The following is a 72,089-nucleotide window of genomic DNA, read 5'->3' on the forward strand; positions in this document are numbered from 1 at the left end:
CCTTGACTAGAAGGTCGTCCAGGTAAGGAATCACTGCCAACCCCTGGAGGTGCAGAACCGCAATCACTGCTGCCATGACCTTGGTGAATACCCGAGGGGCCGTGGCTAACCCGAAGGGGAGAGCCACGAATTGGAAATGATCTTCTATTGCAAAACGTAGCCAACGCTGATGTGAAACTGCAATTGGCACATGCAGATAGGCATCTCTGATATCGATGGATGCCAGGAAATCCCCTTGGGTCATTGAGGCAATGACTGATCGCAGAGACTACATGCGAAAGTGCCGCACCTGAACATGCTTGTTTAGAAGCTTGAGATCCAGGGTGGGCCGGAAGGTACCGTCCTTTTTGGGAACTAGGAAGAGATTTGAGTAGAAACCTCCAAACCGTTCCCGGGCGGGAACTGGTACAATTACTCCGTTGGCCTGCAAGGCTGCCACGGCCTGTGAGAAGGCGGCGGCCTTGGAGCAAGGGGGAGTTGAGAGAAAAAATCTGTTTGGCGGGTTGGAAGAGAATTCTATCCTGTAGCCGTGGGAGATGATATCTCTCACCCACTGATCGGAGACGTGTTGAAACCAAGCGTCGCCAAAGTGGGAGAGCCTGCCACCGACTAAGGACGTCGCCGGAGCGGGCAGAGAGTGACGAGGAGGCTGCCTTAGTGGCAGCACCTCCTGCGGTCTTCTGTGGACGCACTTTTGGGCGCCAGTTGGATTTCTGGTCCTTGGCTGAGTTAGCGGACGAGGCCGAGGGCTTAGAGGATGACCAGTTGGAGGAACGAAAGGAGCGAAACCTCGACTGATTCCTACCCTGGGCAGATTTCCTGGTTTTGGTTTGTGGCATGGAAGTACTCTTCCCACCAGTAGCTTCCTTAATAATTTCATCCAGCTGTTCTCCGAACAGCCGGGACCCAGCAAAAGGGAGCCCAGCAAGGTACTTCTTAGAAGAAGCATCTACCTTCCACTCTCGAAGCCACAAGATCCTGCGGATAACGAGGGAATTAGCCGAAGCCACCGCAGTGCGGTGAGAAGCCTCCAGCATGGCAGACATGGCATAAGATGAAAAAGCTGAAGCTTAAGAAGTTAAGGCAACCATTTAGGGCATAGATTCCCTGGTGAGGGAATGCATTGCCTCTAGAGAAGCAGAGATGGCTTTGAGAGCCCACACTGCTGCAAAAGTCGGGGAAAACGCGGCCCCCGCCGCTTCATACACGGATTTGGCCAGAAGGTCAATCTGACGGTCAGTGGAATCCTTAAGGGAGGTGCCATCAGCCACCGACACAACGGTCCGGGCTGAGAGCCTAGACACCGGAGGGTCTACCTTTGGGGAATGAGCCCACTCCTTGACTACCTCAGGTGGAAAGGGAAAACGGTCATCAGAACCACGCTTTGGGAAGCGTTTGTCAGGACAGGCCCTGGGCTTGGTCACAGCGGACTGAAAACTGGAGTGGTTAAAGAACACACTCTTTGCTCTCTTAGGCGAGGTAAACTGGTGCTTTTCTGCCAGAGAGGGTTGCTCCTCTGATACTGGCGGATTGAGATCCAGTACAGAATTAATGGAAGCAATCAAGTCACTAAGATCTGAGTCACCCTCGGACAGATCAATGGGGTACATGGAGTTAGCCTCTGAGCCCCCTGTAAAGGCATCCTCCTCATCCTGCGAGTCAGCTCTTGAATCAGAGCCGCGGTAGGAGGAGGGAGAGGAAACCCTGCGTCTCCTCTTAGGAGGACGGGGTCTGGGCCCTGATGATGAATCCTCTGTGAGCTCCGGTCCTAAGGGACCCTTAGCAGTAGAGGCACCCTGTGAAGGGGGCTGATGCATATTCATCAAAGTCCTGGACAGAAGTCCCATGGACTCAGCAAAAGACTGGGAGATAGACCTAGAAAAGGATTCTACCCAAGCCGGGGGTTCAGCCACAGGTGCAGGAGCAGCCTGAGAGACCACTGAGGGTGAGACTCCAGGCTGTGGCACCGCCAAGTTAGAGCAGACATCACAATGTGGATAGGTGCTCGGTTCAGGCAGCAGGAGCTTACATGCAGCGCATACAGTATAAAGCTTTGGAGCCTTGCTCCTCGTGTGAGACATGCTGCTGGAGTGGTGGCTCTGCAAGAGAATGAACCCCAGAGAGTATATACAGAGGTCCACAACCAGAGACCGGTTGTGGCTTACCAGACCGCTGGAGCGGTGTTTTGTGCCCTCCAGATCCCGAAGCCCGGACCCCCAAGCACAGCACCTCAGCAGGGATGCAGAGTGCAGACCAGCGCCGAGTGAACTCTGTCTGAGAAAATGGCCGCCGGAGCGAAGAGAGGGGGCGGGACTTGGCTTGGAGAGCGGGATCTGGAGGGCCATAGAGACCTACAGGGGAGGAGACACGCACAGCAGTGGGGAGTGTCCCTCCCCTGTGCAGAACGGCCGCCGGGAGGAGCCGAGCCTGTCCCTCTGCATGAGTGACATGCGAGGGCAGTGAACAGAAACTAGGCCTCCGGCAAAGCCGGGGCCTAAATTTGAGCGGCGAGGCTGACGCGCAGGCACCATCGGCGCGGTTCTCGGGCGACAGCCAGAGAACCCGCTGGAAATGCCAAGAAATACAGAAAGCACACTCTCCCCAAACAATAATACACAGGGACCCCCAATATATAAACGTCTCAGGTACTTAGCTGCTGAGAAGCAGGGCCAGGTCCCTGGGGATGAGTGCTCCGGTCCAGCAGGGTCCTGAAGGGCTGCGGATGGAGACCGTGCTGGCTCCCACTTCAAGCCAGAGCCCAGGAGGGATGGTGAAGGAGCATGGCATGTAAGGCTCCAGCCTTGGAAATCAACCTTACAACACCGCCGACACAGTGGGGTGAGAAGGGACATGCCGGGGGTCCAGACGTGGACCCGCACTTCTTCAATCTCATTCCAAAAAGGAAAAAATCATATGAGAATGCATGTGTGGATGTATGCCTCCTGAACACAAAGCGATAAACTGGCTAGGACTGGCTACCAGGGGGTGTATAAGCTCAGAGGGAGGAGCTACACTTTTAAGTGTAGTACTTTGTGTGTCCTCTGGAGGCAGAAGCTAAACACCCATGGTCTGGGTCTCCCAAAGGAACGATAAAGAAATTATATTTTAGTCTGTACATCTGCACATAAGGTCATCGTTCTTGGCAGAGCATCATTCTGTGTAAACCGAGAATAATGGCAGTGTGTCCACCCATATCCTGTTCACCACCATTAACTTGAGAACGGCAGCAACAATAGGCATAGAAGTGGTGTCTAGGTATAGCAAAGTAGCCATGCGCTACACAATGAAACCAACTATAGCGCCACCTGGTGGAAAACAACGGAGTTAGCATTTTTATCTCGAAAACGGAACGAAATAGAGAAAAAAAGTGAATTACAAAGTTGTAGGACATCATCAATTCAATACAAATTGACACCTTGCATACAGAAATGCTATGATTAGAACGTGTAAATCTCACAAGGCTGCGGACGTGAAGCGATACCTCGTGGAGACCTTCCTACAAGTCATTGTGTATGGTGGCTGCGTGGAATGGCCTCCACGCTCACCTGACCTGACCCCATTGGACTTCTTTCTGCGAGGTCACATCAAACAGCAGGTGTATGCAACCCCTCCACCAACATTGCAGGACCTACAACGACGTATCACAGATGCTTGTGCAAACGTGTCACCAACCAGATTGCACAACATGCAGCAAGATACAGTATGCTGTCCAGAGTCCAGATGTGCATTGCAGCTGAGGGTGGTCACTTTGAGCATCAAAGTTAAATGAGCGCCATATATGTGACCAGCATTCAATGTTTTAGGGGGGTCATGGGTTTCATATCATAACATTTTTGTATGCAAGGTGTCGATTCGTATTGAATTGATGATGCCCTACAACTTTGTAATTCCCTTTTTTTTCCTCTCTCTCGTTCCGTTTGCGAGATAAAAATGCTAACTCCGTTTTCCACCAGGTGGCGCTATAGGTGGTTTCATTGCGTAGCGCATGGTTACTTTACTATACCTAGACACCACTTCTATGCCTATACCTGCCGCCGTTGTCAAGTTAATGGCGGTGGACAGGATATGGGTGGACACACTGTATACACGGATCTATCTATTACGGACTTTTCAATGTGCATCTGAAGCGGGGTCTGTCTTTGTAAATAGATTCTAAAACAACCGCTGATCAGAAAACAAGTAACTGATCAGTGATTGTGTAGTGCTGCTGGTCATCAGGTGTAAATCCACCTTTAACTACGCCAATATTTAAAAAAAAGACTCAATTGGTGTTACATATATACAATGATGCATAGCATTTGTTACCACCGTTTTACTCTTTTGCAGGGTACCAATGATTTTGTCTGAAAGACCTTTAGCTTTTAGGATCAAGGACTCAGAAGCCGTGCAGCAAGAAGTAATATCTTATGATCTGGATGGTAAATTGGACCATGGTGGAGAAGATTGGTGGGAAATGAACGGACCTTCCAGTTTTAGATTGTTCAATGCCCCGAACCAGCTTCTTTTCGGCCAGAGAGGTGCTACCAGGTTTGTTCTGACTCCTTCCTTCTATAGAAAATCAGGGCATAAGAAATGAGCCAATGGATCTACTGCTATACAGGCATCGCTAGGGTCTAGAGAGAAATAGTGGTCTAACTTTGTGTTCGGCCTGCAAATAGGTCTATAATAAGGATAATAAGCTGCACACTAATCACTATCAAAATATTAACATGAAAAATGGTAAAGCATTACTGCTATAGGGATACTATGAACAATGAAAAATACATTTGGCTATCTGGAAAAAATGAAATACATGAAAAATGGTATTGCAAAACTGCTATGAATATTTGAAAGTAATAGAGATGTTAGGCAAATGTATTGACCAATGCAAATGAGCCCGAACATCAACGACAAGGTAATCTCTAATTTTTCGGGAACCTAACCTTAATGCCTCTATGTACTATTAAATATCTGCAAGTATGGGCAGACAGGCTCCTGGCTATATAGGATCATGAATAGAATCTGGTAATAGGGCGGGGTATACCACTTATTACAGATGGCCAGTAATGACACTTAATCATTAGCGTACCAACAGCTATCCCTGACTTGTGAAGCCAGATATCCTGTGCATTTAATTTCATGTGCTAGTCACTGACGAAAGTCATACATTGACCAAAACGTTTAACTGCAATGAATATAAACTAACAATGAAAAAAATTCATTTTTCAATGTATCTGGGAGTGCCTCGTGCTTATTAACCTCCCATTACCTCAACTGCCCGACCGCAACTGGTAACAGGGAGAGGTGACTGCCACAGAGCACTATAGGATGACTTCCTCGAGCCCCATAGTGACTGGAAACACTGGGCATAAACTGCAGGGAGGGGCTATTTGACCTCTTTTGAGTTTCCTGTCCCTATCTGGAAAGGTGAGGCAAGCTCCTGTGGTGGGTCTTGAAGGGTAATTAAGAGAAAAAACGAACAAAGAGACCCATATCATCCAAATTTATGTCCTGCCCCTTCAGTGTTCCACAAGAACAAGATTTCAGAATGCAGATTTAAGACCCCAATGCACATTCAAAAAGTTAATTCACCTTCAGAAAGTTCCAGCCTATTGAATTTTTCATTGAGAACACAGGAGGGTGTTGCGGTGGCATGCATTCCTACTTATGGCTGAGGCAAGGGGGTGGGGGGGGGGGGGGTTAAGATATTTGGCGGCCGACTGTTCTTTTTGCAGATCGCTATATGGACTACTGTACAAAGTTGTTTGACTTGAAGCCCATATTAGGGAGCTGACTGTCCTATTTGTTCCTCTTCTAGGTGGTATTTTCAGAAATCCTATTTACACAGTGCAGTAAAAAAAACTGAATGCATTTTGGAACAACTCTCACCAAATAACGTCCCCCATTTTGGATGTTGACCACATGGGAGTTCAAAAAAAAAAAAAAAAAAATTAAATTAAGTAAATTAAAAAAAGCAACAAAACCATATTTATCGTGCAGCTTCCTGCAGATGTAGGAAAACAAATTAGCATAAGTGTAAGGCTATGTGCGCACGTGTGCGTATTACATGCAGTTACGCTGCGATCTGCACCGCAGCGTAACTGCATGCGTCCTGCGTCCCCTGCACAATCTATGGCATATTAGAACGCAGCGATTCGGCTGCTGCCCGAAGCGCGCGTTCTAAGAAGTGACGTCACTTCTTCCGTGCGCTTTGCCGGCAGCCCCTGCTCTGTCTATGGCAGGAGCTGCAGGCAGAGCGCACGTTCTCGCCGGCACCATGCGCTTCAGAACGCAGCTTTTCAGCTGCGCTCTGAAGCGCTCCTTTTCGGTGCGGTGCAGAGCGCACACGTGCGCACATAGCCTCAAGAAGATTCATCACCAAATTTCACAATACAAACATGTTCTTAAATAGATTATGTATGCTCACCTGATATTAAAGGGTTTAAATTATGTACTTTTTTTCTGCACCAAAGCTTACGGTAGCTAAAAGTAGTTGTCAGCATTATAAGTTTTAGTTTGACGCTGCGTAAACTCACCTGCAGTGCGCTTTTCTGATCCTCAATAATTTCTCTTGCATGTACGCTGACTTTTCTGTGCAGAATTTCTCCACAGGCTTGCATTAGATGCAGAAATTCTGCAAAGTAAAGAAGGGAATTTTGTTTACTTACCGTAAATTCCTTTTCTTCTAGCTCCTATTGGGAGACCCAGACAATTGGGTGTATAGCTTCTGCCTCCGGAGGCCACACAAAGTATTACACTTTAAAAGTGTAACCCCTCCCCTCTGCCTATACACCCTCCCGTGCATCACGGGCTCCTCAGTTTTGGTGCAAAAGCAGGAAGGAGGAAAAACTTATAAATTGGTCTAGGGTAAATTCAATCCGAAGGATGTTCGGAGAACTGAACCATGAACCAAAAGAACAATTCAACATGAACAACATGTGTACACAAAAGAACAACCAGCCCGAAGGGCACAGGGGCGGGTGCTGGGTCTCCCAATAGGAGCTAGAAGAAAAGGAATTTACGGTAAGTAAACAAAATTCCCTTCTTTGTCGCTCCATTGGGAGACCCAGACAATTGGGACGTCCAAAAGCAGTCCCTGGGTGGGTAAAAGAATACCTCGATAAAAAGAGCCGAAACGGCCCCCTCTTACAGGTGGGCAACCGCCGCCTGAAGGACTCGCCTACCTAGACTGGCGTCTGCCGAAACATAGGTATGCACCTGATAGTGTTTCGTGAAAGTGTGCAGACTAGACCAGGTAGCTGCCTGACACACCTGCTGAGCCGTAGCCCGGTGCCGCCATGCCCAGGACGCACCCACGGCTCTGGTATAATGGGCTTTTAGCCCTGAAGGAAGCGGAAGCCCAGAAGAACGGTAGGCTTCAAGAATCGGTTCCTTGATCCACCAAGCCAAGGTTGACTTGGAAGCCTGCGAACTCTTACGCTGGCCAGCGACAAGGACAAAGAGCGCATCTGAACGACGCAGGGGCGCCGTGCGAGACACGTAGAACCGGATTGCTCTCACCAGATCCAAAGAGTGCAAATCCTTTTCACATTGGTGAATTGGATTAGGGCAAAATGAAGGTAAGGAGATATCCTGATTTAGATGAAAAGGGGATACCACCTTAGGGAGAAATTCCGGGACAGGACGCAGAACCACCTTATCCTGGCGAAAAACCAGGAAGGGGGCTTTGCCTGACAGCGCTGCAAGCTCCGACACTCTTCGGAGTGATGTAATCCTTAAGACGCTAGGAGCCAGGACTCAATGGCCACACAGTCAGGTTGAGGGCCACAGAATTCAGATGGAAAAACGGCCCTTGTGACAGCAAGTCTGGGCGGTCTGGAAGCGCCCACGGTTGACCCACCGTGAGATGCCACAGATCCGGGTACCACGATCGCCTCGGCCAATCTGGAGCGACGAGAATGGCGCGACGACAGTCGGACCTGATCTTGCGTAACACTCTGGGCAGCATCGCCAGAGGAGGAAATACATAAGGCAGTCGAAACTGCGACCAATCCTGAACTAATGCGTCCGCCGCCAGAGCTCTGTGATCCTGAGACCGTGCCATGAAGGCCGGGACCTTGTTGTTGTGTCGTGACGCCATGAGATCGACGTCCGGCGTTCCCCAGCGGCGACAGATCTCTGAAAACACGTCTGGGTGCAGAGACCATTCCCCCGCGTCCATGCCCTGACGACTGAGAAAATCTGCTTCCCAGTTTTCTACGCCCGGGATGTAAACTGCGGAGATCGTGGAGGCTGTGGCTTCCACCCACTGCAGAATCCGCCTGACTTCCTGGAAGGCCTGACGACTGCGCGTGCCGCCCTGATGGTTGATGTATGCGACGGCAGTGGCGTTGTCCGACTGTATACGGATCTGTCTGCCCTCCAGCCACCGATGGAAGGCCAATAGGGCTAGATACACTGCCCTTATCTCCAGAACATTGATCTGAAGGGAGGACTCTACCGGAGTCCAGGTTCCCTGAGCCCTGTGGTGGAGGAAAACCGCTCCCCACCCTGACAGGCTCGCGTCCGTGGTGACCACAGCCCAGGTTGGGGGTAGGAAGGATCTTCCTTGCGATAGAGAATTGGGAAGGAGCCACCACTGAAGAGACGTCTTGGTTGCAAGGGACAGAGAGACGTTCCTGTCGAGGGAAGTCGACCTCCTGTCCCATTTGCGGAGAATGTCCCATTGGAGTGGCCACAGATGGAATTGCGCGAACGGCACTGCCTCCATCGCTGCCACCATCTTCCCCAGGAAGTGCATGAGGCGCCTCAAGGGGTATGACTGACCCCGAAGAAGAGATTGCACCCCTGCCTGCAGGGAAAGCTGTTTGTCCAGCGGTAGCTTGACTACCGCTGACTGTGTATGAAACTCCATCCCGAGGTAAGTCAGTGATTGGGTCGGTGTCAACTGGGATTTTGGGAAGTTGATTATCCACCCGAACTGCTGGAGAGTCGCCAGAGTGACTGTAAGGCTGTGTTGACACGCCACCCGAGAAGGTGCCCTGACTAGGAGATCGTCTAAGTAGGGAATCACCGAGTGGCCCTGAGAGTGTAGGACCGCCACAACGGATGCCATGACTTTGGTGAACACCCGTGGGGCTGTCGCCAGACCGAAAGGCAATGCCACGAACTGAAGGTGTTCGTCCCCGATGGCGAAACGCAAGAAGCGTTGATGTTCGGGTGCGATCGGCACATGGAGATAAGCATCCTTGATGTCGATCGATGCTAGGAAGTCTCCTTGTGACATCGAGGCGATGACCGAGCGGAGAGATTCCATCCGAAACCGTCTGGTGCTCACATGTCTGTTGAGCAGTTTGAGGTCCAGAACGGGACGGAATGATCCGTCCTTCTTTGGCACCACAAACAAGTTGGAGTAAAAGCCGCGACCATGTTCCTGAGGGGGAACAGGGATCACAACTCCCTCTGTCTTCAGAGTGACCACTGCCTGAAAAAGTGCGTCGGCCCGAGCGGGGGGCGGAGAGGTTCTGAAGAAACAAGTCTGAGGACGAGAGCTGAACTCTATCCTGTAACCGTGAGACAGAATGTCTCTCACCCATCGGTCTTGAACATGTGGCCGTCAGGCGTCGCAAAAGCGGGAGAGCCGGAGAGCCTGCCACCGACCGAGGATGCGATTCGGGGATGCCGAGAGTCATGAGGAGGCCGCCTTGGAGGCAGCGCCTCCGGCGGCCTTTTGGGGGCGTGACTTAGACCGCCACGCATAGGAGTTCCAATGGCCTTTCTCCGGCCTTCTAGGACTGCGTTCATGGCGTAGGAAGAAAAAGCTGACGCTTGAGAGGTCAAAGACGCAACCTGCGGAGCAGAATTACGTGTAACCGCATTAATCTCAGCCAGACAAGCTGAGATCGCTTGTAGTGCCCACACGGCTGCAAAGGCGGGGCAAAAGACGCGCCCGTGGCTTCATAGATGGATTTCACCAGGAGCTCTATCTGCCTGTCAGTGGCATCCTTGAGCGATGAGCCATCTGCCACCGATACCACAGATCTAGCCGCCAATCTAGAGACTGGAGGATCCACCTTGGGACACTGAGCCCAACCCTTAACTACGTCAGAGGGGAAGGGGTAACGTGTGTCAGTAAGGCGCTTAGTAAAGCGCTTGTCCGGAACCGCTCTGGACTTCTGGACAGCATCTCTGAAGTTAGAGTGATCGAAAAACGCACTCCGTGTACGTTTGGGGAACCGAAACTGGTGTTTCTCCTGCTGAGAAGCCGACTCCTCTACAGGTGGAGGCGGGGGAGACAGATCTAACACCTGGTTGATGGACGAGATAAGATCATTTACTAAGGCGTCCCCTTCAGGTGTATCAAGATTGAGGGCAACGTCAGGTTCAGAGCCCTGAGCTGCGACGTCCGCCTCGTCCTCCAGAGAGTCCTCGAGCTGGGAACCCGAGCAGCGTGAAGAAGTCGGGGAAGATTCCCAGTGGGCCCGCTTAGTCGGTCTGGGACTGAGGTCCGGGCAGGAGTCCTCCGCGTGGGACCTAGGGCCCAACCTGGGAGCGCGCTGCGGTGCGGACCGAGAGGGGCCTGGAGGCGACGAGCTAACGGGGACCGGGGCCTGTGTAAGGACCGGTCTGGACTGCAAAGCTTCTAGCAGCTTGGCAGACCATTTGTCCATAGACTGAGCCATGGATTGTGAAAGTGACTCAGAGAGTTTCTCAGCAAACGCAGCAAACTCTGTCCCTGCCGCCTGGACCGGGGGAGCAGGGGGGTCTACATGAGCCGAGGGGCCCACTAGTGACCGAGGCTCCGGCTGAGCAAGCGAAACAGGGGTCGAGCATTGCTCACAGTGAGGGTAGGTGGAACCCGCAGGTAACATAGCCGCACAAGAGGTACAGGTCGCAAAAAAAACCAAAACCTTGTGCCTTAGCACCTCTGCTCCTTGTGGACGACATGCTGTTGTCTCCTAGGATAGTGATCACTGAGGGTATATGGGAAGGGGTATACAGCCCGACCAAACAGAAATATGTATATAAATACGTATCTATTCCGGCACCCTGGGGGGGACCAGCACCGGGTGACCGGTGTGGCTGACCGACCGCTAAAAAGCGGAGTGTGTGTCCTCCAGATTCCCTGCCTTAGGTCTTCCAGAGCTGCAGAGCTCTTCACTGATAATCCTCCACCGGCAGAATGCCAAAAACATGGCTGCCGGAGCTCTCAGGGGAGGAGTGGAGCCGTGGGCGGTGCTAGAAAAGTGCGGGAATCTGGGGTCCCCACAGTGATCAGTGAGGGGGGAGGAAACATACAGGATGCTCCGGCCCTCACAGCCGACGTCAGGCCGGCCGTCCCGCCCTTACCCCTGACAGGCAGGCCCGGGGGCGGGATTTTTGCTACTAGGCCGCAATGAATCCGGGGACTAAATTTAAGACCGCGGCCGACAAGCAGGCGCGGTCGGCGCGGAAGTCCGCCGATCTTCACAAATCAGCAGCTGCTGCAGCGTCCGGGAAGAAGGCGCTCCATGCACAATCCCCATGGGGACACAGAGTACCTTATAGATGCAGGGCCCGGTCCCTGAGGATGAATAGACTCCTGTCCAGCAGATTCCCACAGGGGCTGCGGAGGGAGCCCGGGCCCAGTGAATGGATGACCGGTCAGGATCTCACTTCTCCCAGAGCCACTAAGGGATGGTGAAGGAAAACGGCATGAGGCTCCGGCCTTTGTACCCGCAATGGGTACCTCAACCTTAACAACACCGCCGACATAGTGGGGTGAGAAGGGAACATGCCGGGGGCCCCGTGGGGGCCCTCTTTTCTTCCAACCGACATGACTAAGTTGAGAATGCATGAGTGGATGTGTGCCTCCTTCCACACAAAGCATAAAACTGAGGAGCCCGTGATGCACGGGAGGGTGTATAGGCAGAGGGGAGGGGTTACACTTTTAAAGTGTAATACTTTGTGTGGCCTCCGGAGGCAGAAGCTATACACCAAATTGTCTGGGTCTCCCAATGGAGCGACAAAGAAAAATGCAAATGCATTTTTGGTGCGTTTACGAAGTGTAGACGCATCAAAAAGGCATGTAATCCGCACCTAACAGTGTCAATACCAGGAAGTTTAAAAAACAAAAACAACTTTAAAAAGATAAAACACACACGAAAAAAAACAACCCCCCCCCCAAAAAACATCATCAAAAACACAATGGAAATCAAAAATATGCAAATCCAGACACATGGTACCCCTTTGATGTGCAAACACTTCCCTTCTACAGTTTGCATCAAGAATTTGTTGAAATGTATCCATTCTTCCCTCAACCTGTGAAATATTTCCTACATTAGCATATATAAAGAGATCTTTAGAAAAAGTATTTCTAAAGATCTTTTACTGTATGCTAATGAGCGAGGGCTGTTCCCTGTGCATTGCTTCCCTTGCCAGTCGTCCCCATTAGCATGTTAGTATGTCCCTGTGGGCGTGCTAACATGCTAATGAATGCGCAGTGTCACAGAATGATCTCACTCACCTATCTGCCGCCATCGTGTGCAACGGGGGATTTCGGCTCTGTGCGCATGACCCCGGAGTTTGGGTCATGCACACTACTTCAGTTTGAAGCCAGGACGTACACCTGACTTCATAGTGTTCATGACCCAAAATTTAGCTTGGTCTTCCATACCTTAGCTTGACCTCTTGTCACAGTTGACAGACAGCCGTGTGGTGTCTGGCTGTAGAAGGTCGCAGCAATTGGCTACACAAACTGCTCCCTGACATTCTATTGTTCCTGCTGTGGTGTAAATTGATTCCTATGTATCTTTTCTGCTTAGGGTTAATCCCTTTCCTTTTAGGACCCTGCGGATATCCTCACCTTTCAGCTATTAATAATCATCACTTCCCCTTGTGTCCTTAAATACCCACATTTCCCCTTGGGGTTCGATGATGACAAAGTTATATTCCTATATAGGCCTTTCAGCAAGCAGTCTGCTTATAATCATCTGAAGTAACATGTTACTCTGCCAAAGTCTTCTTGGAGAAAAGTTGTTTGCTCTCTTCCCCGTGTTTGTGCTCCCTGTGTCTTCTTTTGAGCTTAGTCAAATACACTAAGCGCTCATCCCATCCATTCCTTACTTAAGGCCCAGTTCAGGGTCAGCCAGGGCCAAGTATCCTGCTTGGAGCAGAGGTGTGGAACCTATCTAGGGATGTCAGGGGAGCCAGGGGCAGGTTGGATCAGGAGGTCACCATCTTACCCTTCCCTCTTTTCACCATTCGCTTGGTATTTCTCCATACCTAGCATGACCATTCCACTGTTCCTGTTAACGACCATTTCTTAATTACATTTAAAACTGAGGAAGGGACAACTTTCAACTGCTTTGCTATCTTCTTATGCCTTCTTCTGCTTTGTGGGCCTCCACCATTTTCACAGTGCTATTAGCTATTTAGAACAAACCATGGCAGGTTTTTATAAAGCTGTGAAATTTCTCAATCACCTGTCCTTTCCTAAGACTGATAGTGAACAGTCATAACCCTAACATGCTAATTAAGGTCTGAAACCTTGGTCAAAGCTATCTGAGCGCACAAATCTCCAAGTGTGCAAAAAAAAAAAATTGCATCTGCCCATTTTCCTTTTTGTATTTTTTAAAATGTGAAAGATGAAAATTTTATTTTTTGCCTAAAATACAAAAGGAAATGCATCATCTTTAAACTTTCTGCCTTTTAGAGATCATTTAATTTTTTCAACTTGCTTAACTTTTCACAATACAGTAACTTTGACAAGGGGTGCCCAAACTTTTGCATGCCACTGTATAAAATGTTAAAAAACCTGGGGGGTGGCGATTCATCAAACTTTTACACCAGAAAAATGGAATAAAAGCCTTTGAAAGTTGCAACAATGTTGCGGCTTTACGGCTATTTCCGCCAGTTTAAATCAGTACAGCCGAATGGGCTGGGACAAGACTTGGTGGTGGTCAGAACTCCTGTCAAATCCATCTAAAATATTGGCACTGCGTTTGCTAGAAATGCTACTCCAGTCTCTGTATGCAATTTGTAAAATCTGGTGACAGATCAGTTTATAAAATAAATGGGTTACCAGAACTAATACATTTAGTTTTTGGATACCTTGTGATTAGGACATTATCAGGGGGTTTAAGGTAAGGCTGCTTTCACACTAAGTTTTTTTTAACATGCGTCATGAACTTTTTTTGCTGTAAAAGCGGATCCTGCTTTTACAGCAAAAAAAACGCATGTAAACGCATGTGTTATTTTGCAGGATCCTGCCACTAAGTTTATGGGCGGGCATTGGAGTCATGTGATCGGGAGTCAGTGGAACTGAACGTGATAGACTGGGAGCCGGCATCTGACAGCTGAAGAGGCTCGTAACCAAGGTAAGAGAGAGAGAGGCAGAGAGGGAGGGTTGAGAGAGGGAGGGTTGAGAGAGGGAGGGTTGAGAGAGGGAGGGTTGAGAGAGGGAGGGTTGAGAGAGGGAGAGGGAGAGAGGGAGGCGGAGAGAGACAGAGAGGGAGGGGGAGAGAGGGACTGATCACGCCAGGCTGGTTTCTGTGCATGCTCAGAGCAAGCAGGATCCTGTCTATCAGCATGCCAGCGTTCACATACGTTTGCGTGCAGTATAGTCTGGATCCAGCAATTTGCAGTATTTGGACGCAGCTCAAAAACGCTAAAAGTAGTGTTTTTGAAAAATGTTAAAAAACTGCAACTCGCTGGATCCTCACTATAACGCACACAAACGCATGTGAACGCATTTTGACGTGAGTCCATTGCAAATGCATTGAAATGAAAACGCATTTGCACTGGATCCGTTTTTGCGTTTAAAAAAGAGAATTTTGTTTACTTACCGTAAATTCTTTTTCTTATAGTTCCGACATGGGAGACCCAGACCATGGGTGTATAGCTTCTGCCTCCGGAGGACACACAAGGTACTACACTAAAAGTGTAGCTCCTCCCTCCGAGCATATACACTCCCCGGATGACAAATCCAACCAGTTTAGTGCAAAAGCTGAAGGAGGACATCCACCCATAAGTAGAGATAGAGTAAAACCCGGAATAACCGGAACCTCTGTCTACAACAACAGCCGGTGAAAACACACGGAACAAGAAAGCTGCCAACAGGCAACAGGGAGGGTGCTGGGTCTCCCATGTCGGAACTATAAGAAAAAGAATTTACGGTAAGTAAACAAAATTCTCTTTTTCTTCATTGTTCCTTATGGGAGACCCAGACCATGGGACGTCTCAAAGCAGTCCATGGGTGGGAATAAACAGAAACTGAGAAGTAGGCAAACCTAACTTCACAAATGGGCGACAGCCGTCCGAAGGATGCGTCTGCCCAAGCTCGCATCTGCCAAAGCATGAGCATGCACTTGGTAGTGCTTCGAAAGGGTGTGCAGACTAGACCAAGTTGGCAGCCTGACAGACCTGCTGAGCCGTAGCCGAAGAGGCACTGACAGCTCTGGTCGAGTGCGCCTTAATCCCCGGCGGGGGAGGCACCTGAGAACATTGGTAGGCATCGGATATGGCCGACCTAATCCAACGAGCTAGGGTCGGTTTAGAAGCAGAGAGACCCTTGCGCTGACCTGTGGTCAGCACAAAAAGAGAGGTGCACCGCCTAAGAACAGCGGTGCATGACACAGATCCGGAGCGTCCGCACCAAATCTAAAGCATGCAACGCTTTCTCAAAGCGATGCACATGGGCCGAACAAAGGGAAGACAATGAAATGTCCTGGTTAAGGTGGAAAGGAGACACCACCTTAGGGAGAAGGCCCGAAGTCGGACGGAGAACCACCTTGTCTTGGTGAAAAAAACCAAAAAGGGTGACTCCGAAGAGAGCACAGTCAAATCAGAGACTTTCCTGAGAGAAATTATGGCCACCAGAAAAACCACTTTTCTGTGAAAGACGAAACAACGAAACCTCCCTAAGAGGCTCAAAGGGGGGTTTCTGTAAGGCCGTGAGGACCAGATTAAGGTCTCAGGGATCCAGAGGCCGCCGGTAAGGCGGAATGATGTGAGATGCGCCCTGCATGAAGGTGCGCACCTGGGCCAGCCGGGCGATACGCCGCTGGAGCAACGCTGACAGAGCCGAGACCTGTCCCTTGAGGGAATTGAGGGACAGTCCTAGCTGCAGACCGGACTGTAGAAAGGACAGGATGGTCGGCAAGGAAAAACGGCCAAGGGGCATGGCCGGAAGAACGACACCAGGACAGGAAAATTCTCCAAGTCCTGTGGTAAATCCTGGCCGAGGAAGACTTCCGAGCCTGAGTCATAGTGAAGATGACCTCGGAAGGAATGCCTGAAGCCGTAAGGATTCAGGGCTCAAGAGCCACGCCGTCAATCTGAGAGCCGCAGAATTCTGGCGGAAAAACGGACCCTGTGAGAGAAGGTATGGGCGGTCCGGGAGATGCCACGGCACCTCTACGGACAGACGGAGCAGGTCTGGGAACCAAGCTCGCCTGGGCCAGTCTGGGGCGATGAGTGCGACCCGACGGCCCTCCATTCTGATCTTGCGCAGGACTCTGGGCAAGAGAGCTAGGGGGGAAAAACGTAGGTCAGACGGAACTGGGACCAATCTTGAACCAGCGTGTCCGCTGCCAAGGCCTGAGGATCGTGGGAGCGAGCCACGTAAACCGGGACCTTGTTGTTGTGCCGGGATGCCATTAGATCCACTTCCGGAGTGCCCCGCCTGCGGCAGATTGACCGAAACACTGCCGGATGCAGGGCCCACTCGCCGCTGTCCACGGTTTGACGGCTGAGATAATCTGCCTCCCAGTTTTCAACGGCTGGGACGTGGACTGCGGATATGGTGGACTTGGAGTCCTCCGTCCGCTGAAGGAATACGTTGAACTTTCAACATTGCTAGGCGGCTGCGAGTCCCGCCTTGGTGATTGAAGTAGGCAACTGCTGTCGCATTGTCTGACTGGACTCGAATGTGCTTGCCCACCGACAGGTGGTGAAAACTACGAGAGCTATGAGTACAGCCCTGATTTCCAGCACATTGATTGAGAGGGCTGATTCGGACGGAGTCCAAGTGCCCTGTGCTCGGTGGTGGAGAAACACTGCTCCCCAGCCGGATAGACTGGCATCCGTGGTGAGAATCACCCAGGACGGGACCAGAAAGGAACGTCCCTGGGACAGAGAGAGGGGCCGAAGCCACCACTAAAGAGAGCTCCTGGTCTGTGGTGACAGAGCCACCAGCCTGTGCAAGGAAGAGGTCCGCTTGTCCCAACAGCGGAGAATGTCCAGCTGCAGGGGACGCAGATGGGACTGGCAAAGGGAACCGCTTCCATTGACGCCACCATCTGACCCAGCACCTGATGGAATGACGGCGGAGCCTCAGCAGAGAGCGAACCGCCAGATGAAAGGACTGCTGTTTGACTAAGGGCAGCTTCACAAGTGCCAGCAGAGTCTCGAATTGCATCCCTAGGGACGCAAGGTCCTGGGTCGGAGTCAGAGTGGACTTGCAAGCGTGGCGAGAGTGAGCGAGACACTCCGCTGAGAGTGAGCGAGACACTCCACTGACAGTCTGCACTGGATGAAGCCTTGCTAGAAGGTCGTCCAGGAAAGGAATCACTACCAACCCCTCAAGGTGCAGAACCGCAACCACTGCTGCCATGACCTTGTGAATACACGAGGGGCCGTGGCGAACCCGAAGGGGAGAGCCACGAATTGGAAATGTTCCTCTCCGATTACAAAACGTAGCCAACGCTGGTGAGAAATACGTAATTACTTACCGGTAATGTGTTTTTTCTGAACCCATGACGGCACCACGAGAGAGGGGATCCGCCCTTCAAAGACAGGAAACCTCCAGAATAAAAAGGGGCGGCACCTCTCCCCGCATCAGTTGATTACCGAGCATGACAGGACCTCCGAAACAAGCAACATCGTTAAAAAACATATCCCGCCACCATAACCGCCCAGTGAAGAGGAGTGAAAAGGGAAGCAAACTAGCAACCCCCAAGTGCAGGGAGGGAATGTAAGGGTGCCGTCATGGGTTCAGAAAAAACACATTACCGGTAAGTAATTACGTATTTTTCCAGCACCCATGACGGCACCACGAGAGAATTACAGAGAGGAAGACCTAGGGAGGGACAACAGTTTGCAGAACCCGCCTCCCAAAGGTGATGTCGGTGAACGACAAATCAATACGATAGTGATTAAAAAAGGTGGACGGAGAAGACCAGGTTGCCGCCTTACATATCTGCTCGATGGAGACCTCCGATCTCTCCGCCCAGGAAGATGCCATCGCTCGCGTGGAGTGTGCCTTCAAACCAGGAGGTACGTCTTCCCCCCCGGCTGCGTAGGCAACCGAGATGGCATCCCTGATCCACCTCGCCAAAGTGGATTTAGAAGCCTTAAGCCCCTTCCTACAGCCCTGGAAGACTACAAACAGAGACTTATCCTTCCTCCCCTCCGAGGTGACCAACAGATACCTTTGAAGAAAACGCCTAACATCCAGGCAGTGCCATCCCATCTCCTCCGGAGTAGAAGGGTTGGCATAAAAAGCGTCCCATCCGGCTCCACAGGCCGCACATTGGAACAAACGCGCGCCTGCGCACATCCCGGACATTTCCTATCCACAATATGGCGCTCCTCGGAAGCGCCAAATCCTCAGCTGCCACGAGGACGCCCCGCAGGGATTGCAGCAGCCGCCCCCCCATCTCGGCCGGCACGCGCCCGGACACTGTGTCCTCCAGAGGCGTCGCGGTTACATCTCACCACTGACAGCTCCTCAGCAAACAGGACGCCGGTAAGGAGAGGAGGGGGGGGAGGAAGGGAAGGAGCCCGTGCGCAGACATAACCCCCGTGGGTATGCTGCGACAGGAGAGCCCTGCGGACAGGTCCCCTGGAGGATCCACTTACCTGCCCCGCAGGCTCCCGGCGCTCCAATCGGGCGCGCTGCACGCACTCCAGACCCCCGTGGGTCTGATGCGGCAGCTCCCCAGCACCGCGGCCGACCGCAGCAGGACCCGTGCCGCTGCCAGAGCCGGTCGACCGGGCGCCGGACTTGAATCTTCGGCCCCTCAGGACCTTCTGGAATCGATTAGATCTCTGGAGGCTCCCTGTTCAAGGACAGGAAACCAACTGATGCGGGGAGAGGTGCCGCCCCTTTTTATTCTGGAGGTTTCCTGTCCTTGAAGGGCGGATCCCCTCTCTCATGGTGCCGTCATGGGTGCTGGAAAAACTGCGGTTGGCACAATCAGAAAGACATCTCTGATGTCGAAGGATGCTAAGAAATCTCCTTGGGTCATTGACTGATCGCAGAGATTCCATGCAAAAATGCCGCACCTGACATGCTTGTTGAGAAGCTTGAGATCCAGGTCGGAAAGCACCGTCCTTTTCGGGGACTAGGAAGAGATTTGAGTAGAAATCTCAGAACCGTTCCCAGTCGGGAACTGGTACAATTACTCCATTGGCCTGCAAGAATGCCACGGCCTGTGAGAAGGCGGCGGCCTTGGAGCAGGGGGGAGTTGACAGAAAAAATCTGTTTGGCGGGCTGGATAGAATTCTATTCTGTAGCCGTGGGAGATGGTAACCCACACCCACTGATCGAAGACGTGTTGAAACCACACGTCGCCCAAGAGGGAGAGCCTGCCACCGACCAAGGACGTTGCTGGCGCGGCCAGAATCAAGAGGAGGCTGCCTAGTGGCCGCAGCTCCTGCGGACTTCTGAGGACGCGGCTTCATGCGCCAGTTGGTTTACGGACCTTGGCTGAGTTAGTGGACGAGGCCGAGGGCTTAGAGGACGACCAGTTAGAGGAACGAAAGGAACGAAACCTCGACTGGTTCCTGCCCTGGACAGGTTTCCTGGGTTTGTGGCATGGAATTACTCTTCCTGCCAAAAAACTTCCGTAATAATTTCATCCAGTTGTTCACCGAATAGACTGGTCCCAGCAAAGGGCACCCAGCAAGGAACTTCTTAAAAAGCATTTGCCTTCCACTCTCGAAGCCACAGGAGCCTGCGGATAGCGAGGGAAGTAGCCGAGGCCACCGCAGTGCGGTGACAGTCTCCAGCATGGCAGACATGGCCTAGGATGAAAAGACTGAAGCCTGGAAGTTAAGGCAACCACTTCGGGCATAAAGTCCCTAGGTGAGGGGATGCATCTCCTCCAGAGAAGCAGAGATGGCTTTGAGAGCCCGCACTGCTGCAAAAGATGGGGAGAACGAGGCCCCTGCCGCCTCATATATAGATTTGGCCAGAAGGACAACCTGGCGGACAGTGGGATCCTTAGAGAGGAGCCATCAGCCACTGATACAACTGTCCGGGCTGAAAGCCTAGACACCGGAGGGTCCACCCTTGGTGAATGAGCCCACTCCTTGACCACCACTGGTGGGAGGGGGAAACAGTCATCAGAACCACGCTTTGGGAAGCGTCTGTCAGGACAGGCTCTGGGCTTGGACACAGTGGGCTGACAAACTGGAGTGGTTAAGGAACACACTCCTTGTTCTCTTAAGGTATACTAATGCCTTTCTGCCAGAGTGGAATGCACCCCTGATACAGGCTGATTGAGGTCCAGTACAAATATAATGGACACAATCAAATCATTAACATCTGCGTCACCTTCGGACAGATCAATGTACATGACGTAGCGTCCGAGCCCCTAGTAAAAGCATCCTCCTCGTCCTGCGAGTCGGCTCGTGAATCAGAGCTGCGGGACGAGGAAGGAAAGGGGACCCTGCGACTCCATTTTAGGAGGACGGGGACTGAGACCAGATGAGGAATCCTCTGTGAGCTTTGCTGAGCGAGCCGTAGCAGCAGAAGCGCCCTGAGAAGGGGGCTGATGCATGCTCAGCAGTGTCCGGGACAGCTGTCCCCTGGAGAGAGGGATTCTGCCCAAACCGGGGGATCAGCCACTGGAGCCGGAGCAGCTGGAGGGACCACTGATGAGCTACCAGGCTGAGAGACCACTATGTTAGAGCAAGCATCACAATGTGGTTATGTGCTCGGTACAGGCAGTACGAGTCTACATGCAGTGTATAATAAGAACAGCCTTGCAGCCTTGCTCTGATGTGAGGCATGCTGCAGAACTGGGGGCTCTGTCCAGAATGACCCCCAGCAGAGTATATAAACAGAGTATATAAGCAGGTCCACAACCGGAGGTTGTGGCTTGCCAGACCGTTTAACATAGGGACATCTCTGTGCCCTCCAGATCCCCCAGCCCAGGCCTCCATTTGTCACAATGTGGTTATGCAAGGAACACACTCCTTGTTCTCTTATCAGCCACTGATACAACTGTCCGAGACATTGAGAACGCTGAGAAAATGGCGCCGGAGCGAGGAGAGGGGGCGGGGCCTACTCTGAGAGCAGGATCTGGAGGGCAAATGAGGTATACAGGGGAGGGAATCTTTCCTCAGTGAGGAGTGTCCCTTCCCTGTGCTGAACAGCCGCTGGGCGGAGCCACACTGTCCCTCTGCACTGACTGACATGCAGGGGTAGAGAATCGAAACTAGGCCTCAGGCGAAGCCGGGGCCTAGATTTAAACATGCGGCCAGCGTGCAGGCACCATCGGCGCGGTTCTCCAGTGAAAACTGGAGAACCGGCCGGAAATGTTAACAAAGTCATATAACACACTCTCCCCAACATATAAAGTACAAGGGACCCCTGGAAAGACCACTGTCTGTGGTAATAACGTCTCAGTACTTAGTTTGTGAGACGCAGGTGCCAGGTGCCTGGGAGGTGAGCGCTCCGTCCGGCAGGATCCTGAAAAGGGCTGCGGATGGAGACCGGTCTTCTGCAAAGCAGTGAGAACCGTGATGGCTCCCACTTCAAGCCAGAGCCCCAGGGGATGGTGAAGGAGCGCGGCATGTGAAGGCTCCAGCCTTGTAAAATCAACCTTAACAGCACCGCCGACACAGTGGGGTAAGAAAGGACATGCCGGGAGTCCAGATTGGACCCGCTTTTCTTCCAAATCTTTGAAATCAGAAATCAAAAATCAGAGGATGCATGTGTGTGTGTGACCTCCTGAACACAAAGCATTGAACTGGTTGGATTTGTCATCCGGGGAGTGTATATGCTCGGAGGGAGGAGCTACACTTTTAGTGTAGTACTTTGTGTGTCCTCCGGAGGCAGAAGCTATACACCCATGGTCTGGGTCTCCCATAAGGAACGATGAAGAAAAAACGTTCAGGACGCATGTTAAAAAAACGTAGCATGAAAGCAGCCTAATCTAAATTTTCACATATAACAGGATACATTTTGACCTAGACTGAAAAAATTCTTGATGAATGGCATTATCACAGCAGACTTCATTGTAGAATGACAGAAATACATTTATTTTCGGATACATTTTATATTGTTCTCCATTTTACATATATTTTGTAAAACCATCAGTGCATTTTGTATACTTCTGTCTCACTCAACTCAGATTGTACATAGATTCAAAGCTGACCAATAAAAGGCTGAAGTACAGATTTCTATAACAGCTTTGGACTAAAGAATACATGACAGAACGGATACTACACTCCAGTCCATCTGACGACGTCTGCTCATGTTGTAGAAAACACTTTTACAAGGACTGAGTCATTCTGACCCACTGAGACACGGTCACTGTTTCAGAAGTCCAATATAACCAATATAATAGTTTCATTTGCTTCATGGATCAGTAAAATACAATCACCTGAAAATAAAAATGCAGGATTGTTTTTTTTTTCCCCAGCAAGTATTGGATGGTTGTCAACATTCAACCATTAGAAGATTCAAACAGCTCTTCTATCTGAATAGAAAATGAGACTGGGGATTCCCTGTCCCAATGCCATCTTTTCTAATGAGCCACAATATAAGAAGAAAAAAAAACCCTTTCAAAACCTTTAACCAAGGCACTCACATGCAGAAAGCCACACATGAATCTATTAAATGACAAACATATGGCATGTAATTGGCTGTGAGTGTAAACCAATGCTTGTATCCTTTGCCCGCATTAAAAACAGAATATGCCAGACAAGCTTGTAAATCATTAATCAGAATTGGCTTATTAATTAAGGGTCCTCACAACATAACATTGGCAATAGAAAAACATTCTTGTGCCTTTAGTCCATAGGTCTGCGTATCAGCAGTGCTTGTGCAGTGGCGTGGCAATAAATAGATCTTCAGCAAGCGGTGCAGCCGACATTTCTCTCTATAGTATTTGGTCATTACTCTGTAGCTGGGCAGGATGACCTGGAAGAGAAAGAAATTACAAAAATTATCGGTGTTTTAAGAATAACGTTTAAATAGATATTTATACTGACCAAATTTATAGTGTTATACAAGCTGTACACTGACGACTTTACATGACAGTGGAACCTTGGATTACGAACATAATTGGTTCCAGATGTGAGCTCTTAAACCAGGTTACTCTTATATCAAAGCGAATTTTCCCATAGGAAATAATTGAAACTGAGACAATTCGTTCCACAACCCAAAAATATTTACAGTATTTATACAAACTTATTACAGTAATACAAAATAATGTACTGTATTCATATAAAATTATCACAGTACACTAATACAAAATACTGTACAGTAAAAAACATAAAACAAATTAAACTGCACATTAGCTTCCAATAGAATTGTTGGTGTGTGAGATCTACAGTATAAGCAATGTGCTGTACTGGTTAGCCAAAAGAGTACAATACTGTATCTGCAAATTGATAGAAATGCTATATAGTATATACTGTACTGTGCAATGGTATACTGTATACAGTACATATAGACAGAAAATTACCTCCAGAGCGGGTCAGAGTGCGGTGAAAGGATGGAACCGGAAGTGTGCACTGTGGGAATTTGCTCTTATTGCAAAGCATTGCTTTTAAACCAAGTTACAAATTTGTAAAAAGCTTTGCTTGTCTTGCAAAACGCTCTCAAACCAAGTTACTCTTAAACCAAGGTTCTGTGTATATCAAAGTGTGATCGGACCACAGGTGCGGAGAAGAGGGAGATCTCCCCATCTTCTCCGCTCCCTGTCTGATGAGCGAGCACTACCAGGCTCGGGTGCTTGGTACTCATTGAGAGCAGTTTCTGTTGGGCCTTGCATATTAGAGTTTCTGTCCCTGTATGATGCGCAGTGGTGGTACGGCTTGGCAGCCCGCCTGATCTAATAGTTTGGGCGTCGCCTAATAGGCTGCGGGCTTGTGACTGTGCATCTGCATGTGTGAACAGCGCTCTATGCAAGCCATCAGTGTGCCGTTTTACCATCCAGCAATCGCCCCCTCCATGTTTTGGAAGTGTGTGTGTGATTTGCTCCTCCTGCACCTGTGATGCCTCCACCTAGTGGGGGCTTAGCTGTATCCTGCTGGAGTAGTAGTTTTTGGCCTAGGTAACTTACAGCTGCAGTTCCATCTTTGCTGTAAGTAATGTAGTAGATGTTACATGCAGTCCTGTGTAAAACCACCTGATGACAGTGATATGTGGATTGTGTGAATAGGATTAGGGGCAGAGCAGTAATAACAGCAGGCAGTCCTGTCACAGATTAAAAGCAGTGATTAGTGATTGTGCTCAGAGGACCACGCTGGGGTGATGCTGTGTGATCCTGAGAAACCTGATCCTGAACAGACCAGCCGGTATGGAGCTCTGGCATGACAGTCACTAAATCATTAATTCTTCTAATCTCTAACTGTGCTACCATCACTTTTTTGAAGAAGCTGGACAGGCAGCAGTTTGCATTTCCATTCTCACCTCCTGCTGAAAAGTCCCCGGGCCTACCTGTTGAAATGCCGCTCTGCACAGACAGGAAGAGGGGAGCAGGAGGCGGTTAATAACTGGCTGAGGAGAGGACGATCCAGGAGGCCGGCATGCCAGAAAGTATGTTATTTGAATAAACTAAGCTTTATTTAAAATTGAAAAGCAGCACTAAAGATCTGGGGCTTTACACTTATGATTCACGACACTGGCCCCATCATATAGGAGATGCCAAGGCTGGTAACTCTCCGAGCCTGGAGCTGCTGCCGTGGGATCATCCGGAGAGGAGAGGGAGAGTGATTACTCCATACAGAAACAATGTCCTCCTGACAGAGTCCGGATGTTTAAATATAAATATACAGGTCGCTAACTGGGACCTTCGTAACAATTACAAGGAATACCACCTCCTAAGCTATGAAATTCAACGACAATGTGGAGCAGTGATACCAATGTTGACAATACATTTGTATGTTCGCTGAAGAAGGTGAAACGCGCGTCGGAACGGTTGGGGTGGTGCCTTACGGACAAAAGTTATACTGGTTAGTAATGTTGTGCTGATTGTATTGTCAACATTGGTATCACTGCTCGTGTGGGTATAGATAGGTATCTAAACAGGTCCTACTTAGGTGGCCATTAACTATTTAAAAGCTACCACTCTGACCCTAGGGGCTTGCCAGTGAATCAGTCTTGCCTATTGTGGCTTATAGATCAATTCAATACTGTTTCTTTAAAAAATGTTGTCCCTAATTGCATCCACCCTTTTTTTGTGCACACCTTGCTTGAACTATTTTAATTATGTATGTCCAAATTTTGTTAATAAAAATCATGTTTTTATTGGAAAAAAAGCCACATTGTCGTTGAATTTCAGAGTTCGGATGTTGCCTGTGTATAAGTCACCAGCTGCTGTGCACTGAACACCTAGTGCGTGTGCACGCAACCACTCTGTAGCTGTGAGGAAAAATGCAAGGGCCAGCGACCTTAAAACAGGGGCCCGCTAAGTGCCTGATCACTACAGCCCGCTAGGAATTTGTCTAGTAAGGAACATCACTATGATCAGGCCTGGACTTGCCAATTCTTTTTGTGAGGTAAACCATTCCCCTGCCTGTTCTTAAAAAAAGTTTGACGTAAAAAAAATAATAATTTGCTACCCTGTGCTGTAATGTCTGTTTACTTTTTTGCTTCCTCTCTTCCCAAAAGATATGGTACGATCAGACAATGTCCGTGTAGGGTCAGACATAGCCATTACACAGTACATAGCAGGGACACATATATAAGATTATCTCAGCACAGGGACTTTTTTTTTTTTTAAATACATCCAATTGTGGAAATTATTATTATTCCAAGACCTATTGATTAAAGAAGGGAATTTTGTTACTTACCGTAAATTCCTTTTCTTCTAGCTCTTATTGGGAGACCCAGACGATTGGGGTATAGCTACTGCCCTCCGGAGGCCACACAAAGCACTACACTAAAAAGTGCAAGGCCCCTCCCCTTCTGGCTATACCCCCCCGTGATATCACGGGTTCTCCAGTTTTAGTGCCAAAGCAAGAAGGAGGAAAGCCAATAACTGGTTTAAACAAATTAACTCCGAGTAACATCGGAGAACTGAAAAACCGTTCAACATGAACAACATGTGTACCCGCAAACAACAAAAAAATCCCGAAGGACAACAGGGCGGGTGCTGGGTCTCCCAATAAGAGCTAGAAGAAAAGGAATTTACGGTAAGTAACAAAATTCCCTTCTTCTTCAGCGCTCTATTGGGAGACCCAGACGATTGGGACGTCCAAAAGCTGTCCCTGGGTGGGTAAAGAAATACCTCATGTTAGAGCTGCAAGACAGCCCTCCCCTATGGGGAAGCCACTGCCACCTGCAGGGCTCTTCTACCTAGGCTGGCGTCCGCCGAAGCATAGGTATGCACCTGATAATGTTTGGTGAAAAAATGTGCAGGCTCGACCAGGTAGCTGCCTGGCACACCTGTTGAGCCGTAGCCTGGTGTCGTAATGCCCAAAACGCACCTACGGCTCTGGTAGAATGGACCTTCAGCCCTGAAGGAACCGGAAGCCCCGCAGAACGGTAGTCTTCAAGAATTGGTTCTTTGATCCATCGAGCCATGGTGGCTTTAGAAACCTGCAACCCCTTGCGCGTACCAGCGACAAGGACAAAAAATGCATCAGAGCGGCGCATGGGCGCCGTGCGGGAAATGTAGATTCTGAGTGCTCTCACCAGAACTAACAACTGTAAATCCTTTTCATACCGGAGAACCGGATGAGAACAAAAGGAAGGAAAGGGTATATCCCGATTAAGAAGAAACGCGGATACAACCTTAGGGAGAAACTCCTGAATAGGGCGCAGCACTACCTTGTCCTGGTGGAACACTAGGAAGGGAGCCTTGAATGACAGAGCCGCCAGCTTAGACACTCGCCGAAGCGACGTGATCGCAACCAGAAAGGCCACTTTCTGTGACAGGCGCGAAAGGGAAACTTCCCTCAGAGGCTCGAAATGCGGCTTCTGGAGAGCAACTAGTACCCTGTTCAGATCCCATGGATCTAACGGCCGCTTGTACGGGGGCACAATATGACAAACCCCCTGTAGTAACGTGCGCACCTTAGGAAGACGTGCTAGACGCTTCTGAAAAGAACACGGATAGTGCCGAGACTTGCCCTTAAAGGGAGCCGAGCGACCAACCTCTTTCCCAACCAGATTGCAGGAGGGAAGGCAAAGTAGGCAATGCCGATGGCCAGGGAGACCCTCCCTGAGCAGAACACTAAGATAAGAATATCTTCCACGAGTTGTGGTAGATCTTGGCAGACCGCGGCTGGCTAGCCCGTCTCATGGTGGCAATGACGTCGTGCTCACGGTCGACCGACGGTGAGATGCCACAGATCACGGTACCACGACCTCCCCGGCCAGTCTGGGGCGACGAGGATGGTGTGGCAGCAATCGGTAGCTGGAACTGTGACCAATCCTGAGCCAAGGCGCCTGTCGCCAGAGCTCTTTGATCGTAAGACCGCGTCATGAAAATCGGGACCTTGTTGTTGCCGAGAAGCCATGACGTCGACGTCCGTCTTCATCCTGCGTCTACAGAATTCTTGCAAACAAACGGGTGCAGAGCCCATTCCCCTGCGTCCACGCCCTGGCGACTGAGGAAGTCTGCTTCCTAGTGTCGTACGCCCGGGATGTGAACAGCTGATATGGTGTATGCTCTGTCTTCTACCCATAGCAGAATCCGCCGGACCTCTTGGGAGTCTTGTCGACTGCGTAGTCCGCCTTGGTGGTTGGTGTATGCCACCGCTGTGGATAGTCCGACTGAATTCGGATCTATTTGCATTCCAGCCACTGCAGGAAGGCTTGCAGTGCAAGATACACTGCCCAGAGCTCCAGACCACTGAGTTGAAGAGTGGACTCCTCTGAAGATGGTCTTTGACCGTCTGGAAAAGCTAAAACTCGCCTCTGGATGAGGCGCCTCCTTGAAGGAGAGACTGTCCCCTCGTCTGTAGTGAACGCTGTTTGTCCAGCGGAAGCTTCACTATCGCTGAGAGAGTGTGAAAACTCTCCAGGAGATGCCAGCGATTGGGTTCAACCTTGACAAGTTGAAGACCCACCCGAAACTCTGGGAAGGGTCCAGCGCCATGTTCAGGTTGTGTTGGCATGCTTGTAAAGGAGAGTGCCTTGACCAGTAGATTGCCCAAGTAAAGGATCACAGAGTGACCGTGAGAGCGCGGGACTGCTCCCTCTGCTGCCACGAACTTGGTGAACACCCGTGGGGCTGTTGCCAGCCAAAGGGTATGGCTACGAAACGAAATATTCTCGTCTTTAATAACGAATCGTAGCCAACGCCGGTGCCTCGGAGCAATCGGCACGTGTAGATAAGCATCCTGATGTCTATTGAAGCTAGGAAAACTCCTTGAGACAGAGAGGCAATGACGGAGCGGAGTGATGCCATCCGGAACCGCCTGGTTTTCACGTGCTCGTTAAGCAGTATAAAGTCCAGAACGGGACGGAAGGAGCCGTCCTATTTTGGCACCACGACCAGGTCGGGGCAAAATGCGTATCTGGTTCCTGAAGAGGAACAGGGATTACCGCTCTTTCCGCCTGCAGAAGAGCCTCGGCTCGGTCGGTGCGGTAGTTTGAAAACAAACTGACTCTCACTCACAGGCCCTCAACCTGCGGTAGGTAAATGCCGCTAAAGCGGGGGAGTCTGCCCCCCCGCGGTTGCGGAGTGAGAGGGCTGAAAATTATGAGGAAAACGCTTTGGTAGCGGATCCTCCGGCTGCCTTCCCCGGGCGTGAATTGAGCCCGCTAGGAATCTATGCCCTTCTGGGCTTTTTGAGTCGTCTTGGATAGTTGAATGATTTCATTCAACCCTTACCAACAGACTATCACTAGATAAAGGCAACCTGGTTAAGCACTTCGTTGGAAGCAGCCTCTGTTCCAATCTCTCAACTACTAGCCTCTGCGTAAAAACACGGAGTTGGCGGATGCCACTGACGTCCGGCTCGTAGAGTCTCGGACAGCAATAACAGCATGATTCGCCATGCCGACATTGCGAGTTAAAGACGCTGCTGGGACCGAGAGTACCTGTGACAGCGACCCTCTGCGCAATACTAGCTGAAATAGCTTGGAGTGCCTTCACGGCTGCGACTGCCGGAGCAGCCGACCTGCCGATAGCTTCATAGACAGATTGCAACCAGAGGCCAATCTGCCTGTCAATGGCCTTTTGAAGTGAAGTCCTATCCACCACTACAACTATAGATCTAGCTGCAAGCATGGAGATTGGGGGATCCACATTTGGATACTGGGTCTAGCGCTTGACCACGTCAGGGGGAGCGACACGTGTCTCATTAATACGGTCGGAGAAACGCTTATCGTGATAAGCGTGTCGTTTCTGGACTGCGTCTCTGGAGTCAGAGTGCTAAACAAGTACTCAATATATAGAGATTTCTCTTGCTGTGAAGCTGACCCCTCCACTGGAGGAGTTGAGGGAGAAATACCCAACCTTTCGTTGATGGACGCAATAAGATTATTCACTATAGCGTCACCATCCGGTGTATCCGGATTGAGAGCGGTCTCAGGAACAGAGTCCTGAACAGCTACGTCTGCCTCATCGTACAGAGAGTACTCCAGCTGGGACCTTGCCCAGTGATGTAGTCGAGGGCTAATGCCAGCGAGCCCGCTTAGGCCATCTGGGACTGTCGACCGTGTCGGATGCCTGCTCTCTGGGATGCCTGGAATCACTCTGGCGCCTTGAGATGCTCCAGATCAGGGCGGCCAGGGTCATTGCAACCATATTGCCCACGGTCTGCTTGGGGTGCAAAGTCTGTAAGATGTCAGTCATAGTCACAGACAATATATCAGCGGAAAAACTGCAACTTCGTCCCTGTCTCTGGACAGAGATCACAGGTGGTTCCTTTGGCCACATATAGCAGAGACCCCGGTTGAGCAATTGCACGCACTGGGGGTCCTGAAACCGTATGACATGCAGTACAAGCAGCATAGAAAGCCCGTGCATTGGCAACTTGTCTTTTTCTGCTGTTGTTGTCTAGCTATCTAAGAGCCTAGCCGAGGATAGCGACCGTACAGTGAATAGTCATACAAGCATGAAGTACAAATAAACACTTCAGCACATGTAGTACACGCAGCATTGAAAACTTGTGGCTTGGCACATTTGCTCTTCTGCTGCTGTTGTCTATTTATCTAGGAGCATGAGACAAGGATAGCGACATACAGTGAATGTATAGCATACAGCATGACAGTAAACACTGCAGCCCATGCAATCCAAGCAGCATTGAAAGCTTGCGCGTTAGCACCCTAGCCTTTCTGCTGCTGTTGTCTATTTATCCAGGAACATTAGCCAAGGATAGCGACATACAGTGAATGTATAGCATACAAGCATGACAGTAAACACTGCAGCCAATGCAAGTCAAGCAGCATTGAAAACTTGTGCCGTAGCACCATTGCTCTACTGCTGCTTTTGTCTGTTTATCTGGGCGCATTAGCCAAGAATAGCGACATACAGTGAATGTATATCATAACAATAAACCGTGCAGCACATGCAAGCGAAGCAGCATTGAAAGCTTGTGCCTTAGCACAAATTGCTCTACTGCTGCTGTTGCCCAATCTGACAGTAAACACTGCAGCACATGCAAACGAAGAAGCATTGAAAGCTTGTGCCTCAGCAGCATTGCTTATTTGCTGCTGTTGCCCCGAATAGCGACAGTACAGTACAGTGCATAGCATATCAGCACACAGCCCAAAAGCCCACTTCAGCATTAGTGGTGTCAGTTGCTTACCGCCCGCACAAGAGCGGGTGCGAGGTCGCCCAAAAACCTGTGACTGGTTCCGTTCTCCCAGAGTGGAAACCATAATGGCTGCCGGCTTCTCTTCCCCGTCCTGTGCAGAGGGGCGGGCCGTGGGCGAGCCCCAGCCAAGAGCGGGAACCCGGCGTCTCACTGTGTTCAGTGAGAGGGGGCTGGAGAATGCAAAGCAGACTCCAGCTCCCTGCGCTGAGCTACTGTACAGCGTCCCGCCCCTCCTCTGACTGGCAGGGCTGGGGCGGGAACGAAACGAAAACTAGGCCGCAAAGCCGGGGACTCTAGTAATAAGCGCGGCCGTCCCATGTGCACGGCCGACGCCGAAGTCCCCCGGCGCACCACAAGTCCCAGCCGCGCCACAATGTAAAAAACAACCAGCAGCGGCCGGCGCGGCCGTTTTCAATACATAAATTCACTCAGCAAAGCTGCAGTGAATAATAGCACCAGCGCTCCGCGCTGTTGTCCCCGGCGCACTAACACTCCCAGCAATGCTGGTGTGTGTGGGCGCGATGTGCATGGGAACACAGAGTACCTTGATGTAGCAGGGCCCTGTCCCTGACGATACTCAGCTCCATATCCAGCAGGTTCTTTTGGGTCTGTGGATGGAGCTCGGTCTCTGTGCCTGGAGACCGGTAAGATCCCACTTCACCCAGAGCCCCTCATGGGGATGGGGAAGGAAAACAGCATGTGGGCTCCGGCCTCTGTACTAGCAATAAGTACCTCAACCTTACAACACCATCCACGGGTGAGAAGGGAGCATGCTGGGGGCCCTACATGGGCCCTCTTTTCTTCCATCCGACATAGTCAGCAGCTGCTGCTGACTAAAATCTGTGGAGCTATGCATGGATGTCTGACCTCCTTCGCACACAAAGCTAAAACTGGAGAACCCGTGATATCACGGGGGGGTATAGCCAGAAGGGGAGGGGCCTTGCACTTTTTAGTGTAGTGCTTTGTGTGGCCTCCGGAGGGCAGTAGCTATACCCCAATCGTCTGGGTCTCCCAATAGAGCCCTGAAGAAATTAACTTTGTTCATGGGACAACCACTTTAACCCGAGGTAATTATAAAGAAGCTATATTGTAAGCATAGATAAAATTCCTCCAGTAGAAAACCTTGTCTATGCCAGGACAAACTACTGTGGTTCTTTATGCCAAAAAAGGACTAATAAAGTGGCTATTAGGAGTAGCTGGTTAGACTTTGAGGACTACACATGACACAGAAATTCAAAGCTCACCAATGAGTCCATGTGTAATGTGCTGCCCCCTGTACTTGGATATGTTTAAGATTGCCTATAAATGACATGAAGTGTATTAAATTTACCTTCTGTTTCTGTTATATCTTGCATTTCTTCATCTTCTTCATCATCATCCTCTTCCTCCTCGTCATCCTCTCCTGCAAGTTCCTTTGCTATTAATTGTCTGGCCAGTTTGATATTCATGCCCTCATTATAATGGTGCTTCCTTTTCATTTCAAACTCTCTTTTCTTTTCTAAAATGAATAGAATTAAAAATGGTTCACCAAAAAAATAGCTTACACAGGTCAGCCAATATACAGAACTTGCAAACAGATATTTTCTTGAAAGTTGCTACATTGCATAAAAGGAGACCTTGTAGATTTACTGATGTGGCCCATCTAAGCCATAAATGATGTATGAAGATAGTTTGTAGAGCAGTATTTATCATCTCATTCTGGTTATAAAAATCTTTTATTTCATATGACAGCAAAGCAATGCAGCAGAGAAATATTTCACAAAGAACAAAACTTCTATAGCGGTCAGCATTCACATGATAGATGCAGGACAAATGACAATCCATATTATATACAGGCTTTGCTTATAACATGACACAGAGCCTACAGAATTGCAAGAAAGGAGATGGGCTGCATGAAGAAAAGTATATGAAAAAAAACCTTTTTTTTTTTTAAAGGGAACCAAACATCAGGATTTTGGTATATAAGGTGCAGCCAGTGCATTACTGGCACTATCAGGCACATTGTGTACATACCATTAGTGGGCAGCTCGGATGTTTAGGCTGTGAAATCCAAGTTTATAAAGTTTGAAAATTCATCCACTTTTTGATTGACGTGTGCACCTCTGCTGATAATGTCCGGGCGGGTTATGCACATGATTCCCGCCTGTTCCTCCCTCTCTCTGGCTGTATGTAAATTTCTAATCTTCAGTTACACGGCTTCGGAGTTGGCGCCTGCGCATAGCGGTTGTGAAGCCCCACAGGGGTTGTGTCGGTGCATTAACTTCAGGGACTCCACGTGGGATGGTATGGTCACAGGTAGGGAACCTTCTCTTTAGGATTTTCGTGACGCCACTCTCGGTATTGCGGTCAGGGGACCGCCACTGCAGATTAAGGGGTGCCTGGGGCTGATGGTGGGTGCAATGAGTTGTAGTGGCCTCCCGAGAGTGAGGCAAGCCCCAGGGCCCTACGTGTGTGGAACCACAAGGCGCAGAATGACTCAAACACAGTCCAGGCAGTCTTTCAGGGTTTTTACTCACAGTTGATGGCAGGGTATACCCAGGCGTAGCTGGGATGAACCAGGCTGGAACCAGATATCCTTCCGGCTGGCTGATGAGGGCGACTACCAACTTGCCTTCCTAGCCCTGTGTGTTTTGGGGTGACCCCTACTTGAAGCCCTGCTGGGGTCACCCAGGGAAGTTGCTGATGCCTCTCTCCCCTTCTTTTGGCCTGTTTGCTTCTAGCCTGGACCAGGTCACTCCGGCTGCTTGCCTCCTGTGAACTATGGGCCCTCTCTTTGCTACGTGGCTGCGGACTCTGTGGTGGTATGGTGTGGGTCTGAAGTGCCCCCACCGGCAGGTTTGGCAGGAGAAAATTGGATAAATCTCTGCACTGGGACCTGTTACCCTTGCGGGCCTGGTACCTCCCTGGCAGTCCCCTTACTCTGCCACTCCTTTGCGCTCTCTAGCCTTGGGTGGATTTCGGGTGGCACTACCAGGTGACCGATCTCCCGCGTTGGTAGTCACTGCGCGTACGTTGTCTGACTAGCGGCAGCCTCAGGTCTCCTCTTTACATCTGCTCTCCTTGAGCTCCACTTCAAACTCAGCTCACTCCTTCCTACTCTGTCTGCCTATGCAACCTAGCAACCAGGCTCTCTACAACACCCCTTGAGTGGACAAGGAGGCCACGCCCCCCTCCTGGATTCCCCAGGGGTGCAGCCAAAGGTAAATGTGTGAGACCTGATTACTATGCGCCTGTATAGACACACCTCGGTCAGCCTTCTGGATTACCTGTATGGTACTGCCCCCAGCATGGGTACAGTGCTCAGTGGTGCCTGACCAGGTCAGGGGCGCCACACGCTCATCTCCGGCGCCGTGTTTCTGAAGCCCGCAGTACCTAGTATTGTGCATGAGAGGGTGGCGCATGCGCCCTCGCTTCTTCAGATCTCGTGACAGCGGGAGAGTGCACGGTCACGACAGGGCTGGAGAACAGCTGATCTTACCAATTAGCTGCAGCAGACTATATTGTAGCAGACGTCTGCTGCAGCTAATTGGTAAGATCAGCTGTTCTACAGTCCTGTTGCGACTGCGCGTGCTCCCGTGGTCACAACGAGATCTGAAGAAGCGAGGGCGCATGCGCCGCCCTCTCATGCACAATACTAGGTACTGCGGGCTTCAGAAACACGGCGCCGGAGATAAGCGCTATGCGCAGGCGCCAACTCAGACGCCGTGTAACTGAAGATTAGAAATTCACATACAGCCAGAGAGGGGGAGGAACAGGTGGCGGAGGGAAAGGGTGGGGGGGGGGAGGAATCATGTGCATAACCCGCCTGGACATTATCTGGAGGAGAGGTGCACACGTCAATCAAAAAGTGGATGAGTTTTCAAACTTTATAAACTCTGATTTCACAGCCTAAACATCCGAGCTGCCCACTAATGGTATGTACAGTCTTGTGCCTGATAGTGCCAGTACTGCACTGGCTTTACCTTGTATGCCAAAATCCTGATGTTTGGTTCCCTTTAATGTTTGGTTTATATACGTATTTAAAATAAGATATGTGGGCGTATGTCAGTTTTTTTCCACCCATAAAAGAAAAAGAAATGACAAATTAAGTTTCTTTGTGATTTTTCAACAGAGCTGTAAACCAATACAGTTTGAATAGTGTCCTTTTTATTCTTTTCACATACCTACTGAATTTAAAGCACCACTCCACTAGGGGTTGGTTTCAGCGCTGGAGTGGGGCTTTTATCCTTAGGTCCCTGTCCCTGGTTTTATACTAATTTTCTGGTGTTTTCATCTTTTTTCGGAATCGCTGTGGTCCCATGGCGCCATTTTTGACTGTAATTTTTGACTGGCTGGAAGTCAGAAGTTACATCACAAGCTCTCAATGCAAATCTCAATGCAATGCCAGAACAATAGCTCTCAGAGTTAGGGTAAGTTCACACAGTGCGTTTTTCGCGGCATTTTTGCGCGTTTTTCGGGTGTGTTTTTGCTCAGAAAACTGCATGACTTTGCTTCCCTAGCAAAGTCTATGGAGTTTTCATTTTTGCTGTCTGCACACAGCGTTTTTTTAGCTGCGTTTTTGTGGTGCCCAAAAAAAAACAAAAACACAGCATGTCAATTATTTCCGCGTTTTTCATCCATTGAGTGCAATGGGATATTGAAAAACGCAATGAGAGACGCAAATTGCAAATATAGCTGCGTTTTAGTGCGTTTTTATGACTAAAAACGCAGCTATAAAACGCAAGGGGTGGGTACTATAGTGACTTGTACAGGAAGAGGATTCCTTCTGTCAGTAAATACAGAAGCGTGAATCCTCCCAGTACCGCCACTGCCGCTTCCACCTCCAGTCCTGTGCATGTCTGCTCCCGTGCGGCGCCATGTCTGGGCAGGAGATGGAAGCGGCTGCTAAATCAAAAGTGAACAGTAGGAAAATGTCATACTCGCCTGTCTGCAGACTCCCGGTGCCATGTCCGCTCCCAGCTCCTCTCCCGGTACAGCCACCCCCGCTCCGCCTGTGTGCCGGCTCCCAGGCACGTACGATGGCTGCAGGACCTGGCGCTGATCACCTGATGGAGTCACCTGACGCATCTGCTGATCATAAGTCTCGCGTTGACGCAGGCTTTTTACAACCGGCCGATCAGCTGATGCCGTCAGGAGACTTCATCAGATGATTACCGGCAGCTCCGTGTGTAGTGTTTTTTCTGGGGGGGGGTTTGCACTGATGCATCAGCCTAGACTGTACAGCGAGCGCAGAGTGACTGATTCCCCGGCACTTGCAGTCAGTTCATGACAGCTGCAGACAGGCCGGGGTGATCTCCGGAGTTCAGGTGAGAGCACCAGAGATTAGCCCGGGATGTCTGCAGCTGTCATGAGCTGACTGCAAGTGCCGGGGAATCAGTCACTCGGCGCTCGCTGTACAGTCTCGGCTGCAGTCTGGAGCTCAGGTGAAAGCTCCGGAGTGCAGTGCAGGTACCTGAATCCAGGCTTGGCATTACTGGAGTTTCGTCCGGTAGCCAGTCCAACGCTGCACTGAAGTGTGGATTTTTTTTGCACTGATGCATCAGCTGATTGTATAAAAGCTGTTTATATAATCAGCTGCTGTGTCATGAGATTCACATCCTGGAACCTGACACATCATCTGATCGCTTTGCCTTCCAGCAAATCGATCAGATGATATTGGATCCGGATTGGACGGCGCGGGACCCTTGACCCAGGATTACTGCAGAGGGGGGTTCTTTATTTCAATAAAGATGGAGTCACTAATTGTGTTGTGTTTTATTTCTAATAAAAATATTTTTCTGTGTGTAGTGTTTTTTTTTTTTTAATCTTTTCTAGAAATTCATGGTGGCCATGTCTAATATTGGCGTGACACCATGAATTTCGGGCTTAGGGCCAGTTGATAATATACAGCTAGCCCTAACCCCATTATTACCCAGCGAGCCACCCGGCATCAGGGCAGCTGGAAGAGTTGGATACAACGCCAGAAGATGGCGCTTATATGAAAGCGCCATTTTCTGGGGCAGCTGTAGAGTGCAATTCGCAGCAGGGGTGCCCAGAAAGCTTGGGCACCCTGAGCTGCGGATTCCAATCCCCAGCTGCCTAGTTGTACCTGACTGGACACAAAAATTGGGCGAAGCCCACGTCATTTTTTTTTTAATTTCATGAAATTCATGAAATAATTAAAAAAAAGGGCTTCCCTATATTTTTGGTTCCCAGCCGGGTACAAACAGGCAGCTGGGGGTTGGGGGCAGCCCGTACCTGCCTGCTGTACCCGGCTAGCATACAAAAATATGGCGAAGCCAACGTCATTTTTTGGGGGGGTGGGGTGGGGCAAAGAAATCCTGCATACAGGATGGAGGATGCTAAGCCTTGTAGTTCGACAGCTGCTGTCTGCTCTCCTGCATACACTATTGGATGGAGGATGCTGAGCCTTGTAGTTCTGCCTCCCCTGCCTCTCCCTCCAGCATACAGTCCTTGATGGAGCATGCTGAGCCTTGTAGTTCTGCAGCTGTCTGCTCTCCTGCATACACTAGTGGAGAATGAAGAACATATTGAAGAAGGAAATGACATCAGACTTTTTTTTTTTTTTTCAACAATCTTAAATGGCATTGTTCACTGATAAACGCATAAAGACGCAGTGAGCAAAAACGCAGCAAAAAACGCACCAAATCGCGGCAAAAACGCGGGTGCGTTTTTTGCCGCGTTTTTTTGCCGTGGGTGCTTTTTTGTGCAGCAAAAAACGCACAAAAACGCAGCGTCAAAAAAACGCAGTGTGTGAACCTAGCCTTACACTGAGTTGTTACCTCCGGCCCCCATGAAACACCGAAGCTGCCAGCAGGTCTTAATCTGCAGAAGAATGACGGGAGTGACGCTGGTTACAGAGTGAGACGGTGGAGGATGAGTATAAGACAGGGAAGGGGATTTAGATATAAAAGCACCACTCCAGCTGTGAATAACAAAAAAACATTCCGCTGGCGTGGCGCTTTAATGAGCGAGATCCAGCTGCAAATTTTGAAAAGTGATCCAAAAATCCTAGAAATATGTACGATCCAGGGTATCACCACACAAAAAGAAAACTTAATACCTCTCTCCTCAGGTGTCAGCTCCTCATCTTCTTCTTCACTACTTTCTTCCTGTGCCAAGAACTTAGGATCTGTTCCTTCTGCCGCTTCCAACCTAAAGGCAAAACAAACATTTACATACTTCTAGTTGTAAAAGCATTATAACACAAGACAGCAACAAATAAAATAAAAAATGAGTCACCTTGGCTAGCAAACATCTAATAAAAAAGGGGAGACTGTCACCAGATGTCACAATACAGACTGCATCCATTATTAACCCCTTAGTCACGAGGCCTTTTTCTGTTTGTTTCTCCCCCAACTTCTCCTCCCCTTTTTCCAAGAGCCATAACTTTTTTTTTATTTTTCCATCCACATAATTGTATAAGGGTTTGTTTTTTGCCAGACAAGTTGTACTTTTGAATGACGTCATTAATTTTATTATGTGATGTACTGGAAAGCGGAAAAAAAATTCCAAGTGCGTTGAAATTGCAAAAGAAAAATGCAATGTCACAATTGCTTTTTTTAATTTACTATGTTCACAATATGGTAACTGACCTTGAAATATGATTTTCCTGTCAGTACGAGTACACAGATACCAAACATGTATAGTTTGTTTTTATTTAAGTGGTGAAAAAAAAAAAAAACAACAAACATTTGTAAGAAACTTTTTTTATTTTGCTTTTAAAGCTACTTAAAGGGAACCTGTCACCAGTTTTGGCGACTATAAGCTGTGGCCACCACCATTATGATCTTATATACAGCATTCTAACATAGGAGATCATCGCCAGAGAACGGAGATGCCCATATGACCCAACTCCACCGCAGTGACCGTTTAGGTGAGTATTATAAAGTGATTTTGACGTTCTACACAGCGGCCTGGGCTCTTATATACAGGATGTTAGAATGCTGTATATAAGAGCCCACTGGTGGTGGCCACAGCTTATAGTCACCAAATCTGCTGACAGGTTCCCGGTAACCGCTTCAGCCCCCGGGCACTTTCCGTTTTTTGCTCCCCTTCTTCAGAGAGCCGTACCTTTTTTATTTTTCAGTCAATCTTGCCATATGAGGGCTTGTTTTTTGCGGGACGAGTTGTACTTTTAAACGAAATCATACGTTTTACCATATAGTGTATTGGAAAACAGCAAAAAAATTCCAAGTGTGAAAAAACTGCAAAAAAAGTGTGATCGCACAATAGTTTTTGGGATATTTTATTCACCGTGTTCACTATATAGTAAAACTGATGTGTCATTGTGATGCCTGAGGTCAGTGCGAGTTTGTAGACACCAAACATGTATACATTTACTTGTATCTAAGGGGTTAAAAAAAACCACAAGTTTGTCCAATAAAAGTGGCGCACATTTTACGCCATTTTCCGAAACCCGTAGCACTCATTTTTTGGGATCTATGGCTCAGTGACGGCTTATTTTTTTGCGTCTCGATCTGACGTTTCTAATGGTACCATTTTTGCGCAGATGCTACGTTTTGATCGTCTGTTATTGCATTTTGCGCAAAACTTGCGGCGAACAAAAAACGTAATCTTGGCGTTTGGAATTTTTTTGCAGCTACGCCGTTTACTGATCAGATTAATTGATTTTATATTTTGATAGATCGGGCATTTCTGAACGTGGCGATACCAAATATGTTTATATTTTTTTAACCCTTTACATTTTCAATGGGGCGAAAGGGGGGTGATTTGAACTTTGGTTTTTTTTTTTTTTAATTTTTTTAAACTTTTTTTCACTTTTTTTTATTTTACTAGTCCCCCTAGGGGGCTATAAGCGATCAGCAATCCGATCGCTCTGCACTATCTGCAGATCTCAGCTACAGAGCTGAGAACTGCAGATACGGGGTGCTTTACTTTCAATGCCGGCTGTATTCCGGCATTGAGAGGAAGTGAGTCATGTTAGCTACAGGCGTCATCACATGACCCTGTGCTACCATGACAACCACCGAAAGTCACGTGATCGCGCACGTGACTTCCGGTGGGGGCGGCGGTAAGTGAAAATCATGGCTGCGCGCATATACATCTCACTGCCAGACTTTGGCAGCGAGATGTAAGTGATTAAATGTTCCGGGTGGAATGCGATTCCACTCGGAACCTGCAGGCACACATGTCAGCTGTTAAAAACAGCTGATATGTGCGCGGATCGCCGCATACTGGCGGCGGCAGGGGGTGGGGCCTAACCTCACTATCCATGACGGATAGATCCGTCAAAGGTCGTGAAGGGGTTAAAGTTTGGTAAGTTTTCATCTGGGGCTAAGTGATTGCTTATTTTTTGTGCCCCAAGCAGGTGTCTTTTCTGATACCATTTTAAGGTAGATACAATGTTTTGATCGCCTCTTATTGCACTATTACAGCAGCCAAAACAACCTATTTTTTTTCCATAACTTTATTTGATTGGATTAATTTATTCTATATTTTGATAAATCAGACTTAAAGAGATACCAAATATGTGGACATTTTACAAAAAAACTGTTTTACTGTATTTAATAGCCCCATTAGGGGACTTGAAGCTGCGATCACACAAGTGCTTGTCCTATAGGCACGCCGATAGGCAGGAGGAATGACGTGCCCCCCTGCCGCTGCATGTTAAAAGGAAACCCGTCACCAGGTTTTTCCCATATAAGCTGCGGCCACCACCAGTGAGCTCTTATATACAGCATTCTAGAATATATAATACCGGGCGTCACGGTGGCTCAGTGGTTAGCACTGCAGTCTTGCAGCGCTGGGGTCCTGGGTTCAAATCCCACCAAGGACACTATCTGCAAGGAGTTTGTATGTTCTCCCCGTGTTTGCGTGGGTTTCCTCCGGGTACTCCGGTTTCCTCCCACACTCGAAAAACATACAGACAGGGACTCTAGATTGTGAGCCCCAATGGGGACAGTGTTGCCAATGTATGTAAAGTGCTATGGAATTAATAGCGCTATATAAATGAATAAAATTATTATTATTATTATTATTATTATGTGTTACATTAAAAAAAACCAAAACATCTTTTATAATACTCCCCTGCAGGATGGCGGGTCCGATGGGTGTGTCACTGGTCTTGGTCAGACGCCTCCCCCCTCATCGCCATCCTCCTTCCCATTCTCCTTCTCGTATGCATGACGCGCCTTAAGTCATGCACACAGAGGTCTCCATTGCACTCCTGCGCACTTTGCTCTGCCCTGCTGAGGGCAGCGCAAAGCACTGCAGTGCGTGGGTGATCTTTGACCTTTCCCCACGCCTGCGCAATACAGTACCTTGCTCTGCTCTCTGCAGGGCAAAGAAAAGTGCGCAGAAGTGCAATGGAGACCTCTCCTTCTTTCACAGTGAGCAGCCGCAGAGGATTGTGGGATCCCAGTCTACATGCAGAGATCTAAGAAGCTGAAATTTCAGGCCTAAATATTTGTAGAAAGTCAGGTACTTTCAAGAAACTTTAGGGCTACTTCAGAGGAGAGGTTATTAGATTATTTGGGGTTTCCTACTATTTTAATGGAAAAAGGGCAGCCCCAGATTGGCAAAAGGTACGCTCCAACAACTTGTGTGTTACAGCCCACACTGTATAAAACATATTAACTAAAGTCTATGGTGGAAACTGAAGCCGACATAATACGGGCGGCACCAGTGTACACTATACACTTTGAAACAGACCTAGCAGCTGACCAGTAATACTTACTTTTGAGCTAAGACATCAGCTGTTAAGGCTTCATTACCCTCTGAATCACTCATGGCTCCTTCATCATCGTCATCATCGCCTACCATTCTGTAATGAAAATAAAAATAATGAATTATCCCTATCTGGAATTATCACAGCTCCATATATCTTATAAACTACGAAGGCATGCCAGATCAGGGTCTATGGATTGTTTGTTGTAGTACATACAGATTAAAACCGTTTTTATCTCAGAATGAAGGTGCGCATTCACACTAAAGATCTGTTGAGATCAAAGCGGCCCATGTAATGTGCTGTGCCATTGACATGCTAATATATCATAATTGGTTAACGAATTCTAAATTTGCCAAAATAAAGTCTAAGCTCCCCAATTTACTTTAGCATGGTTTCTTCTGTTTCATTCTTTTGTGATATTTAGCATGGCCCCTCACTATGGTACATCACATTGATTCTGAAATAATACAAGCCTGAAAAAACCCTAAAACTTTCATTGTACAGTCAGTTACTTATCACCTACCATAACACAGGCGATAAATGACTCATTATAGGGGTATCCCCATTGATCAAGAAAACAAAGGTCCTGGAGAGGCTTTGTAAAGTATTCAGTTACTCAATACGTGAGAAGTGTGTAGATTTTTTTGCCAAATATTAAGAGGTTAAAGAACCCAAATTCACAACTGTGCACCTATATGGTTTTGTCAGTCCCACAGACTGTGAATGAAGCGGCACCACATGTATGCAACCCCGTGCGTTGTTCAAACAGTGGACATGGGACCCTAGTTTTTATTACTGCTGCACTTGTCCTGTGCATAGGTGGTAAATTGAAGAGGTTTACAAAAAGGAAATATAGTAGGAATATCACTGAGGGCACAGTTGTGTTGTCTAGTTTGCCATTCGTTCCTTTTTCTGAAATATGAGAACAAGTACCGCTAGGTAAACCTAAGGGAATATTGTAAAAAATTCTTAATACTATTTGGCACCTAAACAGGTATATTTTTTAAATTCCAAGTGGGCATTGCAAGGTGTGTTTTTATTATTGGAACTGCCCAACCTTCTTGCATGGTGACAGTGTAGACAAGGCCTAGGAAAAGCCGAAACATCTGTCTGTCCCCTTATTTGTATAATTTTTTACCATATTCTGTATGAGATTTTAAGTCACTTGATCATGAAATAAAGAAAGCTGCATTGACTGTCCTGTTGTGAGAATTGCCGTATGCTGAAATTATTGATTGCGCCCAGAGGGGCGTAATAACATGGAAAAAGGACTGACTAGTCTGAGGAACTAATGCCCCTTCGACTAGTCAAGGCCCTAATTAGCATAGGGAAAACGACGTTTGTAAGTCGTTTTTAAACATTGATATTAGTGAATAGCATTATACAGGGCTGATTAGGGAGGGGATTTGGGCATACAGGTATCAATGCTGCTGGGTTGGAGGGAATAGAGGACCACACAGATTCTCTTTAATATTATTATTACCTGTGGTAGGGAGTGCTCGGTTCATCAATTTTCATTAAGCCATAGTCCTTATCCGTAGGATGATAAGTGGCAAGAATATTCATCTCATCCCACTTCTGTGACTTCTTACTGCAGAAGAAAAAAAAAAGTACAAAAACAAAACAAATGAAAATGCATAAAGATATACATCTGCATCTCCATTTATATATACCATATATAGTCGAGTATAAGCCGTCCCGAGTACAAACTGAAGCCCCTAATTCTACCACAAAAAAACTGGGAAACTGTTTTTCCTCCAGTATAAGCCTACCTAGGGGGGGAAATGCAGCAGTTACTGGGAAGTTTCAAAAATAAAAAAAAATCCCAATAAAATGTACTGTGCCCATCCTTGTCCCCCCTTGTAGTAATGTGCCCCGTCCTTGTGCCCCTTCCCCTTATAGTAATGTGCCCATCCTTGGGCCCTCTAGTAATGCGCCCTACAGTAATGTCCTCCTATTGGTCCTCTTCTTGTTCTCTATTATGGGAAAAAAAAAATATTCTCACCTCTCCTCCGTTCCCGCGGTGACCCCAGCTGCTTCTTGAACATCCCTCCGTGATCGCATCCAATGCACAGGTCTGCAGGCTGCCATCGTGGCTTTACTGCAGTTGAATGCTTTACGGCGGCAGCGGTGCAGTAAAGCATTCAACTGCACTAAAGTGCTGACAGCTGCAGCGGCGGCCCAGTGTACAGGATGCGATCACGGATGGGGTCTAGGTGCCTGCGGCCTCAAGAGGCACCCCTTGATGATCACGTTCCGTGCAGGGTGCCGCCGCTGCAGGATGCCATCGTGGCTTTACAGCAGTTAAATTCTTTACGGCGGCAGCGGTGCGCATGGGGCCACCGCTGCTGTCAGCGTTTTAAAGCAGTTGAATGCTTGGCTGCATCGCCGCCGCTGTAAAGCATTCAACTGCAGTAAAGACATGACGGCATCCTGCAGCCCCGTGCATCAGACGCTATCACAGAGTGGTCTGTGGTCTACAAGAAGCAGCTCAGGTAACCGCAGGAACGGAGGACAGGTGAAACTATGAGAATATTTTTTTTTGTGGGACCCTAACTCGAGTATAAGCCGAGGGGGCATTTTCAGCTTAAAAAAATGGGCTGAAAAACTCTGCTTATACGCGAGTATATATTTTTTCATATTTAGAATTCTACGAAAAAAAAGCAGATTTTAACGCCATCTCTGGCTTATTATAAAGGAAAATGGCCACACATGCCACAAAACATTTCTAGGGTAAAAGAACAATGATGTCAGACTAACCAAGAATATATTAATACTTCTAAGGAATGAAACTAAAAATATGAAGAAACTTAAGATAGGTTCTCAATTATTCTCGATTCATCAGAGAGGCTAATGGAGGCGATTACATACGAAGCTCTCTGTAGTCACTTCCCCATTCACATTGCAGAGCGCAACAGCCATAAAGACTTAGCGCTAAGTCTAATAGACTAGTCCACAGCTTCTATACTAAATAAGCAAAGTATGAGCCACAATTGCCAACTCTTAAACTGCTTTATAAATCTATTCACTAGCCATAAGGGACAGTAAAGCTGCTATTTTTATGCATATATATGAATCCAAAGCGTGATCAGGTGGAGTTCAACAATGAGAAACCTATTGTCAGCAGATCAAAGGACTATGGGGCTGCAGTCAGTGCTCAATGTTTGCTGTTTCTATCTGTGCCCAGTACTGCTGATCAGCCCCATTATAAAGTGACAAAACCACTTGTAAAATGTATATGGGGAGATCATTGTAGCTATAGAAAAGCGTATGCTAGAGCTTGTGACTGGCATAACCGACACATTTGTGCATCCTGTGCTCCCTATTGGGCAAAGCACTATCTTACAGGGCTGTGGAGTCTGTAAGCCCAACCTCTGACTTCAACTCAGACTCCCGCATACATGGCTCATGTTTAACCCATTTACCCCCAGGGCGATTTTCCGTTTTTTCCTCCCCTTCTTCCGAGAGCCAAAACTTTATTTGTCTGTCAATCTTGCCATATGAGGGCTTGTTTTTTGTGGGACGAGTTGTACTTTTGAATAAAACTATTAGTTTTACCATATAGTGTACTGGAAAACGGGAAAAAATTCCAAATGCGATGATATTACAAAAAAGTACAACTGCACTGGGATGTTTTATTCACCGTGTTCACTATATGGTAAAACTGATGTGTCGATATGATGTGAGTTTGTAGATACCAAACATGTATACTTTTACTTTTCTCAAAGGGTTAAATAAAACAAGAATTGCGTTTTTTATTTATTTGATTTTATACTTTGATAGATCGGGCATTTCTGAACACGACGATACCAAATGTGTATATTTTTTATTTTTTTAACGGTTTAATTTTTCTAAATGGGTGAAAGGGGGGGGGAGTGATTTGAACTTCAGTTTTTAAAAATATGAAAAAAAAAATATATTTTTTTACATTTCTTTTACTTGTCCCCCCTAGGGGACTTTATCACTGCACAGTCTGATCGCTTGTTCATTTCTGCTGATCAGAGCTGCACAGCTCTGATCAGCAGAAATGCAGCGTACATGTTTGAGCCGCTGCTCTGTCGGTTTGCTCAGGAAATACGCCATGATGACAGAAGTCATCACATGACCCGTTCGCTACTATGGCAACCATCAGCGCGATGCAAGTGGCAAGCAGGCGAAGGAGGTTGCGGATCCACCCGCACTTGTTAGCCCCACATGTCTGCGGTTCAAATCAGCAGACATGTGCAGGAATCCCGTCAGCTCACCGCAGTCACTGACTTTCCCGACATGACAAAGGAAATACCGGTACATCCTTGGTCGTAAAGGAGTTAAAGTGATAAATTTACTGTACTAAGATGGTACAGGTTTTACCGTATTTTTCGGACCATAAGACGCACTTTTTTCCCCCCCAATGTTGGGGGAAAGTTGGGGGTGTGTCTTATGGTCTGAATGTGGCTGCTGCGGTGGAGCGGGTCATCGGGGAAACGAGCAGGCTGTAGCAGCCTGCCATGACCACGTGGACCCGCTCATTTAATATGCACGCTCATCCCCTGGCCATCATCCCTCAGCGCTGAAGCAGGCACTGACAGGTGGGCGGGATGATGGGCGGGGGATAAACAGCCGGCCTGCATGATCACCCCTGGCAACTGCAGCCTGGAGTGATCATGTGCAGCTGTATTCACTGCTCCTCGCGGCAACACTTTGCTGCTCCATTTTGTCCAAATACTTTTCAAAATTAAACTCCTTATCTGATGAGCCTGAAGATACGGCAGCAGTAGCACTGGCAGTATCCAAGTCCTTCTGCTCTTGGCAGTCCTGAAGCCCACTCATCCTTATTGCTACCTCTGTCAGAGCTTCTTTTCCTTTAGTAAGCTGTTGCTCATCCAGCAATCTAAGATGACTTGTGTCCACATACACAGCTGCCAGAAGAACTTTTTCTAATAGCAGTGTCTCTCTCAGTGTCATTGAAGCAGCAGTGCCATCTGCAATTAAACCTCTTTGGGACAGGAAAACCAGCTAAATCCTCAACTTGTAATTTTTTTTAGTCACTGTAAATGGGTGATGAAGCAATTCCTTCAATTCAGCCACCTGTGTCCACTAACCTTCATTTAGTGTGTTACCTGAAGCTTGGCCATATCTATAAGGCCTCGGTTCCAATTGCGTTTTGCACAGACGAGTGAAATCCGATAAAACATGTCTCCCCGAGTATCACCTGGTGACCACCGGTAGCCAAATCTAAACTCACCATCAAAGGCTCTGGTGAAAAACCGGTGTGCACCTAGTCACACCCTTCAGGTGACAGTACATGCAGCCCCCTTCACCCTGGATGGCACTGTCAGTGTTAAAGGGCTGATGGGGTGCAGGTCACAGCCCTTCACTTTAAGCCAGAGTGCTTCAGGTCACCAGAGGTCATACCATGGGAACCCGGGTATGACCTCCGGTGAACTGAGTGATGTCACTACTGCCAGCCGGGTCCCCCTTGTCAGTGTTTCCCAGAGCCTGGAGAGATTAGACATGTTTACGGTCTCTCCAGGCTCAGTCGTAGCAGAACCAGGACTGTCGTGGGACATTGTGTGGATTATGGGGGAACTTCAAGGGTCTTTTGGAGGTTAATAAAGAGGGTGCTGTATTTTATTTCAAATAAAGTTTTTTTTCTCTGTTTGTGTTTCTTTTTACTTCTAGGATTAGTGTTGGGGGTGGGATCTCATAGACCCCTACCCATCACTAATTTGGGGCTTGATGACAGTTGTTCGATCATTTTACCCCTTATTACCCCGATTGCCACCACACCAGGGCAATCAGGAAGAACCAGGTAAAGCGCCAGGATTGTCACATCTAATGGATGCGAAAATTTTAGAGAGGCTGAAGGCTGCGATTTTTAGGCCTCAGGGGTTCCCAATAATTATGGGTCTCACCAGCCTGAGAATCCAAGCCCTCAACTGTCGGGCTTTATCATGGCTGGGTACCACACAATTCTTTTTTTTTTAGAATGAAAAAAAAAAGTCACATGTGGTTCCTCCTATTTTAATACACAGTCAAGATAAGCGCACGACTGGTGGCTGCAGCCTGTAGCTGTATGCCTTATCTGTGCTGGGTATCATAACATGGGGGGCCCCTACACCAAATATTTTATTTTTACTGTACGATATAGACCCGCAGACAGCGCTTGTGATTCTTTGTAGGCAGACACTGTCACACAGGCTGGGGGCGCATCTAACTGCAATTAATCACAGATGCTAGGATGGCCAGTGGGCAGGGAAAGCACTGCATATGAATGAGCAACAATGAGCGGCCCAGGAAGTGAAGGGGCAGCCACAGTGTGCAGCCGCGTCAGAGCCTTGGTAAGTATGAAGCGCTTGCTTCATTCTTATTTTCTTTATTTTTCCGGATCAACACCTGGGCCCGGGTGTGGCACTTGGGTAAGTTTGAAACCCCGTGGATCCAGAATTTTACAGTCTGGGTCCGCCCATCGCTAAAACCAATTAAAGTAACAAAATGCAGCTGTGTTTTTTGCTGTAGGTTACAGAAGAGTTTGTATTTTTTATACTATATTTTCATATAACAATTTTTATACAAAGTTTTATACTAACTACATGGACAGGTGAGGTCATGACGTCATCAATGACGTCATGACATACATGTACATTTCTAGAAATTATAGAATTAATAAATACACAGTGCATTTTAAAACCTACTTCATCACTGAATAACAGTGTCAGGTATGTAGTCACTATTTCATCATCAGACACTGATTCCTCACTCATTGTCACAATGCCCTTCTTGACATGGTCCGCATATCCGTGCCCTGAACAGGTAAGTCCGTGTCTTTTGCAAGTGCACCGAAGTGTACTACAACCACGAGAACAATTGCAGTAAATTATTTTCAGAAGTGTTCCTGGCGCGGGTGAAGTATCCATCATCACTGGAACTACAGTCATGGCCAAAAGTTTTGAGAATGACACCAAAATTATATTTTCACATGATCTGTTGCCCTCTGGTTTTTAATTGTGTTTGTCTGATGTTTACATCACATACAGAAATATAATAGCAATCATATTATGAGTACCAAAAGGTTATATTGACAGTTAGAATGAGTTAATGCAGCTAGTCAATATTTGCAGTGTTGACCCTTCTTCTTCAGGACCTCTGCAATTCTCCCTGGCATGCTCTCAATCAACTTCTGGACCAAATCCTGACTGAAAGCTGTCCATTATTGCATAAGCAATGCTTGCATTTTGCCAGAATTTGTTGGTTTTTGTTTGTCCACCCGTTTCTTGATGATTGCCCACAAGTTCTCAATGGGATTAAGATCTGGGGAGTTTCCAGGCCATGGACCCAAAATCTCTATGCTTTGTTCCATGAGCCATTTAGTGATCACCTTTGCTTTATGGCAAGGTGCTCCATTATGCTGGAAAAGGCATTGTTGGGCGCCAAACTGTTCTTGGACAGTTGGGAGAAGTTGCTCTTGGAGGACATTCTGGTACCATTCTTTATTCATGGCTGTGTTTTTAGGCAAGACTGTGAGTGAGCCAATTCCCTTGGCTGAGAAGCAACCCCACACATGAATCGTTTCAGGATGCTTAACAGTTGGCATGAGACAAGACTGGTGGTAGCGCTCACCTCTTCTTCTCCTAATAAGCTGTTTTCCAGATGTCCCAAACAATCGAAAAGGGGATTCATCTGAGAAAATGACTTTACCCCAGTCCTCAGCAGTCCACTCCCTGTACCTTTTGCAGAATATCAGTCGGTCCCTGATGTTTTTTCTGGAGAGAAGTGGCTTCTTTGCTGCCCTCCTTGAAACCAGGCCTTGCTCAAGCAGTCTCCGCCTCACAGTGCGTGCAGAAGCACTCACACCAGCCTGCTGCCATTGCTGAGCGAGCTTGGCACTGCTGGTAGCCTCACTGGATGCCAGGGTCTTTGCTTTCATTGACCGCTTGTACTTAACTGAAAACAGTGATTGACCCTCCATTGTTGCCACTATTTATCGGCCAATGGTGAACAGGTTAAGGACATTCACATCCATATTTGCATTGACACCGGTGATAATGTTGCGAAGAGACACTTAATCAGAGAAAGGTGAAAAGGTCTCGAGTTTATCTGCAATTTTCTCCAGGTCTTCACAATCTCTTCTCATCCTTGACGTTCTTGCCTCCTTGTGTTGTTCACTGGTGACAAAGCTCTGGCGAGTGAAACCATGCATTGCATCACTGTAGGAAGAGGACACTGGCACAGACAGAGTCCACCACGCCCTCTGATGTTCAGACATTCCACTTCCTCTGGTAAAAGAAATATGATTGTAAAAGAAATATGATAGACACTGAAAGGCGAGTCGCCTTTAACATTTTACAGCTTTGGCGGCCATATTCTTTGACGTCACATTTGGACCCTTTGTGGTAACCCTATCTTGGTAAACTTTTAGTATGTTTTTTCCTACATTTAATACTACAAAAAAAACAAACAAACAATAAAACGCTTTCTTGGAATTTGTTCAGGGTAAAGGTTTGGTTTTTTTCGTATTTTGACTGGACTAACAGGAAATTTTATTGGATAGGAAAAGGTTAAGTCCTTAATCACTGATTACTTGTGATATCTGTACATAGCACAATAATTAATAAAGCCCGTTGGATCACGATACTAGACACCATGAAACCCAAAGGTTTGAATGATTCAGTAATAATTTCTACAATTTGCATATAATTTTTTTCTATTTTCGGACCTTTATTGAATAAATGATTATGGAATACTATAGGTCAAATATAGGTGAAAGTCTATGAGAAACCTGACTTGCTGTGCCCACGTTGCTTCTTTTTTCCTTGCTGTTTTTGTTGCTGATAGAAGCAGCACGTCAATTGTTTCTGCGTTTTTTCCCCAATTGGCTTCAATAGAGTCAGTGAAAAATGCAGGAAAAAACGCATGTGTAATGCCCATGTTGCTTTTTTTTGTGTGCGTTTTTACGTGCTTTTTGACGTCACTGTGGTTCCCTGCAGTAGCGATGAGCTATCTTGATTGGCAAAGAACAGAAGAAGGGAATTTTGTTACTTACCGTAAATTCCTTTTCTTCTAGCTCTTATTGGGAGACCCAGACGATTGGGGTATAGCTGCTGCCCTCTGGAGGCCACACAAAGCACTACACTAAAAAGTGCAAGGCCCCTCCCCCTCTGGCTATACCCCCCCGTGGTATCACGGGTTCTCCAGTTTTAGTGCCAAAGCAAGAAGGAGGAAGCCAATAACTGGTTTAAACAAATTAACTCCGAATAACGTCGGAGAACTGAAAAACCGTTCAACATGAACAACATGTGTACCCGCAAACAACCAAGAAATCCCGAAGGACAACAGGGCGGGTGCTGGGTCTCCCAATAAGAGCTAGAAGAAAAGGAATTTACGGTAAGTAACAAAATTCCCTTCTTCTTCAGCGCTCTATTGGGAGACCCAGACGATTGGGACGTCCAAAAGCTGTCCCTGGGTGGGTAAAGAGATACCTCATGTTAGAGCTGCAAAACAGCCCTCCCCTACGGGGATGTCACTGCCGCCCGCAGGACTCTTCTACCTAAGCTGGCATCCGCCGAAGCATAGGTATGCACCTGAAAATGTTTGGTGAAAGTGTGCAGACTCGACCAGGTAGTTGCCTGGCACACCTGTTGAGCCGAAGCCTGGTGTCGTAGCGCCCAGGACGCACTCACGGCTCTGGTTGAATGGGCTTTCAGCCCTGAAAGAACCGGAAGCCCTGCAAAACGGTAGGCTTCCAGAATTGGTTCTTTGATCCATCGAGCCAGGGTGGCTTTAGAAGCCTGCAACCTCTTGCGCGTACCAGCGACAAGGGCATCGGAACGGCGTACGGGCGCCGTGCGTGAAATGTAGATTCTGAGTGCTCTCACCAGATCTAGCAAACGTAAATCATTCTCATACCGGTGAACCGGATGAGTGCAAAAGGACGGTAAGGAGATATCCTGATTAAGATGAAACGAGGATACTACCTTAGGGAGAAACTCCGGAATGATGCGCAGCACTACCTTGTCCTGGTGAAAACACCAGGAAGGGAGCCTTGGATGACAGAGCTGCCAGCTCAGACACTCGCCGAAGCGATGTGATCGCAACGAGAAACGCCACCTTCTGTGACAGGCGAGAAAAAGAAACTTCCTTCAGAGGCTCGAAAGGCGGCTTCTGGAGAGCAACTAGAACCCTGTTCAGATCCCATGGATCCAACGGCCCCTTGTACGGGGGTACGATATGACAAACCCCCTGCGGGAACGTGCGCACCTTAGAAAGACGTGCTAGACGCTTCTGAAAGAACACGGATAGTGCTGAGACTTGCCCTTTGAGGGAGTCTAGCGACAAGCCCTTTTCTAACTCCTATTGTAGGAAGGAAAGAAAGATAGGCAATGCAAATGGCCAGGGAGACACTCCCTGAGTAGAGCACCAGATTAAGAAAACCTTCCACGTTCTGTGGTAGATCTTAGCAGACGTGGGCTTCCTAGCCTGTCTCATGGTGGCAACGACCCCTTGGGATAATCCTGAAGACGCTAGGATCCAGGACACACAAGCCACACAGTCAGGTTCAGGGCCGCAGAATTCCGATGGAGAAAAACGGCCCTTGAGACAGTAAGTCTGGTCGGTCTGGTAGTGACCCCGGTCGGCCGACCGTGAGATGCCACAGATCCGGGTACCACGATCTCCTCGGCCAGTCTGGTGCGACGAGTATGACGCGGCTGCAATCGGATCTGATTTTTGCGCAGTACTCTGGGCAAGAGTGCCAGAGGTGGAAACACATATGTGAGCCGGAACTGCGACCAATCTTGCACTAAGGCGTCTGCCGCCAGAGCTCTGTGATCGCGCGATCGTGCCATAAATGCCGGGACCTTGTTGGTGTGCCGAGACGCCATTAGGTCGACGTCCGGCCCCCCCCCAGCGGCAACAGATTTCCTGAAACACGTCCGGGTGAAGGGACCATTCCCCCGCGTCCATGCCCTGGCGACTGAGGAAGCCTGCTTCCCAGTTTTCTACGCCCGAGATGTGAACTGCGGATATGGTGGATGCTGTGTCCTCCACCCACATGAGGATTCGCCGGACTTCCTGGAAGGCTGCTGACTGCGTGTCCCTCCTTGGTGGTTGATGTATGCCACCGCTGTGGAGATGTCCGACTGGATTCGGATCTGCTCCCTTCTAGCCACTTTTGGAAAGCTAATAGGGTAAGATACCCTGCCCCGATTTCCAGCACATCGAACTGAAGGGTGGACTCCTGCTGAGTCCACGTCCCCTGAGCCATGTGGCGGAGACAAACTGCTCCCCACCCTGACAGACTCGTATCTGTCGTGACCACTGCCCAGGATGGGGGCTATGGCAATGAGGTGGGAATAAGCCACTATTGCAGAGAGTCCTCGGCCGTCAGGGAAAGGGAGACTTCCCGTCCAGGGAGGTTGACTGCCCATCCCATTTGCGGAGAATGTCCGATTGCCGTTGGCGCAGATGAAACTGCGCAAAGAGAACTGCCTCGATGGCTGCCACCATCTTCCTTAGGAAGTGCATGAGGCGCCTTAAGGGGTGCGACTGGCCTTGAAGGAGAGACTGCACCTCTGTCCACAGTGAACGCTGCTGGTTCAGCGGAAGCTTCACTATGGCTGATAGAGTATGAAACTCCATGCCGAGATACGTTAGTGATTGAGTCGGAGACAGATTTGACCTTGCCAAATTGATGATCCACCCGAAAGTCTGGAGAGTCTCCAGCGTAACATTCAGGCTGCGTTGGCATGCCTCGAGGGAGGTTGCTTTGACGAGTAGATCGTCCAAGTACGGAATCACTCCGTGAGAGTGCAAGACTGCTACCACTGCTGCCATGACCTTGGTGCCCACCCGTGGGGCTGTCGCCAGACTGAATGGCAGAGCTACGAACAGAAGATGTTCGTCTCCTATCACAAAACGTAGAAAACGTTGGTGCTCCGTAGCAATTGGCACGTGGAGATAGGCATCTTTGATGTCTGTTGAGGCAAGGAAGTCTCCTCGAGACATTGAGGCAATGACGGATCGGAGGGATCCCATCCGGAACCGCCTGGCGTTCGCATGCTCGTTGAGCAGTTTCAGAACCAGAACAGGACGGAAGGAACCGTCCATTTTTGGAGCCACAAAGAGATTGGAGTACAAACCCTCGCCCTCGTTCCTGAGGGGGGACAGGGATCACCACTCCTTCTGCTCTTAGAGCGTCCACCGCCTGCAGCAGGGCATCTGCTCGGTGGAGAGGTGGGGCCGTTCTGAAGAATGGAGTCGGAGGACGAGAACAGAACACTGTCCTGTGCACGTGAGCACAATGTCCGTCACCCACCGGTCTGTGACCTGTGGCAGCTAAATGTCGCCAAAGGCGGGGGAGTCTGCCATCAACCGCGGATGCGGAGAGAGGGAGAGAGCTGAGAGTCATGAGGAGACCGCCTTGGTAGCGGTTCCTCCGGCTGCCTTCTTTGGGCGTGATTGAGCCCGGCCGGAATCTGAGCCCGTCTGAGGTTTTGTAGCCCTTTTGCACGAGGACAATTGGGACCTGCCCGAGCTTGGGAAGGACCGAAACCTCGACTGTACTTTTAGGACAGCATTAATAGGGTAAGTCGCAGTGCAGACATTGCGGAGTTACGGACGCCTCTGCGGTACAGATGTACATGTGCTCAAGGCCAGCTGCGCAAGAACCGCTGAAAAGGTTAGGTTGCCTATACGGCTGTGAATGCCGGAGCAACCGACACGCCGATAGCCTCCTAGACAGATTTCAACCAGAGTCCATCTGTCTGTGAATGGCATCTTTAAGTGAAGCCCCATCTCCAGTGCAACTATGGCTCTATATGCAAGCCTGGAGATTGGAGAATCCACCTTTGGACCCTGGGTCCAGCGCTGACCACGTCAGGGGAAAAAAGGGATAACGTGTATCCTAAAAACGTTTGGAGAAGACGCTTATCTGGTAAGCGTGGTGTTCCTGGACTGCTTCTCTGAAGTCAGCGTGGCCAGAAAAATACTCAATATCTGCGTGAGACACTGAAAAGGAACTTCTCCTGTTCGTCTCCTATCTCCACTGGGGGAGCTGAGGGAGGAAGATCCAACCTTCCATTGGTGGACGGTATAGGATCATTCCGTATGGCGTTACCACCCGGTGTATCCGGATTGAGAGCGATGTCAGTATCAAAGCCCTGAAGAGCTGCCTTTTGTTCAAGTAGATTGCCCATGGGTGCAAGTCTCTAAATTATGACTACTCCGTCCCTGTCCATGGACAGGGTTGACAGGAGGTTTCTTTGGCCACAACTAGTAGAGCCCCGGCAGACGAAGTGCTAGAGACCCCGGCAGACGACGTGCTACAGGGGAGCATGCACACAATGGGACGGTGTCATGAACAGCATCCCATGTAGTAAAAACAGCACTGAAAACTGTGTTGCTTTTTTGCCACTGCCGACTAGCTATCTAGAAGTATATAGCCAAGATTGGTGACCGTACATTGCAATGTATAGCATACAGGCATAAAGTACAAATGACCACTGCAGCACAAGCAATACAAGCAGCATAGAAGCCTGTGCCCTGGCACCCCTGCTCTTCTGCTGCTGTATACTAGTCATCTAGGGGAATATAGCCCAGAAGAGTGACCCTACAGTGCAATGTATAGCATACAAGCACAAGTACAAATGAACACTGCAGCACATGCAATACAAGCAGCATAGAAGCCTGTGCCCTGGCACCTCTGCTCTTCTGCTGCTGTAGACTGGTCATCTAGGGGAATATAGCCCAGAAGAGTGACCATACAGTGCAATGTATAGCATACAAGCACAAGTACAAATGCACACTGCAGCCCCTGCAATACAAGCAGCATAGAAAAAAACCTGTGCCCCAGCACCCTTGGTTTTCTGCTGCTGTAGTCTAGCCATTCCAGAAGAATATAGCTAAGACTAGCGACTGTACAGTGCAAGGTATAGCATATCAGCATAAACACAAATGAACACCTCAGTCGTGCAAAACAAGCAGCCTAGAAAGCCTGTGCTTTAGCACACCTGCTTTCCTGCTGCTGATGAGTCGCTCCCCAAGCGGGCATACAGCGACCTATGCAGTTAAAAACAACACATGTATACACTGCATATCTATTGTGGTCAGCACTATGTGTGCCCTTACCGCCCGCCTATAAGCGGGTGTATGAACGCCACTGTCCTGCCTTGGTGCCCCGAGCTCTGTAATGGCTGCCGGCTTCTTCCCCAGCTCGTGTGAGGAGGGGCGGGCCGTGGGCGTGCCCCCAAGGCAGAGCGGGAATCCGGCGCCCGACAGTGTGCAGTGAGAGGGCTGGAGCATGTAAAAAGGCTCCAGCCCTCGGCGCTGCTGATTGTTCAGCGCCTGTCCCCTTCCCTGAGTGACAGGGAGGGGGCGGGAACGAAGCGGCACTAGGCCGCAGAAGCCGGGGACTGGAGTTATAAGCGCCGCCGCCGTAAAAGCGCGGTCGGCGCCCAGTCCCCGGCGAACTACAAGTCCCAGCCGCGCCGCCGCTCCCGGAGCGTCCGGCGCGGTAGTTCCCAAAACACAAAGTCACTCAGCAAGGCTGCAGTGACTGTAACCCTTTACTGTCCCCGGCGCACTAGCACACCCAGCAAGTCTGGAGTGTGCTGTGCCTGTGTGTACGGGGACACAGAGTACCTGTAATGGTGCAGGGCCATGTCCCTGAACGGTACTCCAGCTCCGTATCCAGCAGGTTCAAATGGGTCTGTGGATGGAGCCCGGCATCAGAGCTTTGAGGCCGGCAGGATCCCACTTCCACAGAGCCCCTCAGGGGGATGTGGAAGGAAAACAGCATGTCAGGCTCCAGCCCTGTACCAGCAATAGGTACCTCAACCTTACAACACCATCCAGGGGTGAGAAGGGAGCATGCTGGGGACACTATATGTGTCCTCTTTTCTTCCATCCGAAATAGTCAGCAGCTACTGCTGACTAAAATCTGTGGAGCTATGCGTGGATGTCTGACCTCCTTCGCACACAAAGCTAAAACTGGAGAACCCGTGATACCACGGGGGGGTATAGCCAGAGGGGGAGGGGCCTTGCACTTTTTAGTGTAGTGCTTTGTGTGGCCTCCAGAGGGCAGCAGCTATACCCCAATCGTCTGGGTCTCCCAATAGAGCGCTGAAGAAAGTGTTAAAATTATGTGATCTTCGGCCGGATCAGGATCGGACATCACTAATTCACCACAAAAGATTTTGCCAAAGATCGGTAAATGATCAGATGGCAAAAATCATCCTCTCCCTGCACATCATAACCATATAAAGTATTGGCATGGCTGTGATTGGTCACTGTAAAAAAAAAAAAAAGAAAAAGAAAGCAAAAGGGTTAAAGCAGTAGATACGGTACTTATCGAGTCCCCGCTGCTGCAGCATTACTTCCAGGTCTGACAATGATCTCTAATGAATATTCACTGCTTTCCTTGCCCATTGGTGTATCTGATTGGCTGCAGTCAGACCCCGCCCACAGAAAGTGTCTGCGATTAGTTGGAATCACAGGCACTGTCTCTGGGTCTATATCATGGTATAAAATAAAACAATTGGCGTAGGGTCTTCTCCATATTGATACTAGCACAAAAAGCCACGGCTACAGCCTGCAGCCCACAGCCGTGCCCTTATCTTGGCTGTGTATCAATATAAGAGGAACTACATGCAGCTTTTTTTTTTTAATCATTTAAATAAATAATTAAAAAAAAATAAACAAAAAATAAACAGTGTGCGGTGCCCCCCCAATTTTGATACCCAGCCATGATAAAGCCTGACCGCTCTGGACTGGTATTCTCAAACTGGAGAGGCCCATGGTTATTAGGCCACCCCCCCAGCCTAAAAATAGCAGCCTGCAGCCGCCCAAGATTGCCGCATCCATTAACTGTGACAATCCCAGGACTTTACCAAGCTATTCCCGATTGCCCTGGTGCGCTGGCAATCAATGTAATGAGGGGTTAATAACAGCCCACAGCTGCCAATAAGCCCTAGATTAGTAATGGCGAGGATCTATTAGACCCTCCCATCACTAATCTGCATGTGAAAGTAAATAAACAAACACCGGAAAAATCCTTTATTTAAAATAAAAGAAAACTAAAACACCCTCTTTCACCAATTTATTAACCTCAAAAACACCCCTGAAGGTCCGACGTAATCCACACAAGGTCCCACGACAATTCAGCTCTGCTACATCTGAAATTACAGCGCTCGATCATGGAACATAACCGAACGCTGTAACTACAGGCAGAGCCACGATCAGCTGTGACGTCACTCGGGTCAGTTGTGGTCACAGCTGGAAGTTCGCCTGTGACCGCAGGTATCCAAATAAGAAAAAAGTAGTAGGTCCAGCACATATTAAAAAAAACTCGTCCTTTATTCCAACATCATAAAAAAGTAGGTTCCCATACAAAGATACACTTGTGAAAACAGGTCAGGATAGTCCAGATTAACGCGTTTCAAGGATAACCTCAATCATAAATAGAGGTTATGACTATGAGGTTATCCTCGAAACTTGTTCATCTGGACTATCCTGACCTGTTTTTACAAGTGTATCTCTGTACGTGCACCTACTTTATGATGCTGGAATAAAAGACGAGGTTTTTTTTATATGTGCTGGACCTACTACTTTTTTCTCATTTGGATCCCTGGAGGTGAGTGTCCGTGCACTAGGTACAGGTGAGCTGGTCTTTTTGTTTTTTTCTATTTGTGACCGCAGGTAACCTGAGAGACACCACAAGGTGAATCGAGTTTATGCTGGCGCATCACCAGGATTTCCTGCAGATCCGCCGGCATGAACTCTGTTCACCTTGTGACATCACCGGGGTTCCCTGCACCTAGGCCTCGCAGTCTATACCGTAGGACATGCTGGAGGGAACTCCAATGATGTAGGTTCCCTGGTCTGTAAGTCAATTCGTACCTCAGTAACCCAAGGTCGTCATGGTGACAACCCAGGGATACTATGGCAGCGATCGGGCCCCTGTGATCCCATTCTAGGGACACTGTTGCCAGGGAGAAGTAAGAGATGCCTCTGCCTGCCTTCTGAATGCTGTGATTGCATTGACAGCAGCATTCAGAGGGATAAAACTCCGCTCCGAGCGGGCACCGCTCCAAGCAGAGAGAGCTGGGTCCCAGTAGCAATCGGGGGGCTACAGTGCCAGAACCCCTGCGATTGCCATGAGTAAAAAAAAAAAAAGCATAAAAAGCAGCATGGAAAAAAGCATGTGAAAGAACGTGCAAACTCAATAAAAAAAATGTGCATTTTGTCAGCTGCTTTTTTCCTGCCAGAACATGTTTTATGTGCAGATTTTCTATGTGGCACATAGCCTAATTATTTAAGCATGTACTGTAGACAAATAACACCAAAAACGCAGCTAAAAAAAACAAAACAAAAAAATCAGCAAAAACCTTTTTGGAAGCAGCTTTTTTTCCCTACCAAGAGAGCAGGTTTTGCTGCAGAAAAACAAAAAATTAACTTGTGAACATAGCCCAAGTGTGATCTGTCTGCAGCTTCTGCCCATCATAGACTGTACACAGTGAAAGTTTTACTGACTGACAGCTGAGCCCCTGGGTGAATAGATACATATACTGTGCAGGATAACTTCTCACACCACAGTAATAAGCGCTGTGTGACCGGAATATGCAGTCACTAATGGCCAATAGTGACCACTAAGGTGTCCCCTTGCGGTCACACACGCCCGGGCTGGGACCGGTCACCCCAGCGGCGGCACTGGCGCACTCCCACCTCTGGTCGTCCTCTCTGTCCCGGCTCAGTTCCGCCTTGCTCAGCACCCGGACGCCCGCGGAGCTCTTGTTCTTCAGAATGCCTCTAATGGGCCTGTGCGTTTGCTCCTCCATTCTCCGTGCGGAGCAGAGTCCCGGTGCGAGAACACGCCCAGCCAGCACCGGCCGCGCTTCCACCCTGTCACCGCCCGCTACGTCATCAGCAGCGTCTTTCCAGACGTCACTTCCGACGTTCGCGCGAGGAGGTTGGAGCTCTGCCTACCGCGCTTTGTAGTTCCCATGGAAACCATACGTTGTCTAAAAGGCGCGCGAAAGAGGTTTGCGCTTGTAGTAAAAGCTGCAGCTCCTCCCAGGGCTCCTCTGCGCTCGTGAGGGCTGCTTTATCCACACATAGCCTAGGGGCCTTATTCATAACACTGACGTAGATATCAGCATTATAGCCCAGAGCAGGCAATCACAGTGCAGCTTTAGTTTTTTCTAGGATTGGTGTAATATGTAAATTCTGACCTCTTTCATTGGTTTCTATGGGCAATGGCTGATAGTCTGCCCCCCTCATATATGAGTACAGTATTCAAAGTGCTGTGTGTAAAGGGTGGGGGGCTACTCCAAGTACCGTGTGTACAGAGTGGGGACTCTGCCATGTGTGTACAGGGCGGGGGCTCCTCCAGGTGCCGTGTGTACAGGGCGGGGGCTCCTCCAGGTGCTGTGTGTACAGGGCGGGGGCTCCTCCAGGTGCCATGTGTACAGGGCGGGGGCTCCTCCAGGTGCTGTGTGTACAGGGCGGGGGCTCCTCCAGGTGCCGTGTGTACAGGGCGGGGGCTCCTCCAGGTGCTGTGTGTACAGGGCGGGGGCTCCTCCAGGTGCCGTGTGTACAGGGCGGGGGCTCCTCCAGGTGCCGTGTGTACAGGGGGAGAGCTCATCCAGGTGCCGTGTGTACAGGGCGGGGGCTCCTCCAGGTGCCGTGTGTACAGGGCGGGGGCTCCTCCAGGTGCCGTATGTACAGGGCGGGGGCTCCTCCAGGTGCCGTGTGTACAGGGCGGCGGCTCCTCCAGGTGCCGTGTGTACAGGGCGGGGGCTCCTCCAGGTGCCGTGTGTACAGGGCGGCGGCTCCTCCAGGTGCCGTGTGTACAGGGCGGCGGCTCCTCCAGGTGCCGTGTGTACAGGGCGGCGGCTCCTCCAGGTGCCGTGTGTACAGGGCGGCGGCTCCTCCAGGTGCCGTGTGTACAGGGCGGCGGCTCCTCCAGGTGCCGTGTGTACAGGGCGGCGGCTCCTCCAGGTGCCGTGTGTACAGGGCGGCGGCTCCTCCAGGTGCCGTGTGTACAGGGCGGGGGCTCCTCCAGGTGCCGTGTGTACAGGGCGGCGGCTCCTCCAGGTGCCGTGTGTACAGGGCGGGGGCTCCTCCAGGTGCCGTGTGTACAGGGCGGCGGCTCCTCCAGGTGCCGTGTGTACAGGGCGGCGGCTCCTCCAGGTGCCGTGTGTACAGGGCTGGGGCTCCTCCAGGTGCCGTGTGTACAGGGCGGCGGCTCCTCCAGGTGCCGTGTGTACAGGGCGGCGGCTCCTCCAGGTGCCGTGTGTACAGGGCGGGGGCTCCTCCAGGTGCCGTGTGTACAGGGCGGGGGCTCCTCCAGGTGCCGTGTGTACAAGGCGGGGGCTCCTCAAGGTGCCGTGTGTACAGGGCGGGGGCTCCTCCAGGTGCCGTGTGTACAGGGCGGGGGCTCCTCCAGGTGCCGTGTGTACAGGGTGGGGGCTCCTCCAGGTGCCGTGTGTACAGGGCGGGGGCTCCTCTAGGTGCCGTGTGTACAGGGGTAGAGCTCATCCAGGTGTTGTGTGTACGGGGGGGGCTCATCCAGGTGCCGTGTGAACGGGGGGGTTCATCCAGGTGTCGTGTGTACGGGTGGGGGGCCTCATCCAGGTGCCGTGTGTACAGAGGGGGGCTCATCTAGGTGCCATGTGTACAGGGCAAGGGGGCTCCTCCGGTGACGTATACAGGGCAGGGGGGCTCCTCCGGTGACGTGTGTACAGGGCGGGGGCTCCTCCAGGTGCCATGTGTACAGGGCGGGGGCTCCTCCAGGTGCCGTGTGTACAGGGGGAGAGCTCATCCAGGTGTCGTGTGTACAGGGGGGGCTCATCCAGGTGCTGTGTGTACGGGGTGGGGGGGTTCATCCAGGTGTCGGTGTACAGGGGGGGGCGGCTCATCCAGATGCCGTGTATACAGGGGGGGGCCTCATCCAGGTGCCGTGTGTACAGGGTGGGGGGGAGGCTCATCCAGATGCCGTGAGTACAGGGGAGGGCCTCATCCAGGTGCCGTGTGTACAGGGTGGGGGGCTCCTCCAGTTTCCATGTGTACAGGGTGGGGGCTCCTCCAGGTGCTGTATGAGTAGGGTGGGGGCTCCCACAGGTGCCGTGTGTACAGGGCAAGGGGGAGCTATTCCTGGTGCCGTGTGTCCCCTTTTCTCTACATACCACCCATGACACCATGTTATATTTGCAGGGCACCTAAACAGTAGAAACCTCCCACAAATGACCTAATTTTTGAAACTATACCTATCAAGGAATTCATGCACGGGGATGTTCAGGATTTTGAACCTATAGATGCTTCACAGAACTTTTAAAAAAATGTGGATGTGAAAACAAAAATTACATTTTTTTTTCCGCTAAAATGTTTTTTTTAGCCCCAAGCTTCTAATTTTCACAATGGATAATAGGAGAAAAGATACCCCATAATTTGTTAGGGAAGTTCACACAAATGTTATGATACCCCATATGTGGTCAAAAACTGCTGTTTGGGCACATGGCAGAGCTCAGAAAGAAGAGAGCGCTGTTTGATTTTTGGAGCGTAAATTTGATATGCCAACCAAGAGAACCCCACAATTTACTCCATATTGGAAACTAGGCCCCTTTTTTCCTACAAGTGATTCTATAAACTTTATAACATTTAGAAGTGAAAACAAAGAGTTACATTTTTTAATTTTAATAAAATATTGTTTTAGCAGGGAGCGTGGCTAGCTGATGGCAGAGTAGGAAGCACATACAGAGAGCTCAGCTCCAATTCTTCCCCCAAACAGCCACTATCGCACTGGGCAGGACCAGGAAACATACCGGGGCTCAGGAGACGTCAGGAGGACCGACCGAGAACATGGACCGCTTCCTCAGCCAGGCCACTCCAGTGGCACTGCGCAGCACAAGGGCTAAGATGGCACCGTCCTCTCCAGGGGAGAGCTCCAAGCAGCAGGCCTCACAGTCCCCCCGAGAAGCCCTGGCTTACAGCAGGACTTGTCCAGCGTAGATGCGGAAGAGGGAGACCAGCTCAGCCTCCAGGCAATATGCAGGTCCATCAGAGCTCTGCCAACAAAAAGGGACCTTGATAGATTTGCTGACAGGCTGGGAAGCAGCTACAAAAAGGAGCTGCAAATGCTGAAGACAGAGTTCACTGCCAGAGTGGAGAAGTCACAGGAGGGCATGGCTGCAACTGTAGCTCTCAAAGTGCGCCTGCGCAGGACCTCAGTGCCGGCGAGTGTGTATGACGTGGACGCGTTATGCACACAGGCTTCAGAAAACGGAGGAGCAAGATGGCCGAAAGAGGAGGTGCTGGTCCCAGAGAACAGCGCAGCCCATCTGGCCAACCAGCACGGTAGCGACCAGTTTAGGTGAGTATTATAAAGTGATTTTTATGTTGTACACAGTGGCCTGCGCTCTTATAGACAGCATGTTAGAATGCTGTTTATAAGAGCCCACTGGTGGTGACCGCAGCTTATAGGCCATAAAACTGGTGACAGGTTCCCTTTAAGGTTCAAAGGCCCACAAAGGGCAAAACCTCTGCAATTTTTGGAAAGACTCGGAGATATGGTCCTGACTCTGGTTCCAATTTAATACATGTTCATGCATATTGTTTCTCTATTAATCGAGATTGGGAATCTACATTGGTCCCTCACAGTTCTAGTTGATGTAGTTACCATTAATAAGCTCTAGAGGACTCACTATTGTTTTATTAAAGATGTATTGCTTTCCTCTAGGATACCCTTTTCACATTATAGAGAGCTCCAGGGCACGTCCTTGGATGGGGGTGGCGGCTGGTCGGGTGTCCAGGGGGGGAGTGCCTTGGGGGGGATCTCCTCTTCTGGGGTGCTATCTCCCTGTCTGGGGCCTGGACGGTCCATAGCCCTCGGGTTCCTATTTTGAAATAAGCTACATTTATCCTTAAAGTAAGGGGAGCTTATATTGGAAGCAATTTGTAATCTTTAAAGGTTTATATATTACACTATAATATGTGTGGTTTTCCTGGTTCTGTATGATGTAAAATGATCTAAATTCATTAAAATTAGTTTTTGATATAGTGACGGGGGGAGGGGCTGACTCACCTTCGGTTTCCTTTAACCCCTCTGGTGCTAATGGCGGTCCAATGCCATTTGTCCAATGCACACCCTTTAAATAGGGTATTGTACCCTGTCTATTTGTTCTTTGTTCTCTCTTTCTTTTTCTTGTTTCTAATAACTTTTCCTGGTCATTCTTTTTCTTCCCCTCACCCATCACGCACAGGCTGGTTGGATGTTGATAGTGCTCCCCCTTCCTTTGTCATCCCTAACCATGGCTGACTTTAAATTTTGTTCCTTTAATGTAAAAGGTCTCAATATTCCTGAAAAAAGGAAACAGATTACCGTATTTTTCGGACTATAAGACGCACCGTTGTTTTAGAGGAGCAAAAAACAGAAAAAAAATTAAAGTAAAAAAAATGTGGTCATGACACACTGTTATTTTACTGCTGCCAGTGTTATGGAGGTAATAATATCCCCAAATTCTGTACTCATATCCCCCATTCTGGGTACCTTCCAGGTATATATGGCCCCCATCGTGGAATATGTATGCTCCCCATCATTATATGTGTGATCCTCCAATCTGGTGTGTGTGTGTGTGTGTGTGTGTATATAGAGTTATAAACTGTGTGTGTGTGTGTATATAGTGTTATATACTGTGTGTGTGTGTGTGTGTGTATAAATATATATATGATCCAACCCCATCCAGGTGTACAGTAATGCCTTTATACACTATATTATTTATTGCCTTACTTTTACAGATGTGATGCTCACAATGCTTCAGTTTGGTCCTGTCACTAGAAACAAAGTCTCCCATATCCAAGGACCTGCAGTGATGTAATGAAGAGGCAGGGTACTGTGCTGTTCTGGCCCACCCCTCTTCATTACATCACTGCAGGTTCTGCTGTTACAGGAGACTTGTTTCTAGTGCAGAGGCAGGAGCAAAGTGAAAGCAATGTGACCACTCAGCCCAGAGACTGCGGGCTGTGCTGTGAAGGTATGCCGTGTTCTGGCCCGGACACTGCAGTGATCTGCACTTCCTCCGGGCGAGACATGACTGCAGCGGCACCCTGCTTCTGCCTCCTAAACAGCGGACACACAGTCTCCCCAGCCGCTGCAGGAAGCCGGTGGCTGGAGTACTCACGTGTGACCGCTGTTTACATTAAACAAGTATTGATTTGCTGCTCCTCACACCCGCTTCTAGTCACTGACTGCAGAGAGAGGTGGGCGGGGAGCAGCTAATGAATATTCCTTTACTTTAAGCAGCGGGCACACTTGGTTTCTCTAGCCGCTGGCTTCCTGCAGCAGCGATCCTCCCTGCCTCCTGTGATCCCACTCCACAGCCGCTCCCTCCCCACAGCTCCCTACCCCGCAGGTACCCCGCTTTGACATTCAGACCATAAGACGCACCCCACACTTTCCTCCCAAATTTGGAGGAAAAAAGTGCGTCTTATAGTCCGAAAAATACGGTACTTACTCTAACCACAAGCAAAAAATATCTGTGCTGATTCTGCAGGAGACTCATTTCCATTCGGACTCGATCCTGAAGTGTGCCTCAGGATGGTACCCAACCTGGTTCCACAGTCCGAATCCAGAGGCGAAGTCAAAAGGAGTATCCATAGCATTTCATAGGTCTTTTGTTCCGGATGTCTTGGATACTCAGATAGATCCTGGGGGTAGGTATTTGTTGAATAAGGTCTCCTGGAGAGAAAACGTTTTTGTAATTGCCAATGTATATTTCCCTAACCAGGGGCAGCACAAATTCTGTGCAGCAACCCTAAGAAGCCTGGAGAAATTTGCCGACTCGGTTCCGATGGTGTTGAGAGGAGACCTCAACTTGCCGTTAGACCCATCTCTGGAAGTGTCCTCAGGTAGGTCATCGCACCCTGCTATGGCTATTCGAAGGGTCAAAAACAATATTACAAAACTGAGACTAGTGAACGTATGGAGAATTTTAAACCCGAACAATAAAGATTATACCTACTACTCACCAATGCATGCCATATACAGCGGAATAGACTACATTTTCATCTCGCAGACATTATTGGATCTGAAAGCTAGAGCTGACATAGGTAATATCTTATGGTCAGATCATGCCCCAGTCCAGCTATCACTATCTATGGGCCCACGGACTAGACCAAATTATACTTGGAGGCTAAACGAAAACCTCATACAAGATGAGATTTGTCAGGCAGACATAAAACAAATCAGTCAAAACTTTACACTTGATCATGCACAAGATCCCACATCCCTGGGAGCTAAATGGGAGGCACTTAAAGGAGTTGTCCGACATAAACTCAAAAATTTTTGTTAAGCTAATTTGTGCTGTATTGTCATATAAAACACCCCTACATTGTTATTTTTTGTTTTCTAACTTTTGTTCCTCTTGAATTCACCCTTTATTCTCTGCAGCTCCTTGTTTACATTCAGCTCCAGCAAACTGACCACTTCCTGTGGAAATGCAGGTCCTCCATATTGTCATTGAATGTTTGTATTGTTTAATTTACTGTTTGTTTATGAAGGGATAGTATATATACTATATACAGTATTGGGTAGAACTGAGTTAATTATATTAGTCCGGCCTTCTAAAACCATCCCAAGTTCTCATGCCGCCCCATGGGAAATTTAATTGCCCACCCCTGGTCTATAGGAATTAGGGAACGTTTAAGGCCCGTTTCACACGTCAGTGAAAAACAGTGACGTTTTTCACTGGCGTGTAAAACACGCACATGTCCCTGCGTGTGCCGTGATTCACGGCACACGTGGGTTGTCTAAGTGCAATCCGGGCTCCGTTCTCCGTGGCCCGTGATTGCACTTAGAAAACTACTCACCTGTGCGCGCTCCCGCTGTGCATGGTGCTGATCGCTCCCGCGGTGCAGCATCCGGCCGGCGGTGACCCCCGCAGCAGCTGCTTCCGGGTCGGCTGTGTCGCGGATAATGAATATGCGCGACAATAATGAGCCGGCTCAGAAGCAGCAGGGAGAACGGGCTGCAGAGGACATCGCTGGACGCCGGGTGAGTTAAAATGTTTTTTATTTTAAAAGCACGTTTTTTTCTGGCATGTGTTTCACGGACCACACCACTGCGTGGTCCGTGGAACATCAGTGATGCCAGAAATAAATGGACATGTCTCCGTGCGGCAAACACGCACACGGGTACGCCGCACGGAGACACGTGCAGTGAAAAATCACTGATGTGTGAGCAGACCCATTCATTATAATGGGTCTGCGTATGTCAGTGATTCTGGTACGTTTAAAAAAAAGCACAAACGTACCAGAATCACTGACATGTGAAAGGGGCCTAAAAAGTAGATTTTACCAGCTGGGTAACAAAAGCGGCAAACTTCTGGCGAGAGCCTTGCACCCACGAAATTATAATTCATACATCCCATATATCATGAATTCGAGTGGGAGCAATAAATTTCACAGTACCCAAGACATATTAGCAGGATTTCGTAACTATTATGATAACTTGTATAATATCAGAGAGGAGGGATCTGGAAATGGAAGAATAAAGGACATTCGGGCATAACTAGAACTTCATAGACTTCCCCGGATACCACGAGAGAAAGTAGAGGGGTTGGAGGGGGACTTTACATTAGAGGAGGTGAATGAGGTGGTTGTTGGCCTAAAAAGAGGGAAGTGCCCAGGACCAGATGGGTTCCCCGGGGTGTTCTACAAAAGTTCTCTGAACTCCTTAATCCACTATTTCTATCAGTCTGTAATTCCATATCAAGAGGGGAAGCTTTCCCGACACAGTCGTTGATGGCGCACATATTGGTTATTCCCAAACCAGGTAAAGATGCTACTTTATGTGGTAATTTTAGACCAATATCGCTCTTAAACGTTGATATTAAAATGTATTCTAAATTGATAGCGAATAGGCTGAAAGGAATTCTTCTAGGCATAATTAACCGGGACCAAGTGGGCTTTGTGACAGCTAGAGAGGCAAAAGATAATACCCTGAGGACTATTTCCCTAATACAAGTGGCGAGGAGGAGGGGGCAGCTCAGTATCACACAAGACAGGATTAGATACTCAGCTCAGCAGACAGTATCACAGGATAGGATCAGATACACAGCTCAGTAGACAGTATCACACAGGAGAGGATTAGATACACAGCTCTGCAGACAGTATCACACAGCACAGGATTAGATACACAGCTCAGCAGACAGTATCACACAGGACAGAATTAGATACACAGCTCAGCAGACAGTATCACAGGATAGGATTAGATACACAGCTCTGCAGACAGTACAACACAGGATAGGATTAGATATACGGCTAAGCAGACAGTATTGTTGAGGATAAAGAATTGAGTATCCAAAAATACTTAATTCAGCCATTTCATAGACTCAGTTATATAGTTCAGTAGATGTGAACTAATACACATATTTGTGAATGCTTTTGTTTCTTACTAACATGTATATATGTATATTGCATATTCAGTGTATTTTCCTTAACCTCAGTATATATTAGGATATATATATATATGTAATTGTAAAATGGCCACCATTTCCTGGTTTACACCCAAGACAGATGGACAAAGAGAAATTCCTGGAGCCTAGACTGACCAATCAACGGAGAATATGCAGATCTCTCTACGTCATGAAGCCCTGACCTGCGATACTTGATTGGACTAAAACTTTTGTTTACACCCCCTTACTGCTCAGTTTAGAGTTTCTTTCAAACAATAAAGAACACACTTGGTTAAGAGCCGGTCATGGAGATAGATGTAACTGACTTGCTGTGCAGTTATTTTTCATTCTCGTGTGCACCCATGACATTTTAATTAGAAGCAGCAGCCGGATATCAAGAGATCCTTTGAGTCTCATCATCATCGTCATTCTGACCTTGACAACTGGCGACCACGAAGGGACTACCGTAAAGGGTGAGTCAGAGCTTCCATTTTCCGGACGTCTGGGGGCTACTCCACAAGTATCCAGGTGTCGCTTGATAGGATTGATCACCCTTCATTTCGCAGGTAACCATCATATACATTGTGTGTGCTGTTTTACCTGTGGATCGAGAGACGCCTGGCGAAAGTGGGTGGTCACTAGTCCGGAGAATGGTAGTGCACCGGAGACCTAACGGTGTGACTGTCACCCGCCGGTGGGCTAGAAGGACCCAGCTCCCATAGGGGCTAGGGGTAGGTTGTAAAGTATCCGGCTGTCTGTAATTAGAAATGGGGTGTTTTCTTGAGTAGCTGTTTTTATCTGTATATAGGTGTATGGTTAATCAAGCTTGTGATTTCTCTGTTTGGTTCTCGGAGAGTTAATTGCCTGTAGTTTTTTTCTTCTTCGCTGTGAACAAAGGGAGAAGGGGGGTCTGGTTAAGCCCAGGGATATCCATGACAGTCTTTCTATTGAGAACAAGGAATGCGAGAGGGGGGAGCACATCCTTACATTCTTACACTCAGAGGAAGCAAAAAGGTGGGGGCTATATGTCCACCAGCTGCTTGAGGCAGAGCGGAGATCAAATTGCATAGCTATGTCCCTGCTGTCTTTTAGCTAAGAAACAGGGGGGTGGAGGGTGAAGAGGCAGATACCGGGAGGTAAAACAGCGCAGCTCTTTGGAGCGAAGAGAGAGGAGGGGTCAGTGGGCTGATATACAGGAGGTGGCTGCAGTCTTTGTATAGTACATTAAGTTGTAATGATTTGAAAGAAAAACAAGTGTTATTTCGGTTTGTATTAGAGAGATATTAACGGGTTCATGCATTTTTCAGTTTTTTTAACTTGTTTGTTTTTGAACAGAAGTATGAGAACTAGCGATTCCCCTGTGTTGCGGACACAGCCACTGTTTGTTAGATATTAGACATTAGATATTAAATATTGAATATTAAATATTAAATGTTGAATATTGAATATTAAATGTTGGATAGATAATAAACGAGGCGGGAAGGGTTCTGTTAACTTAAAGTGGATTTAGCGTATTCCTCTGCGTTTTAAACGCGAGCCACTGTTATGAGCAGGTAGGTCTTCATAACGAGGCAGGAAAGAAACTCACTTTAGTTGAGGTAAGGGTGCTGGAGTTAGCGGATTCTCATGCGTATTAGACGCGAGTCACTGTCAGCGTGTTACAAACGCGGACGAGACGAGAAAGGACTCCATTGGAACGGCCGATCCAATTAAGCACTGTATACTCTGTTCAAAAGATAAATATGTTGTTTTTTAGTAGGAGCTGAGAACGCTGTCGCCCTAGTTACAAAAAACGGAAAAAATATAAAAGATTGCAAAAAAGTTGTGTAATATCGTTGGACTACCACTAGATGGCAGGCTGCAACCCATGTATTGAAGTTCAGATTAATCTGTAGTGAGTTTATAATGAAGAACAAAGACCTCATTCACTGTCTGTTGCTGTTTGTAGAATCACTAAATGTGTTTCTCTAGCGGTAAACTCATTGTTCTTCTCTAGAAGTCATTATATCTGGTGCTAATCATATCTCTCCTTTGTATGCTGAAATGCAAATTTACAGGCATCAAAAGTATCCCTGGTTTACTACGTAGTTACAGCCACTCCCAGTACACCCAGGGAGTCACAACATGGATGCTGCACCCGGAAGTCAGGTGCCTGGAACTTCCTGTGGCAGCCGTCTTGCTACACCCACTGATGGCAGTACACCTCATAAGCCACACCCCTCGCAATGGCTCTTTGTTCAAAGCTCTCCACCCATCCCCGGTGGGAGGTGTTCTCTGGTATATATGACTAACACATTTGAATAAGTATAAATTGTATATTTGTTTACTCAGTTATCCCATAAGTGCAAGTCAAAGATAAGTAAGTGAAACTTTTACAGAATTTTCTGTTCACATAAAATCAATTGGTATTTTAGAAGTCCTGCAGTATTATATCATAAAATAAAATAGAGGAAGGTAAATATATATATATATATATATATATCTTTGTACTGTGTTAGTTAATTTAAAACAAAAATTGTAAACGACTTACCCCTACTGATGTCAAAATATATCAAATCCATTTGTAAAAAAGGAATTAGGAAAAATGTATAATGCATTCAATGTAGATATGGGTAATGAATGTGTTCACTGCTATGTCTTTGTTATAACAAAGGATGAGTTTTTTTTTTTTTTCTTTTCTTCTTCCTGTCTCGCTTTTAAAGAGACAGGGATGGAATGTGTCTTGATGGAATGTGTCTCTCTCCAATAGTGACGTGAGTTTGGTTTAACCCTTAGAGTTCAGGATTTCACATTTTTAGTTTGCTGTTTATACCGGAATAGGGAATATTAAATTTTATGGGATGTGCGATATAATTTGTGTTGTTTTGTGTTTAATGGCGATTTATTTGAACAATATATTTTTATTTTGTGACTCTATCACCTTTTCTGTTTTTACGATTATTTCTAAACCATTCATATATTTTTTGCCAGTTAGTCGCCCAGTCACAGCTGTCATTTCATCATGTCTCAGTCGTTTCTACTATGAAAGGTTTTTCTTTTCTTTATGGATACAGTGTTGTTTATTGTAAAGTTTTTACAATTTCCCAGTAATGTATATTGTTGTGAGATATACGTTATTTTCAGTGTTTGTTCTTTTTAGGTTTTAGTATGTGGCTAATTTATTACCTGCTGTTTTATCTTTTCTTTTAGGGAATACCAGTATAAAAATGCTGAATTTTGCCATATTGGTAAATAAACAATTAAACAAGGGGGGAATAAGGTATTAATTATATTCTCCAGTTTCTTGGAGGGCGCAGCAGGCATATTAGATAGGTTTTGAAGTTGACCTTGGTTTTGAAGCTGACCTTTTTCCCATAGGTTATGTTTATTAGATTACTATGAGGTATATCTGTTAACTGAAATAGGAAAGTCTTGTCTTATATGTTTATTTGTTTATTTGTTTGTTTATTTATTTAGTATTCTCAGTCATGTGAAGTATAGATGACCACTAACTGTATTATGATCAGAGATGAAGTTATAAGAATGATCTAATGTATATTTTTTTAGTTTTTGTTTTTATAGATGAAACCAGATGGTGGTCGATTCTGCACTGGATATGCTGCTGTTTACACCACATGAGGTAGATCTAAATTCGACCACTCCCTCCAATCCTATTGATACAGGAGACAGTGATGCATTAAATGCCCTCTCTAGATGGGTAGAACAGGAGTGGGTAAGAGTCTTTAGAGGTGTATGTAGGTTGTAGATTTTCTTCCTGTTGTCAAATGAATTAGGTATGCCGAAAAGAAAGTCTAGATCTGAGCTGATGGATTCGGATGGAGATCCTCGCACAGGTGCAGCTGACCAAGAAGCAGTGAACGGGCCTAGAGTTGAGAGTCTTTCACCAATACCGACCATGCCTTGGTGACATTGGTCACGTCAGTGACTTCTGTTACTCCTTGTGTTCTTACATCCCTACAGGAACAAGCGATACAACAAGGAATGGAGTGTGACATGCAGGGAGCCAGCTGAATGAGGAAGGTCTGTGGACAAAGGGTGGTAAGCTTTCTCTGCCATGAGAGCTCTTCTTAATGATGGCCCAGGTAACATCTGTGAAAGACAAT

General features: G+C 48.3%; 1 protein-coding gene across 1 annotated transcript; it reads right to left on the reverse strand.

Moving 5' to 3' along the window:
* Positions 1-22,167: 22,167 nt before the first annotated feature.
* On the reverse strand, positions 22,168-59,471 carry PPP1R2 (protein phosphatase 1 regulatory inhibitor subunit 2). The gene is made up of 6 exons (XM_075338529.1): positions 59,261-59,471; positions 43,047-43,154; positions 41,573-41,659; positions 37,937-38,028; positions 32,204-32,371; positions 22,168-23,074 (listed from the first exon to the last, which is right to left on the reverse strand). The coding sequence occupies exons 1-6, from the start codon at positions 59,371-59,373 to the stop codon at positions 23,034-23,036; spliced, it is 609 nt and encodes a 202-aa protein (XP_075194644.1). The 5' UTR covers positions 59,374-59,471; the 3' UTR covers positions 22,168-23,033.
* Between the last annotated feature and the right edge of the window lie 12,618 nt (positions 59,472-72,089).

This window comes from Anomaloglossus baeobatrachus, chromosome 3, assembly GCF_048569485.1.
Source record: "Anomaloglossus baeobatrachus isolate aAnoBae1 chromosome 3, aAnoBae1.hap1, whole genome shotgun sequence".
NCBI lineage: Eukaryota > Metazoa > Chordata > Amphibia > Anura > Aromobatidae > Anomaloglossus > Anomaloglossus baeobatrachus.

Excerpts from the sequence above, each read along its gene's own strand:
- PPP1R2 (XM_075338529.1), bottom strand. The coding sequence starts at position 59,373 with ATGGAGGAGCAAACGCACAGGCCCATTAGAGGCATTCTGAAGAACAAG. Across the intron at positions 43,155-59,260 it reads GACAGAGAGGACGACCAGAG|TAAGAAGTCACAGAAGTGGG; the intron begins GTGGGAGTGCGC and ends TTTCTTCTGCAG. Across the intron at positions 23,075-32,203 it reads AGATATAACAGAAACAGAAG|GTCATCCTGCCCAGCTACAG; the intron begins GTAAATTTAATA and ends TTTCTCTTCCAG.